General features: G+C 50.3%; 3 protein-coding genes across 10 annotated transcripts; 2 read left to right on the top strand and 1 right to left on the bottom strand.

The window, feature by feature from the left end:
* The first annotated feature begins 693 nt into the window (after positions 1 to 693).
* On the top strand, positions 694 to 24,335 carry L3MBTL2 (L3MBTL histone methyl-lysine binding protein 2). 3 transcript variants are annotated; one of them, XM_034775644.1, is made up of 17 exons: positions 694 to 854; positions 2,870 to 3,146; positions 3,478 to 3,611; positions 3,985 to 4,108; positions 4,215 to 4,294; positions 9,379 to 9,496; positions 9,903 to 10,070; positions 11,774 to 11,862; positions 13,569 to 13,800; positions 14,844 to 14,923; positions 16,479 to 16,583; positions 18,744 to 18,891; positions 19,606 to 19,688; positions 20,419 to 20,653; positions 21,403 to 21,468; positions 22,497 to 22,619; positions 23,366 to 24,335. In XM_034775644.1, the coding sequence occupies exons 1-17, from the start codon at positions 834 to 836 to the stop codon at positions 23,473 to 23,475; spliced, it is 2,193 nt and encodes a 730-aa protein (XP_034631535.1). In that variant the 5' UTR covers positions 694 to 833; the 3' UTR covers positions 23,476 to 24,335. The 3 variants fall into 3 exon arrangements, with proteins under 3 accessions (XP_034631535.1, XP_034631544.1, XP_034631553.1); XM_034775653.1 differs by having other exon boundaries at positions 696 to 854; positions 9,903 to 10,037; XM_034775662.1 differs by lacking the exon at positions 694 to 854 and adding an exon at positions 1,185 to 1,357.
* A 2,428-nt stretch (positions 24,336 to 26,763) lies between these two features.
* On the bottom strand, positions 26,764 to 37,521 carry CHADL (chondroadherin like). The gene is made up of 5 exons (XM_034775631.1): positions 37,234 to 37,521; positions 33,787 to 33,957; positions 31,222 to 32,895; positions 28,873 to 29,039; positions 26,764 to 28,073 (listed from the first exon to the last, which is right to left on the bottom strand). Exons 2-5 carry the CDS (start codon positions 33,943 to 33,945, stop codon positions 27,836 to 27,838), a joined length of 2,238 nt encoding a protein of 745 aa, XP_034631522.1. The 5' UTR covers positions 33,946 to 33,957; positions 37,234 to 37,521; the 3' UTR covers positions 26,764 to 27,835.
* Positions 32,893 to 52,728, top strand: LOC117880026 (chondroadherin-like). Of its 6 annotated transcripts, XM_034775708.1 has the most exons (8): positions 32,893 to 33,704; positions 33,860 to 33,963; positions 41,545 to 41,738; positions 45,442 to 45,540; positions 45,656 to 45,779; positions 47,969 to 48,414; positions 48,768 to 49,366; positions 51,337 to 52,728. In XM_034775708.1, the coding sequence occupies exons 6-8, from the start codon at positions 47,976 to 47,978 to the stop codon at positions 52,207 to 52,209; spliced, it is 1,911 nt and encodes a 636-aa protein (XP_034631599.1). In that variant the 5' UTR covers positions 32,893 to 33,704; positions 33,860 to 33,963; positions 41,545 to 41,738; positions 45,442 to 45,540; positions 45,656 to 45,779; positions 47,969 to 47,975; the 3' UTR covers positions 52,210 to 52,728. The 6 variants fall into 6 exon arrangements, with proteins under 6 accessions (XP_034631599.1, XP_034631564.1, XP_034631608.1 ...); XM_034775673.1 differs by lacking the exon at positions 45,442 to 45,540; XM_034775717.1 differs by lacking the exons at positions 45,442 to 45,540; positions 45,656 to 45,779.
* Positions 52,729 to 56,327: the final 3,599 nt, after the last annotated feature.

Genomic DNA, 56,327 nt, shown 5'->3' with positions numbered 1-56,327 from the left:
CCCCCTTTTGAAATTAAATGCCACAGTGTTGGGCTGTCGATCATGACTCATGCTCATCCAAAATCAAGAGATTGGCTTTAAAAATCATGAGATGATGTAAAACAATTTGGTGGGTTTTTATTTACCTTCTGCTGTTTGAGTCTTTAGGCTGTAGTGTGTGTGTCTGTGGGGAGGGGAATATCACATTGTGACACTTTCTCCACAGCCCCAAGGGCTAGAAGCTTACTGCTGGAAGCCTGAAATCATCACACAGCCCCCCCGGCTCCAGGCGCTGAAGGTAAACAAGAATCCGCATCAGGGCTGGCCCCACTGGGTAGCACCTGGCTCCCTGCGCGGGGTAACACCGGGCAGGATTCGCTGCGTGCTCCGGGGCAGGAGCGATCCCTGCTGCAGGTTCGCGCCTCCCTCCCAGCGGAGGGAGTAGACGGAAGGCGGCTCGGTCTGAGCCACGCCGCCCCGCCCAGGGCTGTAGCGAGAAAGACGCAGGCGGAAGGATGGAGCACGCCAGGAGCCACCTGCCTCAAAGGCGGGGCTGTAACCCCCCCACGCGGCCGCCTTCTGCCAAGCTACCGGGCCCTGCGAACTGCAACTCCCAGAATGCCTCGCGGCGGGAGGGACGCGTTCCCGGCTGTTTCCGGTTGTTAAGCAATCTCTCCGGGGATTGGCCCGGAGCAAGGGGCCAATAGGCTTTTCCGGTACATGGGGGACGGTGAAGCTAACGCGCTCATGGCTGGCGTGTGACGCCCTGCCGGGGGCGGGGCCTGGTCAGCAAAGGCAGCATGTGCCTGGCGGCGGCGGCGGCCTCCAGCTGTTAGCTGGGCCGGGCGGGAGCCATGGAGCAGGAGAGGGGCGAGGTGAGCGGCGGGGTCCCTGGGGGCCGGACAGGGGCCGAGAGATGCTGCAGCCTCCGATCCCTTTGCCTTCCCCGGGACCCGCCACCGGACACGGTAGCTCCCGCCTCCCCCCTCTCGCCGCGGGGCTGGCCAGGCAGGCGCTGCCCTGCGGGGCTCCGGGAGCCCTGCGCTGCAGCACGGTGGGTCTCACCCAGCGTTATAGCGCCGAGGCGCTTTGGGGCGCCGAGGCCACCTGTGGGTGAGAGGCCGCCATTCAGAGCCCTGCTCCGCCCAGGGGAGTGGCTGGGAAGCCCGCCCCATCCCCTTTGCGGCCCCTGGCCAGCCCGCCGCAGCAGGGGGTCGTACGTAGCCAGCGGGGCTTGGTAGGGATGTGGGCAGCCAGGGAAGGATCCTTCGCAGAGGGTCCCCTCGATTCTGTTTGTAAAAGGGCCTGGTTTGTGGTGCGGACCGTGCGGTAACGGGCCCCCACCTGCCTGTGGGTAGATAAGGCTCCTTCAGTTGAGGTAACGCAATCAGTGGTGCCTGGCTTTGGGGTGGGGTGTAGTCGCTGAGCCCCTGGACTTCTTCGCTGCCGGCTTTTGGCTCTGGCCCGTGCCCAGGGCTGTGAACAATATCCCGTTTTCCTGCCGCTGCCTCGGCGGGGAACTGTTCAGGTTCGATGGGAGCAGCTGGAAGCCCCCTGTTCTTTAATGGGAGTTGGATCTGTTTACACGAGGACCGAGCCTGTTTCACTGTGTCCCAGGATGTCTGGCTGCTCTTGTTTTGAGGAGGGAGGAAGAGGGAAAGCAGTATGGAGTGCAGGGATTGGAGACTGAAGGGTATCTCTTGCCCTAAAAGTTTGTTACTGCATTGCCACCTGGGAGGAGTAAAAGACTAGTGACTTTGAAGTAACCAGTCAACCTCCAGTGGGACTACTGTATTGCTGATCTTTCCTTGCTATGTGTCTCTGTGAACTGATCTCTCCTTATACCGCCACGGTGGCATTTCTGGCCTCTCCATCCTTCTGCCACCCCTCACCATGCACTACCTCATGGAGGCTGATGCTTTGCTGCAGTTGCATGATCTCTTGGGAACAACTTATCCCCTAACTTCCTTCATCCCTATCCAAAGCCCAGTTCAAACCTCCTCTTACCCTACATTCTTGCAGTCATCAACCCTTCTTGCCTTGCCTTGTTCACTGTCCCTTCACCCTCTTGCTCCTCCTTACTAACAACCCCATTGCTGTAGCAGCTTCGGGTCTGGACATAGTCATGAACAACTCATGATGAAATTAAATGTTAAACTCTTTCATTCATACAAATCTGTCTGTTCAAGGTTTAATATGTGAAAATGTGACTTGTCCTGTTTTCCTGCCACTGCGTCTGCTGAGCCAAATTCAGCCTTGACATAAGGCAGTGCAGTTGTTCCTTAGGAATTGCACCTCCTTCTTTCAGGACTGAATTTGATCCCCGAGTCCCAAGCTTTATTGGGGAATGTTGGGGTGGCATGGAATTCAGTGACTGAAGCTGAAATGTCGCCTCTGTGTTAGACATGTCAGTGCCTTGCCATGCTGCACAGAAATATCCAATGCTGCCAGTGAACAGGTTCAACTACTGGGAAGAAGAATGGATGAAGGGACATGTTCTCTACTCTTCCCCCACCCCCAACTTATTACTACCCTCTTCCTTTAATATGGCTGTAGGTCTCCTACATTCTCACTCCTGATATCCTTCCTCCACCCTCCACTTTCTGCACTTCTGTGACTGAGTTCTTCTTCTCTGGGGATACTGAGTATGATGGGTAAAACATTATAAGAGAACTCACTGAGCAGGTGGGAGTCCTCTTCCCCTCTGCCCCCCACACTCCCAAGTGAGTCGGACACACTTGCTCTTGGGTCTGCTAGATAGAATCCTTAACAGCCACACCAGGTTTCCCCTCCCGAAGCCTTGTGGGACAACCCGGCTGTGCTGAGGCTACACTTACTGCATAAGGGTATATTGAAAATGTTGGGTCTGAAGAGTTGTTCTCTCCGCTAGTTGTCTTCCTTCTGCCACAAGACGTCATCCTTGGAGCGGCTGGAGGAGGAGGACGACGAAGAGGAGGATGAAGATGATGACGACTTGGACTTGTTTGGGGGTTATGATAGCTTCCGGGGTTACAACAGCAGCATGGGCAGTGACAGCAGCTCCTGCCTGGACGAGTCTAGTGATAATGATGTGGCAGATCGTGAAGCTGGGGAGCTGCCCACCTCCCCTCTGCCGCTACATCCGCCCACTACAGGCCGATCGATGGAGGACAGTGGCTCTGAGCCAGGTACTGTATGCGCTGCATGCAACAAAGAGGCACAATAGCTGATTAGAAACCGATATGAACCCATTTGAACGCAGTACAGTGCTTCAGGATATGTCTGGTGGTTTAGCTTAATACTCCTGCCCTGGGAGTGGAACTGCCCAGTGATTTAAAAAAAAAAAAAGATTGTGTTCTATGCTCTCTGAGTTCTGTCAAGAGGCTCTCAGGGTTCGGCTGGGGCTAGTCAAATTAGTTACACTTCCCAGTGCTGTAGCATTGGTGGCCTGGGCTTGGCCCTTGCAGGGTTAATGCTGTATCCCCCAGCTCTCGTTCTGTGCATCTTCCTCTCCCCCAGCTGTGTGTGAAATGTGTGGGATCGTGGGTACAAGGGAAGCTTTCTTTTCGAAGACCAAACGCTTCTGCAGCGTCTCCTGCTCCAGGAGCTACTCCTCAAACTCCAAGAAAGCCAGCATCCTGGCAAGGCTGCAGGTGAGTGACACCCACCGGGTGGCCTTTGAAATCAAAGTGGGAGTAGCCTGTAGGGGGAAGTGTCAACCATTTGCTGATAAGCCTCTAGCAAGTGCAGTCTAGTCCTTTTTGGTGCCTCCCTTCCTTCCTTGAGGGGCACTAGGGCATGCTAAGGGTCCCACTCTCTGCATGGGTGGGAAAAGATGGGGAGGGCAGAACTGCGCTGTCTCCATGGTGTTTCTGGCTCTTCATGGCCCAGTGAGTGTAGAAGAATGTCATGACCTCTGAAATCATTCAGCCAGAGATAGGGAGGTGAGTCTGCACCTTGCCTTCAGGAACACATTATCCCTGTGCCTCTGGATCCCAACTTCCTCTTCTTTTTATGCTTCCACAGGGCAAACCACCTACAAAGAAGGCTAAAGTCCTGCACAAGGCAGCATGGTCTGCCAAAATTGGGGCATTCCTCCATTCCCAGGGGACAGGGCAACTGGCCGATGGAACGCTGACGGGCCAAGATGGTAAGTGCAGGTTGGGGTGGAGAAGAAGGAGCTGTGCATTAGACAGGCTCTGCATACTCTTCAGAACCAGCTCATCTTGATGCTCTTCTCTTGTGTCCTCCTGTAGCCCTTGTCCTGGGCTTTGACTGGGGAAAGTACCTGCAGGACCATGGTTACAAGGCTGCCCCCGTCAGCTGCTTCAAACACGTGAGTTTTCCTTATTTTCTGTGCCTTTCTGCCTGTGTGTAGTGTCATGTCACCTGGGCTTATTGGTTTCTTCCTGTGTGCATGAGGTGAGTGAGGAAGAGATTTGGAGGCCACATGGTATAGAAGAGCTTGAGATCAGACTCTGTCTCTGAGTCTTGCTGGTCATGCTGGAATCCTGTGGAGGGAAATGGGCAGGGATCTTGGTGTTATCTGAGATAGAAATGTCATGAATGGCATCAGCCATTCACAGCTGTAACCAGTTCCAGCCACAACGACTTGGGGCCTTTGGAGGTGGTGGTGGGGCATGGGAGGGAAGTGGGACTCTGTTCTCCCAAGTTGTGCTGGAGGGAACCCCAAACTTTTTAGAAATAGAAACTGTGTCTCTGTCCGTCTTCTCCCCCCCGCCCCCATCCCCACCTGAGCTGTGGGTGGGTCTTTGCACTATGCCTTTAGTTTTTCTGGTATTACTTTGTTCTTCTCACTCCATGGTCATGTCGTGGACTAGGGGAAATGGCCGTGCTATCTGCCATGCTGTCCCCTAGCATGCACATAGCACATATCACATCCAGACCCAGCACTACTGCTAGTGCACTAAGGCCATGGTCATCTGGATTAGCTTGCTTTGGGTGAAGCTAACAGCCACTGGTTCTCTGCTATGCCAGTCTCCATCAAGACAGGGCCATTGTGGATGGAGCTTGCCTGTTCTCTTAGCCCTGCTGATGCCAATGGCCTTCCCAATAATTATCCCCATCACGCTTGTCATTGCCTGTGAGATCCACATTCTGCTGTGTAAAACTTTAGTTGGCTGGAATCCACCTGTCCATACAAGTAGCATCGCACACACCATTACCACGGAGCTCTGTATTCTCACAGCGAGCAACATCATCTGCTTCTGCAACCCAGCTGATTCTATTGCCAGCATGTCTCAGAGGAGACCATCTTACAAGGTTGCTGCCACTGGCCTGAGGCTGATATATGGTCTATGATGCCTGTCTGGGGAGAGGAAGAGGTCCCTGGCCAGCTCAGCCTGGTTTAGTGTATAACTTGGCAACTGAGTTCAGACTGGCCGAGATGGACATTTCTTGGCGTGTCAGATGGTGCTGTGAGGAGATGGAGGCAGGGAAGATCTAGTATGAACGGTTCAGAACACCCTTCCACTCTGCCTGATTTGCTACTAACTAGCATGGAGACAACATGCAGTGCTTTGTTGAGGGGACTTGAAGGAGAACTCTCAGAAGGACAGTAGATCCATGGCCTAGCAGGACAAGGAGCTGGACTGGAGCTGCTGGTTGCATTTCCAGCTTTCAGGAATCCTGAAACTGGAGAAGACAGCCAAGTTGAACTGGCAGAACTAGGAATTGGGAGATATGTACAGCAGCAGGTATGCACCTTCTTACTGTTTTATGTACTGATTGGGGAAGTGGGGAGGTTGATTTCACAGGGGTGGGGGAAAGGGTCTTCTGGATGCTGTGGTTAGTGTATGTAAAAGGGCAGTTATAACCTTGCATGAGGGTGGAAATATCCCTTTTTCCCCCTTCCCTTATTCTAACAGTCTCCACCCACATGCCTCTGCAGCTCTTGCCAAATCCCTCATCAGCTCAGCTGTTTTGATTGCTCTTGTCACCTCCCAGGCTCTCTACCTGTTTGTGCCCCTCCTTCCTTTCGGCTCATAGACCACTGTTCCCAGTCAAGGTGGAAATGCCTGCATTGGCCTGCACAGGGCCTGGCTGAGCCACACTGTGTGGCTGGACTCAACTTGGCAGATCTTTGGGGAGATTGCAATGTAAAAAGTCTTTAAAAACAAGAGACTTTTTAATTGCAGGAAACTACTGGCTGGGCACAATGGCCACAACATTCATGTGAGATTATATCCGTCTGCCCCATTTGCAGTGCTGGCTGTCTAACCAGATTGCTGCCTCTATCTACCTGCAATCTCCCATCAGTCTGCCTTCCTGTTAAAAACATGGAAAACACTCAGGCATATTTTATTGGCAAAGGGGTAAGCAAACAAAATACAGCCCATAGGTTTAGGATACAATAATTGCACTGCCTATTCCCGACTGTCTGTTGACATGCAGTAAAATCCTTTACATTTATCAGACACTAATTAGTCTTGGCCCTTGGCTTTTCCCACACCTGGAACATTTTATTTGGAAAATCTCTGAGCAGGTCCTTCAATCTTGTCATCCAGTATTAGGGCAATGATAGTTTCCCTTCTCCCCCACAAAAGCTCTCTCAAAGCTTGGTCCCCTCTCATCTGTGTGAACCACGTCTCCAAACTTACCAGCTTTCTCCCTTGCTCTCTAAAATGGCTTCTTTCCCTTGATGGGAGCCCTGTAAAGAGATGGTTGGCAGGATCCTTTTTGGCCCACAGTAAGGATGGCTCACAATATGTGCTGACAGACATACCCTAGTTGAGTTAAACTAGTGCAAGCCCCATGTGTGGGCACTGCCAGTTTTAAAGTAATGTATCTGTAAGCCTGGGTTAAATGGATTTTAGGAGTGTCAACGCAGAATTGCACTGAATTAATGGAAGGTGCAATTTAAGCAGATTCAGTTTAACTGGTGCAATTTTGTGTATAGGCCAGAGATCTAAGCCACCTTTCCTAATTCAGTTAGGATCATTCCTTGCTCTTCTCCCTCTAGCCTATCAAGTAGCATCTTCACCCACCCTTATTCCTAGAAGTGATGTGTGAATACCAATGCTATGTCCTTACTTTCTTCTGAGACTAGAGATGGCATCTTGCAGGAAGGAACTAGAGTTTGAAACTGAAGTGAAATTATTACTTTTATCATGTTGGTTGGTATATTGGATGTGCTGTTGCTTTGGCTGTTAACTCTCTCTTCATTTCAGTGACCATTGCACCAGTATAGACCTCCCAGAGCAGGCTGGGAAGAAGCTGATCAGATCCACTGCGGTGAAAAGGTTCACAGACCTCGGGGACCAGAAGAAGAGCGGACAAGACGTGTTCCAGAACATGTGCCAGGGTTCTGAACTCATGTATGAGTTTGAGAAGGTGGTTAAAATGAGGCTTGCCTATGAGAGACAAGGGAAGGTTCTACGAGGAGGACAGGAAAATGAAGCAGAACTCTTTCTGGAATGAGAAGTGCAAATGGAAGAGATGGTTCCTAACGAAAACACCAAATCAACAGTCACTCAGGAGAAAATGGCTGCTACATTGACCCAACATTAGGCCTCCTGGCCAAGGCTACAGTGTAAATGTGGCTCCAACAAATCAGTCACTGTGATCTGTTGCACTGTGCTGTTATGTCTTACTCCTGCAGCTGGCCTATAGCCTTTGGTGTTCAATAAAAATATTCCTGGATAAGAGAGCCTCTGGCTGCCTTAGACAGCCCCCCTCCTCCTCTTTAATTGTAATACTGCAGTGAATTATTCCTGTTTACAATTCCCTCCCCCTACCACCTCGCTCACCTAAGCAGACGTTATATACATGCATACAAACAAGGATGTGCTCCCTCCACTCTAATGTTGCAGAACATCTCTTAATTGCAGCAGTTGGCCCATCAGTACACCCCCCCCCCATGCTTTCTGCCATAAACTTCCAAACTGTATACATGAAGGGCCTAAATCTGTCACCCTTACATTGTTTTCAGGGCAGATACTAGGCAATGGGGCTACTACCAGTGAAAGCTGCTAATCAAGGTGGCAGAGCTGAGCTCTAAGCTAAGGGGATAATGACTATACATCACTTCTGCCACTGAGGGAGGAACTGAACCCCAGTGCAGTGGAGTCCTGGTGCAAAAACTGAATTCCCACTATCCATTAGCACTTTGAAGGTGGATGCACAGAGAGCTTCTATCTCATACTTCACCATTTGCATGCAGTACTAATATAAATAACCGCTTCAAATGCAGCAGTGTGCCCTATCAGCTGCCTGTAGCTTGCGGTCAATTCTGCACCTTCGCTACATTGTTCATGGAAGTCATCTCCCTTAGTTTCACATATGTTATTCAGTAAACAGATGTTATAATTGCTATGCTTGTCCCTGTGCTGGCATTGCAGGTCAGTGGATATCTCTGCCTTGCTCTCAGCCCCCCAAAAACCCATTCTACCACCTTCCTGCTAAATATATAGCTGAAATGGCATCCTCTGAGTGGGTGTGATTAGGAAGTGGCTATGCACTTAGGATCGCACTGGGGGTGGAGACACCATTCATGTCAATATTTTACTATGGGAATAATTTTCCCTCCCTCTGGTCCATTCTTAAACTCTAGACTTTTTCTGTATTGTGGCATCATGTGCTTTGGGTGGTCTTCCTATATACGTGTTCAGGTACCTGCTATGCTGCTCCACTGGGGCTGGTGTCCCTATGAGGCAGGGCTCGCTCCTCTGATGTACTTGTGGGAGAAGAAGGGCCAAGTGAGTTCTATTGATAGCTCCTAAACTGTTTGGAAAGTGTAATACTTCAAGTCCTTCAGTGATTTCTGGCACGTTGGCCACCTTGCTCACGCACCCCTACAACACTGTACTGCCATGCATGCAGCCCATGAAATAGCAACCATGATAGTAGCACCTACTGTGGTCTTCGTGACCTCAAACTGGTGTCCAGCTGCTGGCTGATTGTCTGGGGTAGCCAGCTTCCATGGGGCAATTGCCTCTTTTTTTTCTCATGGTGATTAGCACGCTTGTCCTAATGGACTGGCACCGCAGGGTCACAGTTAGTTCACCAGAGGTATGGAAAACTCTTCTTTCTCATTCTGAAGTTTATGCAGTCACTGCTGCTTGTCCCAGAGCCAGAGAACAACTTGGTGGTGTCAGTCTTGTTATGATCTGGGCGCTAAAGCCATCTTTGGATTTCAAAGTCAATACCCCATTGGGATGAACTGAACAGTTCAGAACTTGCTGTTTCAGGGTGTGTGCAGACTTACGAAGGCAATTGTACCTCATTATGCTGGGTTCATGTTGTCATAGTTTCTCTTTACAGCCCTAAGGGCTAGAAATACCTGTAGTTTAAATGAAAGCATACATTTTGGAGCATAGCTCTGTGAGCAAGAGGCAGATTGTGTCTGCAAAATACCATTCCCTTCTCTCCTCTCCCTTCATTTCTGCCCCAATCTTGCAGGTGCCGCTGTTTGAGCAGTGGGAGGACGTGATGAAAGGGATGAAGGTGGAGGTGTTGAATAGTGATGCTGTGCTCCCCAGCCGGGTGTACTGGATCGCCTCTGTCATCCAGATCGCAGGTAGGTCTCTGAGAGGCTTATCAGGAAGTGAGAAGGATTGGCGACAATTGAGGAATGTTTAAAAGAGCTAAATCTATCTGGCCTGGCCATATGACAACTTAACGGGGCAATGGGAGCCATCCAGGGGTCTTTGAAAGGGGGAAATGCCAGGAGGGAGAAGAGTTGTTTGGGAGCAATAGATGGAACCTAAACAAAGGTAAACCGGCAGGACTCGTGGAAGGACTTTGTTGCTGCGCTCCATTAAGCTGTGCTAGTCTTCCAAGGGAAGTGCTGGAAGTCCTTTCACTTGAGTCACTGGAAGCCAATTTCCATGTAGTGCTGGAGAATGTATTGTAGGGAACAAAGTAACCAGTGCAGAGAAACTGTCAAGATTTAATGCATCTCTTCCCTCTCTCGTCTCCGGCAGGATATAGGGCGCTGTTGCGCTACGAAGGCTTTGAGAATGACTCCAGCCATGACTTCTGGTGCAACCTGGGCACAGTGGATATTCACCCCATCGGCTGGTGTGCTATCAACAGCAAAATCCTGGTACCCCCCCAGAGTGAGTGCCTGTCGGGTGCCGTGCTGAGAGGAGGTGCCAATGTTTAATTCCACATGTAGCAGTCTTGGTTTCTCTCCTAATTCAGTCTTGCGGTGTCATGTTTGTAACGCTTGGGAATGCAGATCCGCTGCTGTCTTCTGTTTATAAAGTGTTCATTTCTCTTGGTCCTCAGAAAGCAGCTCCTTGCATTGCTCTCTCTGCAACTCCCTCTGGTTGATTAGGAGTGGTGCTGGAGGGTGATGGGAACTGTGTCTATCCATCCTCAACCAGAAAGCTCACTAGAGGTGCTGGTAAAAGAGCAGAATTCTGGCACATTGAGGGGGAGAGGGGGGTTAAATGCTACTTACATAGTTTGAAATTGACATATCTTGACTTACATGTCTTACTCAGATGATTTCCATTTCCAAAGCCTATTCCAATCTCCCCCCCCCCCCCCCCCCGGCCCCTATGACCTTGGAACAATTTACCAAGGCTCGGGGTGGATTCTCCATCCCTGATCATCTTTAAATCAAGACTGGATGTTTTTCTAAACTACCTCCTTAAGGAATTATTTTGGGGAAGTTCTATGGCCTGTGTTATACATGAGGTCAGACTAGAGCAGAGGTTCTCAGCCAGGGATACGCATACCCCTGGGGGTATGCAGAGGTCTTCCAGCGGGTACATCAACTCATCTAGATATTTGCCTAGTTTTCCAAAGGCTACATAAAAAGCACTAGCAAAGTCAGTACAAACTAAAATTTCATACAGACAATGGCTTGTTTATACTGCTCTATAGTCTATACACTGAAATGTAAGTACATTTATATTCCAATTCATTTATTTTATAATTGTATGGTAAAAATGAGAAAGTCAGTAATTTGTCAGTACTAGTGTGGCTGTGACACTTTTGTATTTTTATGTCTGATTTTGTAAGCAAGTTTTTAAGTGAGGTGAAACTTGGGGTACACAAGAAAAACTTGGGGTAGTCTGGAAAGGTTGAAAGCCACTGGACTAGAGGATCATAATGGTCCCTTCTTGGCTTTGGAATCTATGAATCTATACAGCCTCATGTCCCAAATTAGGCCCTGGTCCGGCAATCATATCAGCATGGGTAGACTCTTGCTCCCAAGTGGAGCCCCTTTGAAATTAGTGGGGCCCTGCATGGATACACAGGTTCATGTGTGTCAATCCAGTTGCAGGATTGGGATCTTAGTTTGTAAGTTTTCCAAGGCACAGATCATGTCTTCTAGCTCGGTATCCCTCCTCCAACCGGCCTTTGGGTTGAGGGGATTTCCTTTTATCCATTCTAAATTTGGTGCCTTTTAATTTTCATCAAGTGCTCCCTGGTTCTTGTGTTAGGGGCTGACTGATCTCCTCTGTACCAACCACTATTCTAAATATGTATACACCTAGCACAATGGGATCCTGATAATAGAATAATAAAAGATATCCTGATAAAAGATAATAGAAAGAATAATAACAACTAATTTTCTTCTGCTTTCTATGCCAAATGGTTGCAAAGCCCCCCGAGCTCATCAGACACCTGACATTCTGCCGGTGCATAGCTGCAGTGTGGCTGTGAATGTGTGAGTGGAAAAACTAGTGATCATTGGTGTATCTGAATGGGAAGAACATCTTGAATTTAGACCGGCAGTTCCTGGAAAGGAGGGAAGGGGTCAAATGCATTGTTAACTTTGTGCCCTCATGAAGGTGCAACGGACATGTAACATGAACTGTTATTCTCTGTTCCTGCACAGCCATCCACGCCAAGTACACAGACTGGAGGGGGTACCTCATGAAGAGGCTGGTGGGAGCAAGGACCATCCCTGTGGATTTCCACATCAAGGTAAAGGGGAAGGTTCTACCATCCATCCAGCTCACAGAGGGAGATACAGCACTGTGGGGGGAGTCTCTCTCTCTTTCTTGGTTCAAACTCTGTTCACCTCTCCTGTTGCTCATTGGCACTGGGAGGGAGAACAAGTATAGTGCAGGGTGGGGGAGGGCATTTTCCTTTAAGGGCCGCCTGACATACCTGGAAAGTAGGACAGAATGCTCCTTTGGCAGTGCGGGTTCTTTGACCCAGTCAGCCTGATTGTTTCTCTTTCAGGACAGGGCTTAAAAGGATGTTCTTAAACAGTTGAGGCCCAAATATTGGTGGGGGTTTTGTTTTCCTTTGTGCGTGCGCACACAAGCAAATCCTGTTAAATGTGAATTGTTTTATTTCAGTGAATGAGCTGTTTGTTTTGAACAGAAACATTCTTCTTCACTTTTGGAAGCACAGCAACATGCTGGGGAATGAGAGAAAGACCAAACTGACTAGACTAGCGTCACTGGCTCTCCTGAAATGCACAGAGTCAGTAGACTGGATGTGAAAAGTCATTTAAATCTTGACAGTTCGGCAGATTTTTTTAATAATCTGAAGGGATGTTAGTAGATGCGACTCCAGTCAGTCGAGCGAGAAGGCAGGCTCCCCCTGCTGGCAAGTTTTGAAAAGTTTCTTTCTAAATTTCTGATGGGGAAAATAATACCATGAAATGGCAGGCAGAAAAAGAACTTGACGGGATTCACTTATCTGCAGAATCCAGGGTAGTCAGGGACATTGAACTGGAGACACTGAACTAGAGTCTCCCATGGTTTCTGAGGCGGTTGTGATTACAATGAAGCTGTTTGTTCATGTGATAATCTGTCAGACCCACTGAGCCGTGGTGTAGACAAGCTCTGGGGAGAGTTGCCACTGACTAAGGGGAGAGTTGGCAGTGAAGTGCTAGAGAGAGACTGGAATGTTACCGTGTCCAAGGCGTTTCCAACAGAAATACTCTTTCTCCTCATGCCCAAGTCTGGAGAAAAACTTCTACAAGGCACATGTGGGGTTGTGGCCCCATAGAGATGTTGCTAACGTGCGCTTTGCCACATGGCACTAGATCTCCCTGCTCTCTGAGCCCCTGGGCTCTGATATACCTACTTTATAAATGCCTTTGAACGTTCTCAAGGATAGGTTGGGTTGGGCCTGATCAAAATTTGGGAGTCCCCCAAAGGAAAAGCCAAGGTGATGCGGGTGACTCAGTATGAAGTCCCTTAGTTAGTCTGTACAAGTGCTCCAGGATAGTGGTGGGATTGGAGGGTGTTGCTGGAGGTTCGGTCTTTCTAGGAAGTGTGAAACAAAGGGCTTGATCCCATACCCCTTGAAGTCAATTGAGAGACTGCAATAAGTTTCTGACCTGAGGTGTCTATGGAAGACCTTTTGGACACCTTCACCGGAAGTGAGGTGTGAGCCCCCTTGCCCTGGCCCAGTTTGGGTTGAAGCAGTTGCATTCTGCCAAACTATAATTATCACAGGGATTTCATTAGGACTGGTTATTCAGCCCTTCTTATCCCCAGTTGTGCAGCGGCATGGTCTCAGAATGGCTGCTGTGTCCCTCCCTCGAGGTGTCTGTTCCTCCCAGCGCTGACGTGCAGCCAAGTGACCAGTGTGCATGTGGAGAGGGTCATGTTGTATAAAGCGTTTGGGGATGAAGGGCTCTGAGAGATCCTGTTTGTTTGTTGTCCTCGCAGATGGCGGAGAACATGAAGTACCCATTCCGTCAGGGCATGCGGGTGGAGGTAGTGGACAAGACCCAAGTGTCTCGGACGCGCATGGCGGTAGTGGACACGGTGATTGGTGGCCGGCTGAGGCTCCTCTATGAGGATGGGGATAGCGATGATGACTTCTGGTGCCATATGTGGAGCACTCTGATCCACCCAGTGGGCTGGTCACGTAGGGTGGGTCACAACATCAAGAAGACAGGTACAAATCCATGTGGCCTTTCTCGGGACTCTCCCAGCCTGCTGTCTATTGGTTGGTCCCAGGGAGACACTGACACAAGATTAAAGTTGACCCTAGTCCTGGGTTTTCATGGAATGGTTCTGATTCTGACACGGCCATCCCGTGTCCTGCAAGCTGGGCCAGCTGTGATAAAATCACAGCACCTGCTTCTAGCCGTAGCAGACCAGTGGTTCTGTCTGCCCATGTAACCTGCTCTCTAGTATCCATTATGAGATGTTGCAGAGGCCAAACAACCCAGTGTAATGCACCTGGCCAATGCTCTGCTGCATGTCAGCGGTACAAGTGTAATTTCTTATTCGATTCCTCAAGAGGCAGTCAGTTTTTCCCCCTGAAGTGTGAGTACGCTGTACCTTTATGTTAGCCTGCATAGTTACAGATGGTATTAATGGCTATACATTTATTGAGCCTTATGTGACAAAGCTTGCTGGCCCCTTTAAGAGCAGGTGACGTTAGGTCACCTCTTTCTGGGGCTTGGCCTTTTAAGGAGAGGAATTTGTGGGCAATATAGTTCCCCAGGGGAGTCCAGAGACCAAGAGGCATCATATGATCTTGGACTACTCTTCCCATCAGTTCCTAGAATTCTTTTCATTATTATTAAGAGGCAGGCTAGCAGCACCCACTCCTAAAGGGGCCAGCATGCTTTGTTATGCTTTAAAAAAGAAATCCAAGTTCAGCGTAGGTGTCCTTCCCTTTCTCCTGCTGACCCCCCCAGAGCACATCTCCGCCTGGTTATCATATATTGTGTATAGAAGTTTATATCCGTGATAAATCTACCATCCTGTGAGTTCAAGGGGCCCTTTATTTCCATAATACAGGATATAGTAATACAAAGGGACTGATGCATTTTCCCTTTGTAATTTTGAACATCCCCTTCCAGCCCCCTCTGACTACCTGGTGCCTTCCGGTTTCTTATCACTGCTGACCTCTGACCTTAGCAGGGCTCCCCCTCTGTCACAGGAGATCTCTCATTTCTGCTTCTCCTTCTTGTTTCTCTTCCCCGGCAGAAGAAAAGCGCAGTGACATGGCGAACCATCCCACCTTCCGGAAGATCTACTGTGATGCCGTCCCCTACCTCTTCAAGAAGGTAGGAGAGCTCAGCCCTCGCGCCTTGAGACTGCCACAGCAAAGAGGGGTGTTAGCGAAGGAGCAGGAGGACCCAGAGGCGGATTGAGTAAATGGGTTTCTTTATTGCGGTACTTGTTCCCCTTGACCCAGTTGTCGAGTAAGCACTGGAATAGTTACAGCACACTCCTTTTATCTAAGTTAGTATGTAAATACTTACATTCACTACAATGCCCCCAAAACCCTTATTGAGTAATATGAATGCCCATATAGTGAATATTAATAGCTATATACTGAATATAATTATCCCAACCCCTGTTTACTGTTTACAGCATTAAGCATATTCTACAGACATTTTATCTTGAAGATACATTTTTTTTGCAGTAATTGCAGCCAAAAGTTCCCTTAATCAGCAGTTCTTAGGGAAGGGAGGACGGGGCCATGACCCCGAGCTGGTTTATGTAGCTGGGAAATGAAGGGAGGGGGAGATAACCCTGCTTTGCACAAAGAGTATCCCTTAGATCCCCACAGTCCTTATGCAGCTGCAATGCTTATCAATCCTTAACAAGCAGAAGGGAAGGGAGAGGGGTAGCACTTTATCAAGTTCAGAAACTGTGCCTGCCCGTGCCTCTACTCCCTAATACCATGTCAGCACACAAGCGGTTTCCCAGGTCTCTACTTAACCCTTACATATCCCAACAAGGGGGTGATGGGGGAAGCTTTGCCAGGAGATGGTGGGACCCATCCCGCACTTCCGCACTGCTCTTTGGACTCTAACTCATGTAGATGCTGAGCGCTCTTCCCCCGCGCGGCAGCAGAGCAATGTCTGGCCCACAGAACTCAGCACGGTGGGCTTGTTTGGGGCTGGGATGAGGGGATTCACTTGCCCTGAGGCTTTGCTTGATGTTGGGGATGTGGGGGCTTGGAGCTGGAATGGGGGATGTTTGAGGATGGGGTGGGGGAGGTGGTCAGGAGCCGGAGAGGATGTTTGCTCATTCAAGGTCAGGATGGAGGGACTCGAGGATGCAGGCAGGACTAGGAACTTGGGTGAGGAGTAGTGAGAGGCTCGGTTGGGGACAGGGCTTGCGCGGGGGTCCGGAGGGAGGTGTTCCTGCACTTAGATCAGGGGGTGGATGCACAGTAGTCTTCAGCCAAGGGTGGAAGGGAATGCTAACACGAGGGAGGTCTGAGGGAGGTCAGGTCAGAGGCTTGTGTGCTACAGAGGCTGGGCTGGAAGAAAGGGCTTGCTCCATGGGAGGCTTGTTGGCTCTGGCTTGGGGATGGCATTGGGGTGGCTGGCTCTTTGATTGATTTATTGATTGATTTATGGGGGTTTCTCTTTGTTCCATTGGGCTTAGTTTGCCTCTGTTTTAGAATCAAATTAGCACCTTCCCCCCCTTTTTTCCCCCCCCCCCATCGTGTTTCAGTCATTTGGTTTTCTGCTTTAGGGCAACCTTTCCTTCCCCTTCTTCCACCCTGCTGTGCGCCTCTGGGTCTTTGAATCCCCTTTGCACTCAGAGACGGGCCATGGTCCTGACGGTGACTCCCAGTTTGTCTTTTCCCCGCGGTCTGTTTAGGTGCGGGCTGTTTACGCTGAGGGTGGCTGGTTCGAGGAAGGCATGAAATTGGAAGCTATTGACCCCCTGAATCTGGGCAACATCTGCGTGGCTACTGTGTGCAAGGTAACCTGGGCTGAGAGGGGACAGAGCCTACGGCATTGCTTAGCAACACCCAGTCGAAGCCTGTGACATCCGAGCCTCTGCTCAGCATCCTTAGAGGGCAGGACGAGGTAGGGGGCCTGTCTGGGGCTTGTGAGAGAGGAGTCAGGGCTCCTGTTTTGGGAGGGTTCTGGGGAGTGAAGCAGCAGGGAAGGAGGTTGGGTTGGGGCACTTGTTCAGGGGCCAGCAGACTGCCAGGGGCTTCAGCAGTGGGGGCACTCAAGGCCGGGGGCAGTTTACAGATGTGTATATGCTGCCTGAGGACAATTGGACTTGCTGCAGCTGGTTGAGTTTCTTGCCAGTGCAGCACATGTGCTATGCACTTCTCCCACATCCTCTGCCCCTGGATAATCAGAAGGGAGGATCTGCTTTCCCGGAAGACCTCAGCAGCTCCTGGAGGGTGTCAGCAAAGGGTACAGAGCATGGCTTTGAGGAGTAAGGGATGCAGGGAATGTTAGGGGGAAGGGCTGTGTGTATTCCTACATTCTGCATGGCCTGGCTTCCCAGTCTTGCTTTTTCTCTCATCACTCCCCGCTCCCTGTGGAGCGCCTTGCATCACTTAGCAGGGCGATGGGCATTATGATCACAGGGAGCCTTTTCCGTCTCTAGACTCTGTAGTCAACTTTGCATAACTTGAGAGGCAGCATTACCAGGGGTTTCCAGTTCTCTCCCAGAAAATCATTGTCTCCTCGCACAACCCAGAGGGGAGGGACTCAAAGCAAAAGGTTGACTAGAACTTACAGGAGGGCTCTTTATTTGTCCAGAAATGTTCCCCTGAAGCCGTGTCTGGCGCGAGCCATTTTGAGGGATTGGAGCTGTGGGAACGAATAGGCGACTTTAACTCCTGCATCATGTATGCCTGCTATATTTTATAGGCTAAGCAGGGTCAGGCCTGGTTGGTGATTGGATGGGGACTCCCAAGGCACAGAGTGGTGTGGTGAGACAATGGGTTGTGCTGTTCCCTCTTGAGTCAGTAGTGAACCAGTGACCCATCACTGCCTCGAGGGGGCTCCGAGCTGCTGGAGGAGGCACTGTCCTTTGAGATGGAAAACTGAGCTCCTGACCATTTAAGGTTATGGCACTTTTCACAAGAGCGTTGACATCAGCCCTGTGTGCCTGTCAAATTCCATTCCAGGTCACTAGGTCCTGTTGACTAAACTCCTGCTGCAGTTTCAGCTGGAGAAGCTCCCACTCCCCCATCTGTGATACAACATTTCAGTGTATTGCTGTGCATTGTTTAGCACCTACCATGCTCCACCCCAGAGGTGGCTGCATTTCACTAGCGAGGGTATGATCCTCCGATAGCCAAACCATAGAGGCCTTGGGGATCTTTCAGGATGAAAGGCTTTAGAGACAACAAGAAGTCTGGTGGCACCTTAAAGACTAACAGATTTATTTGGGCATAAGCTTGGAGAGCAGGGAGTTACTTCACAAGTGGAGAACCAGTGTTGACAGGGCCAATTCAATCAGGGTGGATGTAGTCCACTCCCAATAATAGATGAGGAGGTGTCAATTCCAGGAGAGGAAAAGCTGCTTCTGTAGTGAGCCAGCCACTCCCAGTCCCTATTCAAGCCCAGATTAATGGTGTTGAATTTGCAAATGAATTTTAGTTCTGCTGTTTCTCTTTGAAGTCTGTTTCTGAAGTTTTTTTGTTCAATGATAGTGACTTTTAAATCTGTAATAGAATGACCAGGGAGATTGAAGTGTTCACTTACTGGCTTGTGTATGTTACCATTCCTGATGTCCGATTTGTGTCCATTTATTCTTTTGCGGAGGGACTGTCCGGTTTGGCCAATGTACATGGCAGAGGGGCATTGCTGGCACATGATGGCATATATGACATTAGTGGATGTGCAGGGCTCATTCACCTGCACATCCACTAATGTCATATATCAGTCATGTGTCAGTATATAATGCCTGCATCTGTAACTTTCACTCTATGCATCCGAAGAAGTGAGGTTTTTACTCACGAAAGCTTATGCCCAAATAAATCTGTTAGTCTTTAAGGTGCCACCAGACTTCTTGTTGTTTTTGTAGATACAGACTAACACGGCTACCCCCTGATACTTGAGGCTTTAGAGCAAGCTGAGCTGCTCTTCTCATGCCCTCCCCTTGTGTTGTCAGGTCCTGCTGGATGGTTATCTCATGATCGGCATTGATGGGGCAGCATCTGCAGATGGCTCTGATTGGTTCTGTTACCATGCCTCCTCACATGCCATCTTCCCTGTCAACTTCTGCCAGAAGAACAACATCGACCTGACCCCTCCAAAAGGTGAGACTCTGAAACCTCCTACCCCCACCCCGAACTCTGAGGTCCCTGGGCTACACCGCTCCTTAGGGCACATGATGACTTGAATGTGGCTCGGACTGACCAAAATTGTGGGGCCCAGGCCTGCTTGCTTCTTTTTTGAAGAGTCAGGGTTGGTGAGGTTGCAACAGCTGATCCATTCGAACTGGCCTTACTCTCACGTCTTGCTCCAAAGAGTGTTTAGTATTTGATGGCTCCTAATCTGAAATAAAATGGAAGTCTGATCTGAACTTGCCTTCTCTATCACTGCCAGCGGATTCTAGACCCCCTGGGTTGTCTGATCCAGAAAATGAGGGTCTCTTCCTGCTTTCAACACTGCCCTTGACATTCCTGGTGGCAGGAGAGAGATCATGCCTAGTAATGTGTTTAAAGTCCATTTCCTCCTGCATGTGGTGATTGACAGGGGCTGTTTAATTTCCGCTGAGTCCCTGTTGGATAGATGTTTGTCCATGTCTCAAAGCTATTGTACCGCTTGATGCTGTTCCCAATCTGTGCTCAGCAAGGGAGTCCCGGACTGCTGTGCATTGGCAGAGCGGTGCAGTTCCTCTTACCTTCCTTTGAGCTGCATCCTGGAAGTGCCAGGGGGATAGTTGTGCAGCCTTGTGAGCTACTGCTCCTTCCTTGCACACTCTCTCTTTCTGCCGGCTCTTACTCCCTGTGACCTTTCTACTTTTGCAGGGTATGATGCAAAGAATTTCAATTGGACAAGTTACCTGGACAAGACCAAATCAAAAGCCGTGCCAGTGCGGCTCTTCAACATGGTGAGTGCTGGCTGGGAGGGGGGCAAGGCAGACACACCAGCTTGGATCCAGCATGCTGGCAGGAGCAAACGCACCATGGGTGTTTTGAACTGAGCTGTTCTGGGAGGTTTCGCTCCTGTCAGTGGATGTGTCCTGAGTTCTTTCCCATAGGCTCCATGAGGATGGCACTTGGTGGCTGGTGATGACAGCGGGTGCTGTCTTGCTCTGAATTTCATAATGCAATGAGCTTTTGATTAGGGCGACTTGCATTTTTTTAAAGCCCACACGGGTCTCCAAGCTCATCACAGATTGTCCATACAGGGATCAGTCTCTGCACTGAAATGCAGCCCTCTCTGGGAGGGGGAGGCAGGAGTCATTCCACACCAGCAAAATGGCATGATGGTGTCATGGGACAGTGCCACACCTGTCTCACTTCCTCGGTCCCCATGACTATGCTGGCTCACGGGGCTCAGTCAGACGTCCTTCGAACCCTGCAGAGCTGTACCCCCTGGTTTAGCATCTGACATCTCTGTGGTCAGGCTGAGCTTCGCTGGGGATTGGGCCTGTTTGTATGGGGGCAGCTGAAGTCCCCCGTAGGTATCCTGATATGGACTTTGTTGAGAGACACCAAAGAGGCATCACTGTGCTCTGTCTCCTTTTCCTGAACTACAGGCATAATCACACCGGTGTATTTGCATTAGGACTTGGGATTGGCCTGGATGTGACTGGGTTGGGTTTTTCCTCTTCCCAGGACTGCCCAAACCATGGCTTCAAGGCCGGCATGAAGCTGGAAGCAGTGGATTTGATGGAGCCCCGACTCATCTGCGTGGCCACCGTAAAGCGTGTGGTCCACCGCCTCCTCAGCATCCACTTTGACGGCTGGGACAGCGAGTATGACCAGTGGGTGGACTGTGAGTCACCAGATATCTATGCTGTAGGCTGGTGTGAGCTCACAGGCTACCAGCTGCAGCCACCAGTGGCCCCAGGTTGGTGAACACTGATTGGTTCTTCTGCCCCGATTGTGGTGACGCTGAATTTGGTGGCAGGTTTCTGACCCACTGCTTTGTATGTCCTGCTCTTCTGTGACTTGTGGGGAAGATAAACCGTCTCCCTTGTCCCACATGGACTCCATACACCCCTCACCCCCTCTCTCAGCCTGGCTCACTCACTGACCAGAGGAACCAGATCTGCGTGGTGAGGAGAGAAGATCGGCAGTTTGAGGTGGATTTTAGTCTCCCTTGTTTTCCGTCCCATCAACCAATGGGGGATTGCTCCTGCTGAAATGGGGCATCACACGAGCACTTCCATGCCCCCTTCTAGCTGTACTCTCCCTCTTTCCTTACCCCACCCAACCTTGCAGCAGGTGCAGCTCTACCCCCCTCCCTTTCCCAGGCCCTGTGATGACACGGGTGTCACTCCTCTCTTCAACTAGCAGGGGCTGCCACTGCTACACTTCAGATACCTTCCTTTCTTCCATCCCAGAATCGCTAGCCTCATCCCTGCACTACCCCATCTTCCCTGGTGTATCACTGTGCCCCCAGCTATGCCCAGCCTGTCATGCTCACCTCACATCCATACACCTAGCAGCACCACTATAGCCAGCTCTTCCCTCTGCTTTTGTGGCAGGCTGGCTCAGGGAGAGGGAGTGGGTCTTGTATCTGCCTTATAACGTGGCATTCCAGTTATCTGCTGGTGATGGAGCCCAGCTTTCATTTCCCTCTTGTCTTGATGACAGAGCCCACGACGCCAGTGAAGGTCAAGGAGGTGCCGAAGAAGAAGAAGAAACCCTATGGAAAGAAAAGTGAGTGACAGTTTGATTAGCCCCGCCTCCACAGCGCCCTCCTTTTCCCCCATTGGCTGGAAACTGTTAAAAGAACCCTCTCAGGTGTGACTCTCCGCAGGCAGGAGAGGGGCCTTTTCTGACTCTGGATACACTTGGCCCAGTGTGTGTTTATAGCTTCATTATTCCTCTTTGCATCTTGTCATGCTGCTGTTGCTGAGGAGAGACCTGGGCACTGTGTGGGGGGAGGATGCTAAGCTGTGTCTGTTGGCTCCATCATAGACTAGGACTGCCTGCCTCTTGAGAACGTTCATCGGCAACGTGCAGCTTCCCCGTTGTCCTTAGAATGACGGGGAGCCCGGTCTGGGTAGCTGGGATCAGTCCATGATGTGAGCTTCTAACAATTAGTGTTAGGGGTTGAGGATGGTTATGGTGATGGACCAGAAGCTAATGGGCTCAGACCATGTTGTGTGTGTGAGAGAGAGAGAGCGAGCACCTAAAATCAACAACCCCACGGTGCTAGGTGCTGTACAAACATAGTAAATGACATTTCCTGTCCCTCAGAGTTTATATTCGCCATAATGTCCTAACTAACATTATACAGACACCAAATACAGGGTCACCCCTGCCAGTTTTTCAGGATCTAGGCCCTGAGCATTAAGCAAAGCACTTACTGAGCTCAGTGGGCCTGCTGAGGTGCTTAAGTGCTTTGCTGAACCAGAGCCTTAATGTGTAAGAACTTGCAGCTCCATATTTAGGATGATGGGAAGAGTGGTTATAGCCATCTTCCACTGTCTCTCTTCGGAGTGCGTTTACTTGGAGTGCGGGGAGTTAACCCCTGCAGACGCTCCCCACCACTTCAGAGCGAGCAGCGACTTGGGAGTGTGTCTGATTGGGAGAAATATCATGACCTTCCAGCCAATCAGAATGCATTTTGCTGGTCAAGTGTGCTTAGCCCCGCCCTGTGACGCCTCTGTGCCGGGGAGGTTGAACACGGTGTTTAGTAAAAGGACAGATTTCCCCAACACTCTTTATTCTTCTTTGTTAAGGGAAAAAGATGTCTGCCAAAACCCGGTCCCTCAAGCAGGCAGCCAAGAAACCAGCTGGCCCAAAAGCAAAGCGAGAAGCAAAAGCTGCAAGCAAGGCCTTACTGGAGCCAGCACCTGATGAGAGTAAGGAGAGGGAGTCGCTCCAGCCTGCAGCTCCTCCCCTACATGCTGGGTGCCATTAGCAATCCTGTGGCGTGCTCCCCTTCCTAGCAGACGTGGCATGGGGTCCCTATGGCCTGGGCTGGGGAGACAGCACAGCCAAGACTTAACTGTCTTCCACAGAAAGGGTTCTGGGGGGTTGCATAACTCCATGGCAACGAAAGCCGAGGGTTAGCGCAGCCCCAGCATACACAGAGCAGCCTCTAAACAAAGGAACTGACTGCTGCATAATGTTGTGAGCAGCTGTATGTGAGACACGCCTCGCTGCTGGGTCCCTCATCGGCCTCCGCAGGTCCCAGTTGGGGGGCGATGCGTTTCTGACTGTGTGAGAGAGGGAGAATTTCTCCCCAGAGAAAGGTCCCAGAATATGACAGCTGCTTCTGGAGGCTGACTGGCCCTGTTTAGTCCCAGAACAGGTACAGCACCCATAGCATGGGCTTCCCCTGACCTGGAGGCCTGAGATGGGAGGTCACTCTGTGTTCTGTTCCCATCTTGGTCTCTGCTGAGGCTGCCAGTAAGAGGGGCCAATTGGGCTGGTATTTGTATGTGATGTGGGCACCTGCTCGCTGGGAAATGGGACTGATGGGACCCCCAAAGCATTTGTCACTGGGTGTCCGTATGAACAGAGTGGGCCCCTTGGAGCTGTTGACACCAACTGTTAATGAAGCTTTCTGGGTGGACTGATTTATCCTCTTTCCGTTTCTCAATAGTTATCACTGTGCAAGTGAAAGAGGAAACTATCGACCCGTCATCAGTGGAATTCGGAGCCCCAGAGCTTCCCATTCTGATAAGCAGCATAAAGCAGGAGGTAGAGGACTAATCCCTGCTCCCTTGGGTGGGACCTCCTGGCCTTGAGCAGGGATGTGCACTGCACTCTGGGGAAGCCCCAAGTAAAGCTGTGCAGGAGACAAGAAGGGGCGTCGTTCCTTAGGGCTGGGCACTCCCCAAATGTGTCAAAACTCCCTTTTGTCCTTGCCAAAGAACAACTCCCAGTGCCTGCAAGCTCCATTTTTTGTGGGGGGTTAAACCCCAGGTCACAGCTTCCAGAAAAGGCACCAAACTTTGAGAGCAATACAGCCCAGACTTAGCTGATGGGCTGGCATCTGAGGGTGGATTTCTGAGTCTGGGAAATCCTATTAGCCCACAGACATGACTCTTTCTGAGCGCTGTCGGAAGCTGCTGCTGCATGTGGGGAATGCTAGCATTTCAGGCTGGTGTCTGGAGCCTGCAAACTGTGATCTGAGGAGCATCGAAATTACAGAATCACAACCACTGTGTGCGGTCTCAGGGGGAGCAAGTAAGTCAGAAACATGGCTGCTGTCGCTAGGGGAACCACCATGATGTGCTGCTCATCCCTCTCTCCCATCCTCTCTGGGACATGGACATGGAACCAAAGAGGGCTCTAGAGAGCAGCTGGGAAATGGAGGAGATAGAAAACAAGTTACAGCAGGGAATCTCTCTCTTGGTTTTACTCATAAATTAATTTTTTCACCTGCTGTGAGATGAGCTAAATCTTATCCAGCCCAGAAGAAGACAGCAGGGTATTTATGTTGGCTCTTTTCCCCACTCCAAGACGCACAATACTGCTGGATGATTATTATATTTTTACAATCCCAGAGTAAATTCCACTAATGAAATGTAGTGTAATGCTCTGTAAATAAAATGTAATAGAAGGTCAAAGACTTGCCGCCTGGTTTCGGGAACTGCAAAATGCCTGCGCTGATCAAGAGGTGAGAGGGGAAGTCTGAACACGAAAGCAATAAGGAGGGTGTGGGTGTGGTGGTTGTATTGTAGCCCTCAGGTACCCACCTCTGTTTGTAAGATCTGCAAAGAGCAAGTGCCAGCTGCTAGCAACATGGCACAGTAGGGGAGGCTCCTTGTCAGCTGCTCTGGTAGAATTACTTTCTAGGACTCTGCAAGGGTCCCCAAGTCAAGTCCTCAATCATGGTAACATGAAGGATGTGCATGTACTCCCAGCAAATGGAGCCGCCAGCTAGGATGGAGTGTGTGTAGGGGAGGTGAACTTTGCCTGGCACCAGTTGGCACAGAAGTGTTTGTTCTTGTGGCGTTAGTCTGTCCCCCACCCATGCTGAGCTCTGACTTTCATACAAGCCGATGCTCAGATGTGCAGTAATAGATGTTCTAGCTCCTTTGTCGAGTTAATTTTTTTTCAGGGGGTTCTGGCTTTTTCCTTCCATTGCTGCTTTCCTTAAGCTGTCAAGTAACTTTAAACCCCCAAATACTTAATATTTATATAACTGCTTTCCTGGAAATTGTTCCTAATTTTAATAAAATACTTTTCATGTAAAAAAATTTCTCTGTTCCCCCAATGTGTGGGGAAACCAAACAGCAGCAACACTGGGCTAGCGCGTAAGAATGGGCCAGTGAAACTGGTCAATTTCACTTTTGTTTTACAATCTAGTTTGATAAGTGAAATGTAAAAGGCAAAAATTCTGTCAGTGGTGATTAACATGCTACATTTTAAACATTCTTTTATTTTTAATTCTCTGAAGGTGTCAGTGATACAGGTAAGAACAGTTTGCTCTCATGTCATTTAAGTATATGATACAGGAGAATAAGATAGTGGAGAATACTGTTTCAACGTGATTTTTACTTCCACTTAGAGTCCTTAGATGCTGTTGAATCATCTCTAAGGTTCCCTTTTCTGCTCTGGGGGCAGGGCATTTTGGAGTGTTTTGCTGTTCCTTGTGCCCTCACAAGCTGGCTGTTCAGTGTCTGACACAGGAAGCGGTGGTTGGAATGGCAGGACCCCACATCCTGACTTAGGCCCTGCCTACACTAGAAATAAAGGTTGTGACTGAAAGACATTTTCAAAACATGACCTATTTCCCAATCTAGACGGGCCTATAGTGCAAGAAAAGGGTTCTCCGTCCTCCCTCCCACCATTGGAAAGGGTGCCAGGCATGGCAGATGTATTTTATTGGTCATGCTGCATTCAGGCACCAGCCTCTCATACTGTAATGGACAAATATGCTGCATTGAGCACTGCTTGTTGGGGCTGCAGAGGTGTGAAACTCCAGCCCCAATGGAAGTGTATATTGAGGTTTGTTTTTCCTCCTAACTGGAATATTAGTTGTGAGCAAAGGGGCGGGAGCATGTCCTCTAGGATACACACACCTGCCATTTCTCCTCACCACCCATTCACAGCAATCCAGAGAGCCCATGCAGCATGTGATACTGAAGGGACATGACTCTTTGAAGTGCTGAGGAATGACAACGCCAGTCCTTTCTTGCCACTCTCTTGCTGTATAATACATCCATATGGGGTAGGCTCTAAGCATTCTGCTGCTGTAAGTGAACTAGAGAATGAACACACACACACACACACACACACACACACACAGCCTCGAGTCACTTACACAAACAGATGTGAAACACGTTTGCTGTCCTGAGCAGCTCTCTGCCTCCTCCCTGTGATTCTTGCATGGCCAAAGGCAAACAGAGATAGCTAAGGAAGTTTAGGTCCCTGCAGAATTCCTTGTAACTGATCAATACCTTCTCCAGTTCCCTAGAACATCTCAGTCTGCACGAACAAAGTCTAGAGGCCAAATTCTCAGCCAGTGTAAATCAGTGTAGCTCAAGGGCAGCTACACCAATATAAACCAGCCAAAGGTCTGGCCCTAGGTGTTGAAACAATACATGAAACTTGGTGATGGGTTTGCCATTGCAAAGGATTGTGGGTAACTGACACCCCCCTCTAACAAGAAACTAGATGACACCAGCCCTTAAAGTCTTTCACTGTCTTTAAGTGTGTTTTGGAAGGGGAGGGGGCAGAAGGGGAGGCGCTGAGTACGTCAAATTGCTGCCAGCATTGGAAAGGATCAGTGATACATATATTATGGATAAATGTAGCTTTTCCAACAGCATGTAGCTAATCACATTGGCTATAGAGCCTTTGTTCCCTACGGGGCTACAGAGAGCATTGCCACCTCGCTCAACGTAGACCAGGCATCAGCCAGTGTGCTGTGAGCAGGACCTACGTGCTGCAGCGTGGCTTCCTTTTTTCTGGCGAGATGGGAGATTCTGCAGCCCCTTCATGTAAAATAAAATAGGGGCTTTACTGAACAAAAATAAATAATACACTCAGTACAGTAGCCCCCTGTGCTGTTTATTTTGAGGTTTAAATCCATACATTTTCAATTCGATGCCGATGTTTGTATTAATGATGCAGACCTGCAGGGTGGCAGTGTGAGGGAGAGATCTGGGAACTTGGGCAGGGAGACCATTGGAGCTGTTCGCACCTGGGAAGGTACAGAGGGTGGTTGGGGATTGTGGGATACGTACATTTACTGGACTGTTCTTCTGAAACCATCAGCAGTGGAACAGTTAGCAATGTTGGCATTTCAGTATTCGGCACAAGGTTTGAGACCGGACACTCCATTGAGATCAATGGGGTGTGTTTCAGCCCCCTCCCACACACAAGTTATTGTTTCAGGGTCTCTGCAGACTCACAAAGTCAATACTGCACGTGTTACACTCGGTTTGTGTTTCCAGTGTTACCTGCTCAACCAGGTGGGCTAGAAATGTATTGTTTTTGACTGAAAGCTCCAATTCTGCAGCACGGGCTGGATTCCACAGCAAATGGCTGGCCACTGAATCAGAGATGACATGAAACCCTGTCTGTGGACAGCAGATTGTTCCCCCACCACTAAAAATCAGCCACCTCTGGGGTGAAGCATAATGCACAGCAGCGCTTTAGGGCAGGAAGAGAACAAGAACATGTTCCACTGAAACTGCAAGAGGAACGTAGGGAGGCAAAATGGAATTGTTCAAGCTATGATTTGGCACAGAAGCGGGGGTGAGGGGAGCAGGAGGGGATGCTCCCTCATGAAAAGCACCATGGGATTGTCAGAAGGAACTCTCACATCTGCCTTTTCCTCTCAATGCGATTTCCTCTTTGAATTCCCTCCCCTGCAACACACACTGCACACATACTTCCCTTCCAGCCCCCATCCCGCCAGAACCCCAGAGCTCAGTCTCCCATAGCTACGGTCAGGTCTGCTCCTTTCCGCTGCGCAATGGAAATCTCACTGCAACGTGGATAAAAGCCCATTAAAGCTTCTCTCTCACTAAGCTGCTTCCTACTAGCTGGTCGAGTGCCTCCACAGCCACACACTGCTGATAAGACACTAAAGCAGCTGCAGCATGGCCACTCCCTCTTACGCTTTGCTCTTCTTGGTGCCTCTGGCTTGTGCTTTTCCTGACCTCTTTTCCTTGCTGGGGCTTCTTTCTGCTTTGATTTTGCCCTTAACTTTGTCTGGATGGGCCCTTCTGCCTTTCTCCATGCCCCAGCCTGGGCAACTTTTGAAGACAGCAGAAAGCTTCACCTTCTGCCCGCGGACTTCTGCTGGGGACCCACAGGTGGCTCCCATGCGCAGGTTCAGTTTGTCAATCCATCTGAAAATGGGGCAAGAGACAGAGGAAGGAGATGAGAAAAACTCCAGGTGGACTTAGCCAATTACTGGCACAAATGGCTGTGCTGGCAAACCAGGGCATTTGCTCTCTGATAACAAGTTCAAAGGGAGTTTGGGGCTGGCTTGACAGCCCTGGAGAGTGATGCCCTCTGTGTACCCCTGGAACGGGGACAGCTCAGGCAGGGCACTTCAGTCTCCCCACATGTGCAAACAGTTTGGAAAGTTTTAACACCCCAAAAATGCAGTTGTAGAGAGTAAGAATCACAGCCGCAGTCACCCCAGCCAGGACATAGTTCAAGGGTTCCCAGTCCTCACACTTCAGGGTATAAGGTGAGCAGCAACTGAGGTCATGAAGAAATACATGGCAGGCTACAGCACAATGAGGTGCATTATGTGGCGTTTACACCTCCCTTGGAAGCATCAGGCATTGGGAACTGGGTGAGACAGGCAACCAGAGGACCTGTGGTCTTTTCTGATCTGCCAGTTCCTTTGCTTTTCCTCTTTGCCCTCATCTACCCATATGCCTCAGTCCTACTGTGGAGAGCTCCTCTCTAGGCAGGAGGGCCCAGATCCTCAAAGGTATTTAGGCACCTAATTCCCATGGATTTCAATGTTCTCATGGATTAGCCTCCCTGCTAAGACTGGCAGCAAAGTTGCATATTGGTCCCCATTGCAATGATATTTTCAATGTGTGAACACCTCCCTGGCAGGAACTGAGCAGAGATCCACACCCTCTTATGAGTCAGACCCAGCCAGGCTGCTGGACCTAAGCAGTGACTCACCTGCGCAGTGGGAGGAGCTGACAGTCGCAGTGGAAGGGGATGTCTCTCAGGTTGATGACCTCCAGCCCTGTGAAGCTGCGCAAGTCAGGCACGTTATACATGTTGTTGTTGTCCAGGTACAGACTCTTCATCCTGGGACCCAGACCAGCAAAGGCCCTTGAGGAAAGCTGCAAATGATGAGATGGGGCTGATGAGTCAAAGGAAAACAGCTGTGGATGATTTTAATAGGGAGTTAGATATCTGCATGCAGTGTGTGTGTGTGTGTGTGTGTGTGTGTGTGAGAGAGAAATAGCTCTCATTGGTTCCTGTCTCCACTGTGGATGGGGCTTGTGTTACTGTCACTTCGTATCAATACTTCCCAGCACGCAGGTCAGTTTGATGACATAATTTGAGACAAAGGAAGTGCAGGAGCTTATTGTGAGAGAAGCAGAGACTTTCAGTAAAGTGAGTTCTTTGTCTTTATTGGTTAATGTAATTGTGGTACTTAATATTTAGTGCTAAATATTAATACCCTTAAATAGCTCTGAAAGCCTCTACCTGCTTGACATATTGAAATATTGCACTTTGTGTCTCTTAACCTGCATCAGACTCAAGTTGTCAGTGTCCTATTTCATTTTGCATTATTTTCTGGATTGTAAACTCTTTGTAGCAGGGAATTTCACCTGTTCTGTGTTTGAAAGTGCAGGGTAAATGTACGGTGTTATATACATGTGTGTGTGATTCTTAGTAGCTATATTTAACACCCTTTTCAATTTGATATTTTGTTCTTTTTGGCAACGGGATGTGTTACGCTTAGTATAGCTTTTCACTTTGCCTCAGGTTTTCCTGTAACTAATGGCAAGGCACTGAACTGAGCAGATTGTAGTGGCTTTTTCAGTCCCTGGGTAGCTGATTGTCATCTTATTTTTTATCTCAGTTTAAACAGGCCCCAGTCCAGCTAAGCATGTAAGCATGTGCTTAACTTTAAGTATATGAGCAGTGTCATTTTCAAGGTCGCTACTTGTGTTTAAGTGCTTAGTTGGGTCAGCGCCGTAGAGTACGTGCTTTCTACTTGCAAGACTTTGTGGATCCGATTCCCCTTTTTAATTTAATCTCTGTGGCAGAGATTGTCAGTCTCTGTGACAGTCACAAAGGGAAAAGCCCACTCCGCTTTCCCCCCTCTGGTTTTCAGGTTTGGTTCAGTCCCGCATGCTCAGGATGGTCTCTAGATTCCAGGAGCACCTCAATAACCACCATTCCTGCAGCACTTCCTTTGAGGGGCTGTGAAAACCAGCACTGAGGATTCTGGGGTCACATGTGAGGAAAGATTCGGTTACAAGTAGCTGAACAAGGGTTTCATGCTATGAAAAGCTAACGAGACCCCTTTAATTTACATAACCAGTTTGGGTTGCATTATTGGGACCTCAGAATGTACTCAAATTTCCTTTGAAAGGGAAAGAAGAATTTGGCAGGGACATGTTCCACTTCTCTGCAAGCAGGAGAAACGCTGGGCTCTGTGGTGGCCTCATTCTGGGTTTTGAGAGTAAAACCGATCAGGGTGGTTGAATGGCCAGTCAATCTCCCTGGACCCAAGTTTGGCGCTCTCCTTCCCCAGGGCTGGGAGATGCTGTGAAAGCAGCGTGGGAGGCCCTGGATGTGGCCTTGTTGAGCCTGAAAGGAGCCTTGGCTGGCAGGAGGATAGTGGCAATTTGGGGTGCTTGAGAGGAGAGAGAAACAGGTGAGTAGCAGAAGGGGAATCCCTTGGAATAGGTCTTCACAGGACAAGAAGAATTATTGACAAATTGGAGGAAAGAGAAATATCAATTATTAGGACTCTGGGGGGAGGAGCTTAGGGCAGGGTCTACAGCCCATTGAAAGAAACAGGAATCTTTCTATTGACTATCCTTGGCTTTGGATCAAGCCCTTAATGAGGACAGATGAAAGGAACGAAGAGCCTGTAACCTGTCTGGGCTATGACATGGGGAGGATCTGGCACCTGTGAAAGGTGCAATTGCCAAGGAGGGGGAGAGAGGGACTGTTGGGGCAGGCTGAGGGGGCGTAAACACTAGGAGTAACAGGATAAAACTGAACAAAGGTGCAATTCAGGCTAAATATCGGGAAGCTTTTCTTCCAAGTGAGGTCTCAGGCTGAGCAATCATCTCCCAAGGGAAGTGGTGCAAGTGCCAGTGTTGGGGCCATTGCTTTGGGTTGGAAGCCCTTCATTTTCATCCAGAAGAAACATTGGAACGTACTGCAGGGAAGCGCCCTGCAGTGGGAGCAGGGAGGAGAGGTGACCAAACAGTAACTTGTATAGTAGGATTTAGCTTTATCAGACTGGGGCACTCGCCCTTCTCCCTCCCTCCCTCTCACCTGTTCTAGCCCCATATTATCCAGATACAGGTGCAGCAGGGACCTGGCTACAGGGAGGAAAGCTCCATCCCCAATAGACTTGATGGGATTCTTGGACAGCTTCAGCTCACTAAGGACAGGCAAACCCCGGAGGGACCTGGTGGGCACTTCCTGCAATAGGTTCTCATCCAGGTGCAGCTTCTCTAGCATCTTGGCAGGGCTCAGGGCCCTGGGGAACACACGAGTGATGCGATTCCCGCTTAGGTAGACCCAGCGTAGCTGCCCTGCCCCAGCCAGGTCATTGTCTGACAGCTGGCTGATGGAGTTATGCTGCAAGTGGAGGGAGAAGAGGTTGGGCAGGAGGCTGAAGGCCCCCGTGGGCATCCGAGTGAACCCATTGTGGTCCAGGTACAGGTAGCTGAGCTGGGGGGCCCCATCAAAGGCAGCAGCATCTATGGCAGCAATGTTGTTGTTAGACAGGTAGAGGTAGACCAGCTTCTTTAAGCCCTGGAAGGCCCCCGGCTGCAGCTCCGTGATCTTGCAGCTTTGCAGATGGAGCGAGACCAGCTTCTTCAAGCTGGGGAAGGATCCCTTGGGAATGGAGTGGAACTCATTTTGGCGCAGGTCCAGGAGCTGGGTATTGCCTGCGAACCCCTTGGGGATCTTCTGGAGGCCTCTGTTCTCGCAGTTGCTGTGTTGGAAATCAGGGGAGCAGGCGCAGACTTTTGGACACCTCGTCTTAGCATCTCTCTCTGGCTCTCTCCTGGAGGTGGCTGGGCTGGGGAGCCGCTTCTCGTCCGGGGCAGGGCCCCCACACTTCATATCAATGGACCTCAGCGACTCCAGCTGCTCACCTCTGAAGGCACCAGGGCCTGCACATGGCACGTCGGCCTGGACCCTCGCTTTCTCCATCCACTCCTTGAAGGGCCGCATGTAGCAAGTGCAAACCACGGGGTTTCCTGTTAAGTTGATTTTCTTCAGGTGGGCGGCTTCTGTCAGCGGCTGCAGCACCTGCAGCTGGTTGTTGTGGAGGTCGACTGTGTGCAGCAGGGGGCTCTTCACAAAGGCTTTGTGTGAGACATCCTGCAGGGCCATGTTGTCCAAGAACAGCTGCTTCAGTGAAGCCATCTCAATGGCCTCCTCGCCGATGTAGGTGACAGGGTTGTGTCCCAGGTCCAGCCGTGTGGTACCCGACAGCCTTGACAGGGCCTCTGTGGGCAGGGACTGCAGTTCGTTGTGGTCCAGGCTCAACCTCCTCAGGGTCAGCAACCCACCAAAGGCCTCCGTGGCTATGACATGAAGTGCATTATGGGACAGGCGGAGCCACTTGATCAGCTGCAGGCCCTGGAAGACCATATCAGGCAGGTAGACCAGGAAGTTCTCGCCAAGGTTGAGGAAGTTGAGGAAGCCCAGTTGGCTGAAAGCTCCTGGCTTTATCTCTTCTATGCGGTTCTTCTCCAGGATGAGCTGCTGAAGAGAAGACAGCCCATCCAGGGACTCCTGGTAGATGAAGGCTATGTTGTTGGAAGCCAGGTTGAGGTAGATCAGTCGTCCTAGTCCCCTAAAAGCCCCTTCCTCAATACTCTCCACGTTGCATCGCTGCAGGTTTAAGTGGGTGAGGTATGGGATAGGGAGGAAAGCTCCTCCAGGGATGACTTTTATGTTGTTGCCACGGAGATCCAGTTTTTGGGTGACCTGTTGATTACACAAGCATCAGTTATTGAAGATGGAATCCACAACCTCTCCCACCCCTCTGCAGCAGAGTGACGGGCTGTCCCAGTCCTCTCTGCAGCCGTTATCACTGTGACCTGGCCAAATCTCACAAGCAGGCTCAGTACTGGCTCATGCCTGGTCAGTACTTGGAAGAGACACTTCCCAGAGCACCTCCAGTCTGCTGCAGAAAGTTGTGACGGGGTCTCAATAGTGACCGTTCATCCTGCTGAACCAGGCTTCCTGCAATGCGGCAATCGCTAGCATCCTGAGTGAGCCTTAGTTCAGTGCTGACTCAGAGGGGAAAGTGCCTCCTACACCAACATCACCTTCCTACAGCCATCTGGGTTTCCCTTGTTTCCTTATTTCACTGTCTGACTCTGCTTTAGCGTAAGGCCTGTAACAATCACCACCTCGGAGGGGCCTGACTGTGTATTGCCCAGAAAATATTGTAAGTGTTTTTTTTGTCTCAATCAGATGAGTTATTTTTATGTTGTTGTTCGGTAGAAGAGCTGACCCTGAGCAGACCAGCTCATCTTGCATATGGATCAAACCCCCCCTTCAGATTTTCACATCAACGGCATTGAAAAGTTGTGAGGTTACTGCACAAATCTTTCGGAAACCCAGATATCTGCACGAAGTGAACCACACCTGCCTGCATCTCGTTCTGCCTCTTCTCCCCTGTCCTACAACAGCCTGTGTGGCTCAGTGCTGTGCAGGGAGAGAGAGGATCAGACTGGTGCCCAGATGCCCCAGGGGGTGAGGAGCTTTGGTGGTGGTGGCAGCGGCAGCAAGTGAGTGGGGAGCAGTTTAAGAGCACTTTGTGCTGTGTTTGCCTCTGACTCTTCCCTTTCCCCATTGTGCCCAGGGACTGACCTGTGGGATTGTGATGGGCACCTCTGTGAGGTTCTTGTTCAGACACATGACGTGGTGCTTTATGTTATCGCAGATGCAGATCCGTGGGCAGCGCTCGGCAGCCGCTCTCCTGACAGGGAAGAGAGCTGACACCAGGAGGAGGCCCAGGGAACCCCACATCCTGGAAAGCAGCTACAGGTGAGAGAGAGAGGGAACAGGCACTCCAATCAGACAGAGACGTGCATTCCCACAGTGCTTCTCGTCCCCACGGACCCTAAGTGCTCTGCAGGCTGCGTCCCTTGGGATGGCGGCGGATTGTGGCAGCTGTTTCACGGTGCATTGCAATGCTCCAGCCCCATTTGAGAGACAGGGAAGGGGATAGTGTGACTAAGGGAAAGTGCAGCGGGAAGTTTAGATTACTTAGGTATGAGCCTAGTTTTAAGCAGGTGAGTTGTCCCATTGAACTCAATGGGAGCTGGATTAATTTCTGGTTCCATTCTTGGACTCGAGGGGGTGGGGCTACGACTCTTATGCTTAAAGCTAAGCACATGCTTATGTGCTTCACTGGATCAGGGCTTTAGAGGGAAGAGCAACCTCGGCTAAATCACCAGTACCTCCTCCTGCAGCACTTGGACTTTCCTTGGAGGTTTCCTTTCCAAGTACGGACCAAGTCCAACCTGCTTCAGCTTGTGAGATCTGATGTAATCTCACTCCAAGGCAGAGTGGCTAAAGGACAACACCGGTGCTGCCAGAAAAGGAGCGGAGAGCATTCTGCAGACACAAGAGCATGTGCTAATGTGAATGTGACAACACGCTTTACCGTTGCCATATATCCCGAGAGAAGGAGGGTAGGAAATGGCAGTAATTCATCGCCATTCTGGGTAAATCACACTAGCAGTAGCACTGTTCCAATGCAGCCTTGCTCGTAAAAGATTGTAGTTGTACCGCAACTTCCAATTGGTAGCTGAGTGCTTTACAAATGCTAATTAGCTTAGCCTCACCCCACCTCTGATAGGCAGATCTGTAATGTCTCCTCATTTTACAGAGGGGTAACATTATTATTATTATTATTATTTTATTTATTTTATTTTATTTTCAAGTGTCCCAAATGTGCAAGGTACTTCCCCATAAAAAGTAAAAGGCAATGATCCCTGCTCCAGCAAGTTTGCAATCTGTATTGGAGTGGACACACCAGGGAAGGGGTCAGAAGAAGGCAACAATGGGAGGTGAACAGGAGGACAAGGTTGTCCATAATAAGATCAGGTGGTTTGGAAGTGAGGTGTGGACCCATCTGGATGGCTCATCCAAGCTGAGTCTGTGTTTGGTTTGTTACTTCCACCTTGTTTCCCCATAGACTTCCTGGCAGAGGTGGGTTCTTAGGAAAGGCTTGGATGAGGTGAAAGGAGGTGGGCTTGGCGACTGTATTGTGGGGGGTGCCCCAGTCATAAGGGTCAGCAGGGAAGAAATCATGGGGATGGGGGTGTTTGTGAGAGGCTGTGAAGGAATGCTGAGGCTGGTCGCACTGGCAGAGCAGGTTGGATGTGGAGGTGGGACATTTGGGAGGAGACCATGTCTGAGAGGCCGGGCTTAGGAGCAAAGACAAAAAGTTTGTATTTGCTGTTCAGGAGAGTGCGGAGCCAGTGAAGTGACTCAGTGGGAGTTGATGTGGTTGGAGCAATTAGTGAGAGAGGTGGTTTTGGCAGCAGCATTTACAGATGGATCAGAGGTGGTTAAGGCTGGTTGACTGAAGAGGGATGAAGACAAGCGACCTGATCCTCAGGGCAGAAAGGAAAGTGTGGTTTATTTGAAATATTGTGACGGAATGAGTGACGGGAATAAGTAATGGCCTGGATATGTGGGGAGAAGGAGAGACAGGAGCCACAGATGTCCGCCACGTTATGGGCCAGGATGATGCGAAAGATGATGGTCTGGTCAGCTGTAACCCAGAACAAAGTCAGTGAAGATGTTTGGTAGGGGAGACTGTAAGCTTGTTTTTGGCCATGCTGAAATGGAGTTTACAGTGAACTGCCCAAGAGGAGATGTTGGAGAGTCAGTGAGAGAGCGGTCCATGGCAGAAAACTGTATTTGAAAGTCATCAGCACACAGGTGACAGCTAAACCTCTGCGAAGAGATGAGGTCACCCAATGATGGGATAGAGAAGGAGAAGAGGAGAGGACCCAAGATGGAGCGCTAAGGAGTGTCCATAGAGAAGTGGGAAAGGAGGGGGGAAGAGCCATCAGAGATGCAGGAGAACCAAGCAAGGTGAGAGTCACAGGTCAATGGCAGCAGAAAGGTCAAGGAGGATGAGGATGGAGGATAGGCTTGAGGTAAAGCCAGGAAGAAGCCTCTAGAAACCTTGGAGGGATAAGAAGTAAGGCCTGGAAAGGTTAAATGACTTGCCTGAGGTCACAGAGTCAGTGGCAGAGCAGCCCGAGAACCCAGGGGCCTCACTCCCGACCCTGAGCCTGCCCACAGGCCCATCCGTCCTGCCGGGGGTAACACAGGGCAGGAAGCAGCCAAGGTTTTGTGAGGCAGTGAATCCGCTCTGAGCGCTGGGGATGTGGCACGCCCTGGGCCGGGGCCTTCGAGCTGCTGTTTTAGCCTATTAGTGTAAGCTAAGAATGTGGCTAGAAGCAAAATGGGCAGCATTAGCAAAGGCGTTTTGAAGGGTCAGTGGAGTGGCAAAAATGTGTGTGGGAGAGTCCAGAGCTGGGGGAAGGGGAGGGGTGATCTCAGGGGGAGGGGGAAGAATAGCAAATGTCAGCGTTCACAGCTCTGTCTGCAGTAGGGCTCCCACCCTTGTAAACCCCAATGGAGCTGAGCTGAGCCGAGCATAGACAGGGCCCACAACGGTGAGTCTCCTGAGCCAGGTCAGTGCCGGCTTTCCAGCCACTGTTCTGTTAATGCATTTCCCTTCTGTGGCAATCCTGTGCCCCCACAAACAGCGCTGCTGAGCCTGTCCTCCAGCACCCCCGGCTGTTCCACGCCTGGGGTCCCACTCACTCCTCTGCTAGTGCGCCTCACTCCTGGCCTGCGGCATCCCCTGCCCTGGGCCCCACATGCACTGCCCCTCCCAGCCCCCCTGCAACAGCCCCAGCTATCCCAGCCCTGGGCCCCACACAGCCTTGCTGGCTCACCTCAGTGCTGAGCAGCGGCACCCATCCCAGATTCCACTCACACACACACACACACATGGATTGCGATCCCCCTTTACTGCACCCCTGGCTTATCCCAGTCCTGGGCTCTGCCAGTACAGCTCAGTCCTGACCTGCAGCCTTCCTGGACACTGAATGCCAAGTCTCTCCTGAGCAGGGAGCGCTCAGCATACTGCTTGTGCGGTGTGGACAAACCTCCAGTACCAGGAGCTGCATTAAGATCCTTGAAATCATTTTACTATGTGACAGTCGCTGCTGTGAGAGGCTGCAACCCAGCCTCGTCGTCCCCCTGTCCAAGCCCCCAACAACTTACCCAGCTGCTTCCTCCTGTTTGCACAAGGCAGATCCTGCCCCAGGAAAGCACGACTAGGGTAACGCGAAACCGAGGACAGTGAAGATGGGAATGGCAAAGCCAAAGGGACTGAAATCCTTTCACCCAGCAGCTACCAGAGTCCTGTGAATTCTCCTGGTGGGACTGGGTGTGTGTGGTTTCCTTTACTCACAGAAATGAGGGCTGAATGGAGCTTTGTGTTGCTTTCCCAGCCTGGCTCATGCTCACACAGAGCTGGCAGGGGAAAGCAGAAGTGAAGTGAAGCGCAGCCTTTGGGAGAGCAGCAACTAATCCGATGCATCCCTGTCTACTTGCTGAGAAAGCCTTTGGTAGAGGAAGGGCTGAGGAATTTAACCCCCTTGTCTTGAATGTCACAATGCCATTAAAAATAATATCTGTGTTAGAACTAGACTGACTCCCTTCCCCCATGCCCCTCCTCTCCCCTCTCTGTGTATATGTGTGTGTAGACAAATGATATGTAATCTAAAATATAGACATGAAATTAAAATAAAGAAAAACCTACTTCTCTCTAATCCAGCATGAGGCTTTACCTCTGAAATGCTCATAGATTAAACATTAGCAGCTTCCACTATAACTAATTTAGTCATTTTGTGCACATGTATATATTTGTATTACTATAGACTTAATGCTTTCTTATATATATAATGCTTTCTTTTAAGTCTACAGTAATATAAATTACTGGTATGTGCTGAGTGACAGTTGATGTAGGAAACAGGTTTCTGAATGTCCTGACTGTTGTGCATTTAAAACCTAACCCTAATGCTGCATTCATTTGTTTTATTAAAGGAAATGCCTGTGTCTCTGTGTGCATGTGTGTGGTGTTTTCGCTTTACAGAAAGAGTTGGGAGGATGGATGGGTAGTTTTGCACCAGTGCTTTCTTTCACGACTGGAGTTTTAGCTTCTCTGGCAGTGGTGGTGTCACCTATGAAATCTGTGTGAGGACCCACAGTCAGCAAGAGCTTAGGAACATAACCCTGCCATCTTTTTTTTTTTCTTTTAAATCTTCCAGGGCCCTGATCCAGTGACTTGCTGAGAAACTGATATTCTTTGATTCCAGTGGGAGTTGCTTGTTCTCTGCACCTCTTGGGAACTAGGGTGACCAGATGTCCCGATTTTATAGGGACAGTCCCGATTTTGGGGGCTTTTTCTTATATAGGCTCCTATTATCCCCCACCCCCATCCCGATTTTTCACACTTGCTTCTCTGGTCATCCTACTCGGGAACAGGTCATTAGTTTGCAGAGAGTTTTAGCTGTCACCCCATTGTGATGCTCAGACTCCTGCCAGTCAGGTACAATGCCCTGGATTATTCAGGTGGAGGGGAATTTGCATTTAAGCCTTTTTCAGAAAAAGGTTGAAATGTAATTTTCATAAAGGAAAATGCTGATTTCTCACTCACAAATGTCTCAGCTATTTAGGTCCCTGCTCCTCCTTAACGGATGCATTAGCATGTACCCCTGTGCCGTTATGGCGTCACATTGACGTCAGTGGGATTCTGTGTGGGTGCAGGAGTCCCCAGAGTCAATGGAATCCCACGTTGAGAGGCAGGGCTAGTGCATCTATTTGCAGGATCAGGGGTCTACTTCTGGTGCTGCACCCTAATCTGTCTGAATGAACGTCAGCACTGGGTCTACTCAGCCGGACTCTGGTTCCTAGGCTTGTGCGAGTGAGGACTTGCTGGAGGGGAGATGCTTCAACTCTCTGGGTAGGCTCCTTGCTCAATGTGCCCCACTAGCATTGTAAGGAGAGTGAGGATGGCAAACATGTAGCTGTGGTCACCTGAAAGGGGGCCGTCTTTCTGACAGGAGCGCAAAGAACTGCTCTGTGGGGATCATTAAAACGTTCAGGTGACCACAGCGTGCAGAGCCGGGCGTTGTGATCGTCAGCTAGACAACATCTGCAATAAACTCTTGGCTCCGGAAACGCAGACCTCCCTGCCTGCGGCTCAGAAGGCGGCAATGCCACTATCTCAGGGCCTGATACTGCTCCCATCTGGGCCCAGTGAGGGCAGAGTTGGGGGCTCGGTCACAAGCTGGACCAGCTAGGGGGCCCCATTGTTGCACGTCTTCCTCACCTGAGTGGTCCCACTGACTCAGATGTGGCTGTTTGTGTAAGAGCTGCAGGAGCGGGCTCAATGTTTAGTGCCTGATTGCCCCAGAGATTTGGACTGTGCACGTTGTATCATTATTGTAGGGTTGCTCAGATGTTGGATCATGCTGGTTTGTGGCTGGGTACGGAGTTTACTTATCTTGCTGAGCCAGACTCCATCTGAGAGATCTTTGGGAAAGGATTGTCCTTGAACCAGTGCACGGAATGGCTCAGCTAAAACTCTGCTCCTGTTTGAATTTAACAAGAAGAAGCCGCGTTGCAGAGGGAGAGGGGCGGAGGCTGGGCAGCGGGACACAGGAAAGAGAAACACAGGCGACTTGTTTTGAATGTAAACGTTGTATGCGCTGGGGAGAGGAGGGTGGAATTTTCCACTGTGCAGTGGAGTCTCTCCTTCCTGTGCGCACAGCGGGGAGTGGGGTGAAGGGAGGAGGATTTCTGTGCAGGGAGGAGACACACAAGACTGTGGCTTTTTCTGTCCTCCTCACAGACCTCAGCCTTGGAGGGCCTGCCCCTCCTTGCTCTCCCAATGACACTGGCTTCTTTGTGTGGGTTGGGTGGCCGCAGGAGCCAGACGATGCTGTTGCTCTTTGATCCAAGCAGAATGGGGGCGGCTTGCGCTAAATGTTAGGCCTGCGTCCTTCTAAGCAACAAATGCCCCAGCCTACCTGCCCCTGTGACCTCTGCCCTAAGGGAGTAGCCCTCACTCAGCAAGCCGCCCCTTTGGCTTTGTGTGAATGCGGCTGTTGCAGGATCGGACCCTTTACTTTGAAAAGGAAACATGGCCGGGTTAAAGCTGTATTAATCCCTCCTTTGAGAGTGGGGGGCAGGGATGCCTTGTGATTGCTCAGCCGCTTAAAGCCAACTTTTGTGGGGGATAGAATAACCATTTACCACTCGGTCTCCAGTTCTAAGCCAGCCACAGGTCAGTAGAGCCCCAAACTTGTTGTTTTCCTGTGGTTGTTCAAGGGCCCTTGTGTGTGGAGGGCTCAGGTTAATTTCTTGTAGGACAGGGATCAAATCGGGCTGTCACCTTTTTGAAAGTTTGCGTCAGGACAATTCCATGATACAAACCGTATTAAGGGACCCAGTGGCTGCCTGTTCTCCAGCCCCGTCACCACAACTGCCTAGAGACACCAGATTCCACAAGATGTGAATCCAAGTAATTTCCTGCCTGAATGATTGCAGACGCTGACATCAGCACAGTCATATCATCGGTGTGCACTTCACCAGGTAGATGTACCATCACAAATACAGTTCCAGAAAGAAAAGCATCTGTTTGGCAGTATCAAACAGCGAGCAAACCAAGCCAGTCAGCTAAACAGATGTCAGACTGGAAAAAATAAGCTCCATCTACAACCCAACCTCTGTCCACCTGTGATACCAAACTGAGATGCCATTTGCAGGAGATTGCACAAACCTTCATAATGTGATTCTCTTGCCTCTGATATGAAATTGTTAACAACACTGTTGACGTTCAAATGATCATCATTAGGCTTCAGAGTGTACATCATATTGAGATGATTGAGGCAGCTGATATTTCTCTCAGGCCTGATGTCAGGAAGACATTGCTGCCTCAGTTCATATCCAGTCTGATTTCACTTTTTAAGCTTAGGTTCTAGAGCACATGATGTAACCTCCAGGGGAAGGTATCAGTCTGTGAAGCTGCCATGAGCCAGCCAATGACTGGAGATTTCAGAAACTGCATTTCATGCAAAGCCTCAACAAACTCAGACATATTCCCAGCAGGAGAAAACGCCAGAGGCAAGGAGTTGCTATTGACACTTCTCTGCTCCCCAGTGCCCACAAGTTTCATGCTTCTCTGCTCCCCAGTGCCCACAAGTTTCACGCTATGGACAAAAAGCCAAAACTTCTGGACTTGGTGGGACATCACAGGAGCTCTGTGCGTACTAGGGTGTGGCCATTTCAGGCTTTATAGACAGGGACCAGCACCTTGGTTTTCACTTGAAAATGGTTTTCAAACCTGGCTCATTTCCTAATGCGGAGAGGGACAAAGGGCCTGAAGGAGGGCTGGACAGGCTCAGGTGTTTCAAACACTGATGCATGCTGGGTTCCAGACTTCGTGGCTGTATTTTTTTTATTTGTTTTTTATTTTTTTTGCTGCCTTTACTTTCTCCAGCTCATCTGTATCCTTTCTCCCTGCAGACAATAGGAGGAAACAACTCATGTCCTAGCACCGCTTCCTCCATCAGGTTATGTGACTTGTTGGATGCATATGAGCTGAAAGGGGGAAGAGTCACCAGGACAATCACTCCACAGCACATGGCGTGTTTGGAGAGGAGCTAAAGCACTGGAGCTGCGCAGCAAATACCCCCCAGCAGAGCCGTCTCTCAGGACAGGTAAGGGAGATGGAAAGCGCCAGCGACATTGAGTGTCTTTGTCAGTGAAGGGGGTAGGGGGAGCCCCGGGGAGGCAGGGCAGAGCCGATGAGAAATGCTGTGCATTTGGAAATAGCTGCTGCAAATGGGTTATTTTGCTACATTCACTGGTTTGGAAAAAAACAGTGAAAACATAGGTTTCATAGTAGCAGCTGTGTTAGTCTGTATCCGCAAAAAGAACAGGAGTACTTGTGGCACCTTAGAGACTAACAAATTTATTAGAGCATAAGCTTTTGTGGGCTAGAAGTGGGCTGTAGCCCACGAAAGCTTATGCTCAAATAAATTTGTTAGTCTCTAAGGTGCCACAAGTACTCCTGTTCTTTTAGTGAAAACATAGAGCAAGTACTTCTAGCTGAAAGCAAGCAAAATTGCTGCTCAGTGGAGGCTAGATGGGAGCACGAATATGCAGCCCCAAAGGAAACCATTCCTACACTATTATTAGTCACTTATAGATAAGCCTAGAGCTTCACAGAACTGCCCCCACAGAGTTTGCAGTGTTGACCTGAATTTTATGGGTTAGCTGTTATGGCTTGCCACTGATCGCATCCGACCAGAAGATTTATAGGTTCTTGTCCAATTCAGACTACAGGGTCTGAGAACTCAGAGAGTTCTATATCGGGAGAGGACTCTTGGGGCGCTTGGCAAAAACACTTACACTGAGGACAACACCAAATTGATAAAAGCTTTATTGAGATTAACAAAGGAATAATAAATGCTATGAAACTTTTGACTGCAAAACAGTAAAAGAATTCCACAACTCCTGGTGGTAACATTCCTATTATAAATACCTTAACCTAACATACCACTCCCTTCCTTGAGGAACAGGTAATGGGAGGTGAAGGACCAGCCTTACTCCTGACATGCCCGATAACACAATGGTTCTGGCTTCCCCAATAGTTAGGAATGCTGAGTAGTTATACTGCACTACACACGCTGAGCTGATAGCGTGATGGAAGATAGTCTATAGAACATAGGAGAACAAAGAAAAGAAAAAAGCTCCCTAAGATATCCTTACATGGTATTTTATAGGATCCTGACACTATGTAATTCAGGCCCAACCTACTATACCCAAATCTTACTTCCGTACTCTAAGAAATTTATGGGTACCCTTCTCCTATAGGTTAGTGGATTATGACACGTACTCTCCACTTATTAATAAGGATTGTCTCACTCCAAAAACTGCCAAGCTAGGCTCTCTTGGCGACTTCCAGGTTTGTGGTGCAGCCTGCGGTTACCAACCGGTTGCAGACGCCGAATAAACCTGTTCAGTGTTGGGTGTAGTTCCTCCCTTCGGTTCCCCAAAGTTCAGGGACCATTTCTATCTGTGCCATTGGTTGCCAGCCTTTATGCTGACTTACACTTAACTGATCATACTTTTAGCTGTTTAGGTGATCTTACCGGATACAGGCCCGTAGGCTTCTTGCATTTCAGCAAAACTTATTCTATGTATAATTATTAGGAAACACATATCATATGCCTCAACACATCCTAATTTAATAGGAATTAATACTGATAAAATATAAGAATCAGGTATGAAATGGATTAATTCAGAAAGAAACATATTTGATACAGCTGGCTGGATTAGTAGGATATAATAGTTAGCAAAGTAATCCTATGGGCTACAGCAGTAACACAGGAGACAATAAACTCAGAACAAACACAGACTCGCACCCAAAGGGTGGCGGAGAGACACATCCTGGGTCCAATCCAATGGCCCAATGGGAGTTTCCCAGGTAGAGGGCTACAGGATCAGGCTCCCAGGTTAAAGAGAGAGAGCTGCATCCTGGGGAAGAGTGAAAGAGACAACATCGAGAGGAGGAAGAGGGGATTGGTAGGCGGGAGTCATACTCAGCAGAGGTAGATGGGGAGAAGTGCTGGGGGAGGGGGGAGGAGAGACATGCAGTGTGGAGAGGAAGAGAGTGCAGAGATTCCCACTGATGGATAAGGTACAGAGCGATGAGAGACAGAAGATTAGCTGGTTTAGAGCTGGCTGTGCCCTATGGGGAGAACAGTGACATCTTAGGGGCCATGAAACTCTGAGCGCCTCTTTGCACACGGCTGTAGTGCAGGGTGGGGCCACACTCCTGTTGGCTGTGGTCTCCGTGCTTCCCTGGCCTGTGTTTCTCAGACGGACACTCTGGTCTCCTCATCCCGGGGAGTTGCAGCAGGGTCACCAGCGCGAAATAGAAAGTGGATATGGTTTTTTCTTTTTCATCGTGTCCCCAGCCTAGCCCCTAGGAGTGAGCAAACATAGCCTCCACTACACAGTAACTCCACCACCGCACTTCTGTTACCAAGTCAGAAAGAGACAGCAGCGAGATTCCATGGGACAGGGCAGAACTCTACAGGTGCCCAAGCAGCAGTTACAGTATATTGAAATGGAAAGAGCGGGGGTTGTCCCTGCACCAGCTAAGGCGGAGGGGGGAGTTCTCCCTTTGATATAGCAGAGTGGGGTAGCTCTGCTTCCCCCTGTACTTTAACCCCAGCACCCAAGTGGCACAATCCTCACTCTGGCGAAGGAGTGTCTGCAGTCAAGAACGGTGGCTTCTTTTAGGTATGATCTTTTTATTCTACACTAAATAAAACAGAACAGAACAGGAAAAGAACAAGCTGTGACGGTGGTTTGCACCATCATAAAGTCTTATGGGTTGAGGGCCTTACTGCAAAGCACAGGGCATGTATCCAACGGGGCCCGGGTCTCAGTGATGCTGGTGTGAGTCCAGAGTAACTCCACAGATGTCGGTGGTGTAAATGCAAACTTACCCTGGTGTAACGAACACCAGAATCTGGCACGTGGGGCACCGCCGCCGACGTGTTTAGGAATCTGGATGTCCTTGCAGTGCATATAGAGACCCATCGGAGGGTGTGAGATGAGCATCCTAGGACATTGGTTTCCCATCAGTTCAAGCAGCTAAGTCCAGTGATGAGTAAAAGGCTGCCGGGGAGGGGAGGAGAGATGATCTCAGACACCCTGTTCTTGGAGGATTATATTGCTGATGTCAGAGAGTTTTTAGTGGTGCAGGGAGAGAAGTGATTTGATCAGGAACATCATCCTGTAGTCCCCTCTAGCTCCAGTGGGTCCAGTTCAGTTTACAGCTCCGACCATGATAATGGTTCTACCAGCTCCTCCCTCAGCACCCTGGGCTCTGGGCGTTGCTCTGCTCTCCCTGACCTGCCCACCAGGGCGAGGGATTCTGCCAGTCAGGACTGCTCTGCTCTAGTGGCACTGACTCTACAGGGCCTAGCAGGGCAGAGCCTGGCGGCAGCTGGGACATAGAGTTATCCAGCTAGAAGGGGCCATGTTCCAGCAGAGACTCCCCTGACTGTAGCCACACCTTAATCAAGGAAACCGGGGCTGGGGGAGACCGCAGGGCTGCGTTTCCTGCTGGTCAGATTGCCGAGTCAGCGTTTCTCTAGAAGTCTGTTTTGTCGTGAGTGAACAAAAGGAGGAAGCCCAGGCTCTCGGCCGTTCCTGTTCGCTCCCTCGGCTTTGGGCTACACAAACTTGATTCAGGAGGAGACAGGAGAGAGAGTGTCCCCCTGCCATGGAAGAGAAAGAAAGGGAGCAAGACCAGGGCAAATAGAACGTAGAGGAAAGCAACAGGAGCAGTCAGAGAGATGGTGGGGGTCAGATCCTTTGGTGGTGTAAAACCGTTGCTTTCAGTGCAGGAAGGCTGATTGACACCGCCTGAGTCTCCAGCCCTGGGAGCGGGAGGGAATCCAGAGGGAGAGGAGGAAGTAGAGGCACATGGAAGCAGAACAGGTGAGGAGAAGAGAATAAAAGAAGGCAGAACAGCGAAAGATAAAGCTACCCAACCATAGAGCCAATCTGACTAATAGTACTCCTCTTTCACCATGTTGTCCTGTTGCCCTGGCAGGAAGGAGAACGTTGGTATGAACTGGTGAAAATCTGTTGCCAGCCAAAGCCAGACCTGGTGATTATTCCAGACCACTTGAAGCCCTAGAAACCCTCCAAACTTTTGGAACAAAATATCATCAGAGGTAAGAAGCCTAATTCCCCGCTCTCCCAAAGTGGGAGCCCAGAGCAGTAAGTGTTGGCCACCGCGCTGATTTCTGGAATGCCCCTGGTCTGCCCAACTCCGGGCAGCAGGAATGAAATTTGAGTCTCCTCTCTGGCACAGCAGTGTCCCCTGGGAGGGCTCAGGGCAACTGGGAGTCAACCTTGGATGAGGATCTTCCTCATGGCAGGGTAGAAACCAGTTCGGGCATTGGGCCTGCTCTGGGACAGGAGAGTAGGAATCAAAGCCAGGTCTGCTATGTAGCATAGCATTGATCCCTAGGGGCGGTGAGGTGAGCAGCTTCTATTCAGAACATTTCAAGAGAAAATGACAGAGGAGGAGAATGACCTGGGTGTATTGATTGATCACAGGGTGACTATGAGCCACCAATGTGATGTGGCTGAGAAAAAGGCTATTGCAGTCCTAGAATGCATCAGACAAGGTATTTTTAGTAGAGACAGGGAAGTGTTACTGCCATTATACAAGGTATTGGTGAGACCTCATCTGGAATAGTGTGTTCAGTTCTGGTCTCCCATGTTTAAGAAAGATGAATTCAAACTGGAACAGGTGCAGAGAAGGGCTGCTAGGATGATCTGAGGAACAGAAAAGCTACCTTATGAGAGGAGACTCAGAGCTTGGCTTGTCTAGCCTAACCAAAAGAAGGTTGAGGGGAGATATGACTGCTCTCTATAAATACATCAGAGGGATACACACCAGGGAGGGAGAGGAGTTATTTAAGTTAAGGGCCAATGCTGGCATAAGCACAAATGGATATAAACTGGCCATCAATAAGTTTAGGCTTGAAATTAGATGGAAGTTTCTAACCATCAGAGCAGTGACGTTCTGGAACAGCCTTCTGAGGGGAGCAGTGGGGGCAAAAATCCTAACTAGCTTCAAAACTGAGCTTGATAAGTGTGTGGAGGAATGGTATGATGAGACTGCCTACAATGGCATATGGCCCAGCTGTATCTGCCATTGTAAATATTCCCAACAACTGGTGATGGGACATTAGATGGGGGAGGGAGGCTCTGAGTTACTACAGAGAATTCTCTCCCAGGTGTCTGGCTGGTGGGTCTTGCCCACGTGCTCAGGGTCTAACTAATCACCATATTTGGGGTCAGGAAAGAATTTCCCCCCAGGTCAGATTGGCAGAGATCCTGTGGGGTTTTTCACCTTCCTCTGCAGCATGGGGCCTGGGTCACTTGCAGGTTTAAACTAGAGTAATGATGGATTCTCTGTAACGTGAAGTCTTTAAATCATGATTTGAGGACTTCAGTACCTCAGCCAGAGGTTAAGGGTCAGTCTATTACAGGAGTGGGTGGGTGAGGTTCTGTGGCCTGCAATGTGCAGGAGGTCAGACTAGATGATCATGATGGTCCCTTCTGGCCTTAAAGTCTATGACACTATAGCAGCTGCTGACACAGCACAGTGAGTCTTTAGACTGTGGCACTGGAAACATCTGGTCCTGGCCACGGTTGGAGGCAGGATGCCAGACAGGATGGAGCAATGGTCTGATCTGGTTTCAGCAGTTCCTTTGTTCCTATGGGTCTGCCACATAGAAATGTAAGGCCAGAAGGGAGTTTGAGAGGTCATCTAATGCAGCCCCCTGCGCTGAGGCAGGACCCAAACAGTACATCATCACAGGCAGCTGGCAGCAGATGAGCCATGTCACTGGTTCCGAGAACTTCATTCTCTGCTAGCTCTTGATAACAGAAACTTATTGATAAAGTGACGGGAATCCAGAAATGAGGATCTAAAATCAACGAAGGGGCTACAGGAAATGACCTACGGAAAGATTTAAAATAACAATATTCCCGTAGCTCAGCCCAAGCCGAGTGAGGTGACAAGCACGTACACTGTCAGTGGGGTAAAAACAAAGGGGCTAAGAACAACTGTTCAGATTGATTCAAAGGTTTAGTAAACTTGGAATTATAGGAGCATGTTGGCTGCATTATATTACATCTCCTAACAGTGAGATCTGCTGGGCTATGGAACAGTCCTCTGTGGACAGTGGGTAATTTAAGAGTGGTCTGGACAAATTCCCTGGAGAATATAGCATAGGGAAGGACAGTCTCAGGGAGGTGTGGACACAATGTGATCTATCCTGTTCCCAGCCCTTTTACAGTATGTATGAATCTGTTTCACTTGCTGCCTGGCTTGTCTTGCAAACAGAGACGCTATGTCGAGGCTCTGGATTATGGTCCTTGTTCTGCTGTGGATTCCAGTCATGGCCATCGCACAGCTCCCAGGCAATGTCCAGTGCCCTGTGAATTGCTCCTGCTTCTTCTCCCAGTGGTTTGTCCGGTGCTCCAATGCCAGCTTATCCTCTCTTCCCCCTGGCATCCCCAATGCCACCGTGGAACTCGACCTGCAGCACAACCAGTTCAGCACCCTCTCAGCAGGCTTCTTCCCAGAACTGGCTGAGATCAGCATCATTTACCTTGGCAGCAGTGGCATCCACCAGGTTGAGCCGGGGGCTTTTCAGGGGGTCAAGAATCTGTACCATCTCCACCTGGACAACAACCTCCTGGAGCAGGTCCCAGAGGGTGTCTTTGAGAATCTGACAAATCTGATCTTCCTGCACCTGGAGCACAACCAGATTGCTCACCTCCTGCCAGGTATTTCTGGATGGATAGGCCTCCAGCTAACTGAGCAACCAGCATTACCAGCCCCATGCCTCTTCTCTACTAATCCCTGCCCAAGCCATAGGTCTCCTGAAGACCCCACGCTGCTGAGAGGATGGGGGCCAGAACTGCCACCAACAGGTCCTGCATGTCCATGATACAAAGTCAGCACCTCCTTCTACCCAGGGGAAAATGGGAGGGGGTAACTCAGGGCTGCGGGAGAGGAGGTGCCTCATGATCAGAGATTATTGAAGCACAGAACATTTGATATTGGCTTGACCTGGTTGTGTGTGTGTGTGTGTGTGTGTGTGTGTGTGTGTGTCTCTCTCTCTCTCTCTCTCTCTCAGGTGGGTTCTCTTCTCTGAAGCAGCTCAGTGTCCTGGACCTGAGTAACAACCTGCTGCTGGAGCTCTCTGACCAAGCCCTTCACGGCCTCCCGCGGCTGCGTCAGCTCTACCTGAGTGCGAACCGTATTACCAATGTCTCCAGCAAAGCCCTCCCAGGCACCCTGCGGGCCCTCAGCCTAGACGGGAACCAGCTGGCGAGCGTGCCTGCGGCCATCCGCACCTCTCCCATGCTCTCCACTCTACAGCTGAGTGGTAACCCCATCCGGAAGCTGACGTCTCTCTCCTTTGGGAGGAGGCTTCGGTCCCTAAGGCAGCTGTTCCTGGACAGCCTGGCCCTGGAGCAGATCACCAACTTGGCTTTCACCAGGCTCCGCTGGCTGGAGCTTCTGAGCCTGAGGAACAACAGCCTGGAGTCGCTTCCGCCTCTGTCCTCCCTGAAGTCGCTCTCCACTCTGTATCTGACTGGGAACAAGTGGCGCTGTGACTGCAAACTGATCTGGCTCCGCACCTGGCAGAAGAAGGTGCTCCGGAAAGAACGCAGCCCTGTAGAGTGCAGCTCCCCGGGGGCGCTACAGGGACAGCTCCTGGTGGACGTAGAGGTAACGGCCTGTGGTTCCAGAGTACATGAAAGTGGTGGGCTGGGGCCAGGGCGCACAGGATTTCCAGTCCAAGCCTCTCTCCCCTTCCGCCCCAAGGGCTGGGAGTGCTGTGAAGGGAGCCATTGTTCATGGCACCAGTACTTTGAAAGGGAGACGACCAGTGTAACCAATGCCCTTGCCGATCTCATGGCAGGGTGAGGCCTGGCCAGTATGCGGATGGGATCCGGACAGTTCCATACTTAAATAACTCCCACGCGCCTCGTTCCCCTGGGAAGCTGAAACTCGGTCCTTTAGCTTGAAAACATGGGCCCCTTCCGCAGAGTTGAAGATCTCTCCTGGTTGGAGCTGATAGCAGCTTCCTGACCCTCGGTGTTGTGAGATAGCCACTTTCGGGCTCGGCCCCCACAGCTGCCAGCTGGGAAGTAGTGCTTTTTGGTGGAGGGGCTGGGGAGATCACAGGAAATCAGAAAGCAATTGGGGTGTGTGTTAATAGGTAGGCCTGGCATGGCATTAATGTGTTTCAGTGGTTGGGGGGGAAGGTGCACACAGGATGGGTTCGGCAGCTGGTATCCTATCTCCTAGAACTGGAAGGGACCTTGAAAGGTCATCGAGTCCAGCCCCCTGCCTTCACTAGCAGGACCAAGTACTAATTTTGCCCCAGATCCCTAAGTGGCCCCCTCAAGGATTGAACTCACAACCCTGGGTTTAGCAGGCCAGTGCTCAAACCACTGAGCTATCCCTTCCCTCCCTGGTGAAGGGAAGAAAGAAGCAGATGCGCACTCTATTTTCTGTGTGTTTTGTCTTCATTTCCTTCCTTTCTCTGCTCAGTCCCTCTCTCTCCCCCTCCTTTTCTCTTTCCTGCTTCCCCCACCCTCCCTACCTCTTGTGGGGACCAGGCGGGGCTGCTGGGCTAGGGTGTGGCTGCAGAGGCCATCCTGCAGTGCAGAAGGCGCAGGGTGTCAGCGCTCAGAGCAGGCCGCAGCTTATGGCAGGCTCTGGGTCCCACGTTATGTGAGGCGTGAATAAAAAATAATAAATTGTTCAAATACAAGCTCCTGTTGGCTTAATGCAAAGACCAGCACAGCTCTTCCCTTCCTCTCTCTGCCACAGCCGCCTTCATCCTCTGTCACATTCACTCTCAGCCTGTCCCTCCCCTCACCCCTCTCCTGCCGTGTCCTGCTGCGATCCGTTCACCTGCAGTGCAGGGGAGGTGAACACAGCACACAGATGCCTCTCCTGGTATCTGCCTCTGTCTGGGGGAAGCTGGGCCACAGCCGTTCAACCTGCTATCAGCTTTCCCAGCTCAGTTGGCTGGTGGTCTCCTCGGGGGACCAGAATAGTTCACAGAAACAGGACAAAATGCCACTGGAAAGTGAGCCAGTCCTGGTTCCGAGACACATGGTCACCTGAAAACAGAGCCACTCTGACATTCTTGCCCATAAAAGATCCCCGGACTGATTGTGTAAGAGGTATTAGCTTATATCAGAGAGGCAGCCGTGTTAGTCTGTATCCACAAAAACAACAAGGAGTCTGGTTGCACCTTAAAGACTAACAGATTTATTTGTTAGGCACTCCATGCATCTGAAGAAGTGGATTTTTATCCACAAAAGCTTATGCCCAAATAAATCTGTTCATCTTTAAGGTGCTACCAGACTTCTCGTTGTTTTTGAGGTATTAGCTTGGTATCCTGGGACAGTTCTAACCTGAGTAATTTATATCCTTCCAGTCTAACTGATCCCTCCACTACAGTTTTCACTGGATCAGGCATTCTCCACTTCCTGTCCTAAACCCCTCAAAATAATCTCCCACTCCTATTTGGGATTGGGGTGCAGGATGGCTGGGCTGTTCCTTCCCAGAAGCTTCTGCCTGTCAGTGGGGAGGAGTTATCCCTGCTGGTGCTTCATCCAGGCCCTAAAGAAATGGAAGACCTGATTCTCTCTCATGTGGATTTTTTTTTTCACCTTGCCCAGTTACAGAAGCTGACTTGCCCACCTTTTGGGACGGACTCCACCACCCTCAGCCCCGCTGAGAACACGAATACACCCACGGCCATTGCTCCACCCAGAGACATACCTCTCCCAGGGGCTGCTACCACAACTACTGCCATGACCTCTGCCGCCCTGATCACCACGAGGAGGCTCCCCAGCTCCACCACGCACTCAGCTACCTCCCTTCACCATGTGCCGGAGAGGTGGGACCCATGCTTGGCCGACCACATCAGCAGCGTCAGCATCAGGACAAAGGGTGACACCTCCCTGGTGGTTTCCTGGTCTTTCTCCGGTGACCACGACCAATTTGAGGTGCGGTACACGGCTGGCCGGGATGAGCAGGTGCTGCGGGTGGTGGGAGGGCTGGCCGAGGTGACGCTCCATGATCTCCGCAGGGGGACTGAGTACAGAGTCTGCGTCATCCCCCAGAATGAGAATCTGCTGGAGTGCCAAGCCCCTGCTGCCCGGCAGTGCACAGCAGAGCGCACTGCTGGCCTTCCTAGTGACACACAGCCCGTACATGCCCCGCTCGGCCACAGCCACTCAGCCGTGGGTTTCGGTGTCACTGTCGCTCTCCTAGCACTCGCAGCACTGGCCCTGGCTGTCACCTACAGACTGCGGACACGGCCGATCCAATTCCAGCGCTACTATGATGAAGATGGGTCACCCCTTCATCGCAGGAGCAGCAACCAAGCCAAGATGACCACGGACCCAGTTGACGAGAGCATGGAGGACGAGGTCCGGCACAGTTATGTGACAGCTGCCGGCCGGTGCCCAGAGGAGAAAGTAGACTGCACCGTGTCTGCCCCACCCAGGCTCACACTTACATCCACACCCACGTATGTGACTCTGTGATTCTAACTGCTTCCCGGCATCCTACGGCTGAGCAGGAATTGCCTCATGGGGTCTGCCACTCACCCAGGGACCTGACACCATAGAGCCCCGAGGAGTAAACCAGACAGTTCTGTAACCGCCCCTTATGACTGACATGGACAATAAAACGGAGCCCTAGAAAGTTGAGATGGGAAAAGCCTGTGGCTTAGGGCCCTTTTTGTACAGCCCAGTCCATGCCCGTTCCAGCCAGTGCAGGGTTGCTCCCGACAGAGAATCCCCAGGGAGGGTCTTGCACAGCCTCATGAATAGTTTTGAAGTGCTGGATCTCCATTGGGGTACCCATGTGATTCACAAAGCCTTTCACAGCCAGGGTGATGTAAAATGGCAGGGTTGGTGACTGGTTTCCATGACAGGCAACTTCTACATGGCTGAGGGGTTGCTATTTATAGCAAAGCTGGACTGGAAATCGCAGGAGAACCCGCTTTTGGAGTCAATTCCCCCCCTCCAGGGGGGATTGTTTACAGCTTCTGCCACCCTCCACCTCCCAAAAATAGCAGCTCTCTCTCTCTTGCTCGTTGTTTTGGCATGTAGTTTTGCATCTGTGGGGGTGGGGTGGATATAAGAAGGACCCAGAGAAGGGGAAAGGCAGAAACAATGTTTGCAGCTCAAGTTTGACCAGAGCGGAGGCCCACTGAAGGCCAGGGCGGAGCTGCAGGAGCGGAGAAGGAATTTGCACCAGTCCTGCCTAGCCCATGTGAAAGGCAGGGGAGGAGAGTTGGGTGTTACGCGATGGGGCGAGCGAGGAAAGAATTGAGTTTCTGGTGCAGTATAGGGTTCAGGTCAGTCGGTGCATCTAGAACCCTATACTGCAGGGAGTATGGAGGATGTGAATTCCTAGCCCAACAAGCCGTTCAAAGCTAACAGTCACTGTCCTTTGCTGGTAGCATTTAACCTTCCCGCCCACCCACCCCCACCACTGTCTTGGAGCAGGTTTTTGAATGTTCTGTTTTATCCAAAATAAAGGTGGGGAGGCTTCCAAGCTAAAACAAAACATCGTATTTTCCATTCTGTGCTTTGAAGCTCGCCCATTACCTGGGGCAAAGGCAAGGTTCCCCAAGACCTCTCTCTCAGCATGAATGCCTTCTATCAACCACGGCATCTTCCTAAAACTGTTGGAGGGGCGTGCAGAACACTGGAAAATACTGACCTCTCTGCCTGGGCTGTCTACACCCCCCTTCCCGATCACTGGGCATTGGCCTGGCCCACACATTTCATTCTCACTCTGGAACAGCATTTGAGCCTCTTCTGGACTCCATGCCACTTCTGCTTGCATTGGATTTGCCCTAGCCCATGAGGTGTAGAACGCTGTGGAATAATCTCCCAAGCCAAGTGGCGAAGGCCTTTATACCACATTCCATTTCCAAAGCACCTAAGCAACATTCTTCCTTCCTCCCACCCACCTGCTCTGCATCACTAACTATTTGACAAATGGGGAAAATGAGGCGGAGGGTGAGTGGCTTGCTCAGTGCCACAAAGCAATTGAGCATAGCACTCTGAAAGTATGTGGGGCATACAGACAAGATGTTAGGTTATTTCATCTTTACTCTCTATTAATCTAGAAACAAATAGGACAAAACCCTCATCATTCATCTCCCCTTTGTCTCTGTGCAAAGTCCTGGTCTTTTTCTACTTGCCACTCCCTCCTCCTTTTAGAAAGAAGTGATGTATCACCCACCTGGGCTCCTGGACAGCACTGTGGCCTAAATAGTACATCTCTGCCTTCCCTCTGTTTGCTGGACTAATAAAGCACACGGTAAAACCGTTTCATGCAGCTGTGTTGCTCTTCTGTTGTTAGATGAGCTGGTTGCAAGAACAGCTGGTTCGACAGAGTTTGGAACTGGCGAGGGGATACAGACACTCTCCACTCCAGGGCACCAGTTGGGGGCCAGCCCAGCATTGGTAGTGCCCAAAAGGCACGACTGGATGAGACTCAGCCAGCAGCCTCCAGGGCAGAGCCGGCTTTAGGAAGTGCGGGGCCCAATTCGAACAGTTTCAATGAGGCCCCGGGAGGGATGACGAAAAAAAACAAAAAACATAAAACACATGGGGCTTGTACTCACCAGGCCGCGCTCCTAGTCTTTGGCAGCGGGTCCTTCACTCATTCCGGGTCTTCGGCGGCACTGAAGGACCCGCCGCCAAAGTGTCGCCAAAGACCCGGAGCGCCGCCGGGTGAGTAAAAATTAAAAAGGCGCCTGTAGCCAAGGAAGGGATTCTCTGCCACTCGTCCCCCACTCTGGGCGGCCCTGCCACTGGGTACGGGGCCCTCTTAGGCGCGGGGCCCGATTCGGGGGAATTGGTGGAATTGGCCTAAAGCCGGCCCTGCTCCAGGGAGTGGGTGACCCTAAGGACCATGGGAGTCAGATCAATGGTCCGTTGAGCCCAGTATCCTGTCTTCTGACAGTGGGTGGTGCCAGTTGCTTCGGAAGGAGTGAACAGACCAGGACAATTTATCATCCCTTGTTGTCCAGTCCCAGCATCTAGCGGTCAGAGGTTTAGGGCCACCGTGAGCATGGAGTCGAGTCCCTGCCCATCTTGGCTTATAGGTTCATGGACGCTAGGTCTGTCAATGGCTATCTAGTTTTTTTGAACCTGGTTATACTTTTGCCGTTCACAACATGCCTTAACGAGTGCCACAGGTTGACTGTGCAGTGTGTGAAGAAGTACTTTTTTGTTCGTTTGAAACCTGCTGCCTATTAAGGTCACTGGGTGACCCCCTGGTTCTTGTGTTATGTGAAGAGGTAAATAACACTTTCTCCACCCCAGCCATGATTTTATAGGCCTCTATCATATCCTCACGCAGTCTTTTTTCCAAGCTGAAGAGTCCCTGTCTTTTTAATCTCTCCTCTTACGGAAGCTGTTCCCTACCAGCCTCTATTGGTGAGAGGCTTTTAAGCATCTTGAAAGCTTGCCTCTCTCACTAACCGAAGCTGGGCCAATAAAAGCTATGACCTCACCCACCTTGTCTTTCTAAGATCCTGGGACTGGCTACAACACTGCATTCAATAGTCAGTTGTCTGTCTTCATATGCTGTAATTGAATGGGTCTTTTGCATTTGTTTCTCAGTTCCCGCCTGCACATTATCAACTACTAGCCTCTGCTCTTTACTAGGATATAACAGAGTATCCACTTTAACAACTCCTCCCTTAAGGAATGTGGCTGTCCAAACCATCAGCTCTGCCGCACCTGTCAGCTTCCCCCAGCCCTTAATTTAAAAACTCCTCTCCGATGTTAATTTTGCATGCCAGCAATATGGTGCCATTCGCGTTTAGCTGGAGCCCAGCCTTCCAGCGTAGGAAGATGCTGCTCCAATGGACAGGTAGCCAGGTTCAAATAATCCTGTACCAACAGCCTGTCAGTCTTAGCCGCAGGCCATGGAGGCTGAACTTCCCTATAGCTGGACCCAGCCTGAGGCTCACTGGCAGGGGAGGCAACATGTGGGAAACTCCTAGTGCCTTAGCCGAGAATTAACCTAGAATTCCTCTCACTTCTCTGTGACAATACCAGGCACCTCCCCTCAGGCTGCCTCAAGCCATAGGAAGACAGACCGCTTGCAGGGAGATGTAACAGCTCTAGCCTAGTAGGAAATAAAGATCATTCAATTTCTCACTCTCCATGAGTGCACTTGACACCGAGCCCCCAAATATATTGACCTACAGGCCCCACTGCCAGACACCTGTGGTTTCTGAGTCTCGCTGCAGGGGGATGGGTGGGTTTGATGGGGTGAGAGAGGTGAGGCTTACGCTGGGTGGGGTTTAGTTTGCAGGCACTAGTCCAGGTTGTACTTTTTTTTTTAGTCTGTACATGGACCTATAGGCCCATTTTACATACACACAGCCTCTTCTCCTCCCTCCCCCCATGGAGCTGGTACAAGAAACGCTGGCTTCACTACCAGGAAGTGCACTTTCCTCATGGCATTAAGTGCCTTAAGGCCAGGGTGAGGGAGGGGGCAGAGCTATTACAGGAAGCCCAGAGCCACACCTGGGTGGTGAAGACACATGCCAGGCACTCCCATCTGAGAAACCTTAACCCACAGCAAGGGTCTAGCAAGCCTCCCGCAGACACACACACACACCCTTGCC

The sequence above is a fragment of the Trachemys scripta genome, chromosome 1 (genome assembly GCF_013100865.1).
Source record: "Trachemys scripta elegans isolate TJP31775 chromosome 1, CAS_Tse_1.0, whole genome shotgun sequence".
NCBI lineage: Eukaryota > Metazoa > Chordata > Testudines > Emydidae > Trachemys > Trachemys scripta.
The sequence above is the reverse complement of the archived record's forward strand: the minus strand, read 5'-3'. Positions and strand labels throughout refer to the sequence as shown.

Coding starts and splice junctions, on each gene's coding strand:
- L3MBTL2 (XM_034775644.1), top strand. CDS start 834: ATGGAGCAGGAGAGGGGCGAG. Junction 14,924..16,478: donor TCCCCTACCTCTTCAAGAAG/GTAGGAGAGCTC, acceptor CGGTCTGTTTAG/GTGCGGGCTGTTTACGCTGA. Junction 21,469..22,496: donor GAAACCCTATGGAAAGAAAA/GTGAGTGACAGT, acceptor TTCTTTGTTAAG/GGAAAAAGATGTCTGCCAAA.
- CHADL (XM_034775631.1), bottom strand. CDS start 33,945: ATGTGGGGTTCCCTGGGCCTCCTCCTGGTGTCAGCTCTCTTCCCTGTC. Junction 29,040..31,221: donor ATAATATGGGGCTAGAACAG/GTGAGAGGGAGG, acceptor CATCATTTGCAG/CTTTCCTCAAGGGCCTTTGC. Junction 28,074..28,872: donor CAGCTCCTCCCACTGCGCAG/GTGAGTCACTGC, acceptor CCCCATTTTCAG/ATGGATTGACAAACTGAACC.
- LOC117880026 (XM_034775717.1), top strand. CDS start 47,976: ATGTCGAGGCTCTGGATTATGGTCCTTGTTCTGCTGTGGATTCCAGTC. Junction 48,415..48,767: donor GATTGCTCACCTCCTGCCAG/GTATTTCTGGAT, acceptor TCTCTCTCTCAG/GTGGGTTCTCTTCTCTGAAG. Junction 49,367..51,336: donor AGCTCCTGGTGGACGTAGAG/GTAACGGCCTGT, acceptor CACCTTGCCCAG/TTACAGAAGCTGACTTGCCC.